Source organism: Rhincodon typus, chromosome 15, assembly GCF_021869965.1.
Source record: "Rhincodon typus isolate 14 chromosome 15, sRhiTyp1.1, whole genome shotgun sequence".
Taxonomy (NCBI): Eukaryota; Metazoa; Chordata; class Chondrichthyes; order Orectolobiformes; family Rhincodontidae; genus Rhincodon; species Rhincodon typus.
Window position 1 is genome coordinate 18,452,907 of NC_063346.1, and position 72,089 is coordinate 18,524,995.

The window sequence follows — 72,089 nt, forward strand, 5'->3', positions numbered from 1 at the left end:
ATGTTGTACGGCTATATATATATTCAGTCTAAGCATGCGTTGTGGAATGACAACAACTACATACATTAAAACAGTTGCATCATATCTGTTTTTCCAACCAAAACATAGTTCAAATATAATGACCCAGTTGGTCAATGGGTGGGAATAGGGCCTGATACAATGAGTTTGTGAGAAATTGAGACTTGATGAGGCTATAATGAGGCAGTTAAAGGGATTATTGACTGATCACACAAAGGATTTGATCTGTAAATAAGATAATTTATTTCTCCACTGGTAAGTCTATATATTTACCAAAAATATTACTTTCAGATATCAAAATTTTGGTTGGTTGGAATCTGTCCCATCAATTCATACTACAAAACACATTTGTCATTTCGTGATTTTGTCATTTGCAACATTCTCCAGAAATGCATTGCCTGTGACTGGTGAGGATGTTCGTGCATACAAGTTACAGAGTCGTTGTAGTGAAGTTACAGTTGATGTGTGAGATGGCACAAGACAGGCAAGTGTGACATGCCATGACAGCAGATCTTTTGGCAGGAGTAACTACTAGGTGCAGCAATAGGAGAATCTATAAACCAGATTCCCTCAATGGATTTGTTTCAAAGTCATTTCTTCATTTAGAAATTAACTAAGTAGATCAAGAAAGCTCAAGGTGCAATCTATGGTCTATGTTAAAAACATTTCTAACCATATTGGAATTCAAAGGGATAACTGGAAGAAATATGAGAGGTAAAATAATTATTTATGTTGCTTGTATGGAGAACCATGTAGTCATGGACTATCTCCACATCGTACCACTTCTGTAATAACATTTTAAAAAATAATCATTTTTCTAGCTGAAGGCTGATTCTTACTTTTCATTTCTTGTTGGACTACATTATGATAGTCATATAAAGACATTAGTAAATCAAATTATTCCACTTTTGTGTTCCAGAGAAATGCATGTTTTCTGTAATTAACTGTTGTGAAAAGGAAGTGACACATCAATATCTCCATTACATGTTGGCAGAATTTAAGCGTTGCTTTATTGTTTGATACCTTATTTCAGATTTTTTCCTTCGTCAATTTCAAATGCTACTTTATACACTTTCAATCATTCATGACAAGTCCTGAAATCTCTTCAGTGTATATTGCAAGATGTCCATGTTGATTTGCAGTCTGTGGATTATTGGCTGAGAAATGATTGATTGAGTACTCTTTCAAGACAGTCTTGTATTAACATATGACTCTATAATGTACAATTCCACAAAGGAACACATTTTCCAATATCTTATGAGTTTGACCTTAAAGACCCCTATATTTTGCTTTGTCTGTATTCCAGTAAAAACGGTAGAATCAATGCAATAGAGGATATGGCGTGATATGATAGATATTTCCAAAGTGAGCTTGATCATTTAATTGCCCTGAGTCTAAGCTACATATTTAAAATATAGTATTTTTAGCTAAGATTGAGACCATTTTATCAACTGACTGCAGCTTCCCTCCCTTCTCTGACATCAGGCCAAATTTCCTATATGTTCCCCTGTTCTATCCATGAAAATGCATCCTTTACTAGCTTCTCTCTCGTTTCTCCTCATGCCCTTACTAATCTTTGAATTTGAATTAAGTTTATTGTCACATGAGTACAGCAAAAAGTTTACAAGTCGCCACTTACGACACCATCTTAGGTACAAAGGTACCTAGGTACAGAATCTTTGTGCAAAGCAGAAAAATAAAGAAAACAAAGTTAAAACATTAAACACTACAGTCCTTCTTACTGAAAAGTAGAAAAACAAAGAAACACAGTTAACAATTCAACACCACAGTCTGTAAGTGCCTAGCCATGCTGGGCTCGCACTTCTCATTCTTGTCCAGAAGACTCCTCTCCTGCTACCTCCAAGTATGTGAAAACAGTGACCATATTCTAAGGTTAAAAGTTAATGTTGTTTTGATTGGGAGCATTAGTTTAAGTTGAAAAATTGTGTTTAACTCCACTATTCAAGGATGGTGACAGATAGAAACCAAAGATCATTAGTTTAACAATTGTTGTTGGGAAATGAATAGATTATACAATTTATAGTGACTGAGTCCACCAAAATCTCCAGCTAATGACAGAGATTTAACATGGATCCGTTAAATGCAAGTGATTAACCTGATTAAAATTTTGCAACAGTGATTGAAGTAATAGCAGAGGAATGTACATTTATAAGATCTTCTAGAAAGCATTTGACAAAGCTAAAAGTTGCATAATATTGCCCTTGTTGGGAAACTGTGTGGCAGAAGACAGACAATTGGGGAAATGGGCAAGTAGACAAATTGGCAGGAAATGACTAATGGTCTGCATTGGGGGCATTTTGTTAACAGCTAAAAGGGATTCTTGTGGCAGAGTGGTAGTGGCCCTACTTCAGAATCATTTGAGAATTAAGGCCAGGCCGTTGAAAAGAGATATTAGGAAGTACTTCTACACTCAAAGTGTGGCAGATGTTTGGAACTCTCTTGGATGCCAGTTCAGTTGTTAATTTCAAATCTGAAATAGACATATTTTTGTTAAGCAAGGGTATTAAGGGTCAGTACGGACTGCAGATTCTGGAAGCCAGAGTCAATAAACGTGGAGCTGGACAAACAGCAGGTCAGACAGCATCAGAGGGCCAGGAAAATCAACATTTCGGGCCAAAACCTGACAAAGGCTTTCAGCCCAAAATATTGACTTTCCTGATTCTCTGATACTGTCTGACCTGCTGTGTTTGCCCAATTCCATGTTTATTGACAAAGGTATTAAGAGATTTGGGCCAACGGCAAATACATGGAGTTAAACCACAACTCAGCCATGATCTCATTAAATGGTGGAACAGGCTGAAGGGCTGAATGGCCTACTCCTTTTCCTATGTCCCTATGAGAGTCAGGAGACCCATGTCAAGTTCCACCCACTCCAGAGCTGTGTAATTACATTTCTGAACTGATTGATTAGAAAGTATGTTAACAAGTTAGATGATGGAATAGAAAAACAGATATTCATGCTTGCCAATGACACAATAGGCACCATTCTAAGTAGTATAGACAGAAGAATAACATTATAAAGAAATTTTGATACACTAAATGAAGGCCAAAACTGCAAAAAAATTATTTTAATCAAGGCAAATATAAACAAATCCACTTTGACTCTGAAAAAGATAAAACAGAATACTACCTAAACAATGAAAAGCTAGAAACTTGGGAGGTCCAACTGCATAATCATATTTTTATGAATTGGTAGAGAAAATAATGAAAGAAGCTCATGGAATGCTGGCCTTTACATTTCCAAGATTAGTGTACAAGAGGGTGCACAGCTATATAAAGCCCTCGTCTGACCACACCTGACTACTATGAGCTATTCTGGGTGCCGTGTCTTAGGAAAGATATATTAGAGGGAGGTCCATGCAGATTTATCAGAATTATACTTGGACTCAGGGGAGCGATTACATAAATTAAAGTTATATTCGCTGCCCTCTCATAACTTTAAGAGGAACAGAGTTTCTCTCTATCAATTATATTTCTCATACGTGGGGAGCTTGGTACCAGGTGGCAGAACCTAAAAATATTGAGTCAGACCTCTCAGCAGTAAAATTAAGAAATAATTTGCACAGGAAGGGCTGTGGTTGTTTGAAATTCTGAGCCACGTGCCATAATTGATGCCAGATTAACTGTTAATTTTAAATCTGAGGTTAATATATTTTTGTTAACCAGAGGTCTTAAGAAATGCGGAATATCATCTTTTTTCTTAAGAAAGTGGTCACTGATCAGCCTTGGTCTCAATAAAAGATGTAACAGGTGCAAGGGGCTACACATGTTCCTTTGTTCAAGAGGGAACAGTTTTTGAAACCAGCAAACCACAGCAGCAGCTTGAGAAGGAAGGAGGAAGAAGAGAAAAAGGAAAAGAGGAGGTAATGTAGACAACCTCTTTGTGCACCAGACTGTGAGGGACTCAACTGAGTGTTGAACCAGGAAACAAAACCTTAATTCCCCATTCATCAACAGTCCCATTTCATACCTTTCTTCTGTCATTGACACCACCAACTTTGCAACAATACAAGAGTAAAAGTCACCACAAAATAAATTAACTTTATCAATTAAGGATGCGAGATTTCAAATAAAAATTGACTATCACTTTGATGCACTTGCTTATTGTCGGTCTTGCTGGTGTCTTTGCCCATTCTGTGCTCTGACAGTGCTACACTACTGCCTGCAGCAGAACTGGTGGAAGGCAGCTGCTGCATATCAGTTGAGATGTTAGATGGCCTTGGAGTACAATCTTGAGCAATCATAGGTCTAGAAGAGGAGCAGGAAAGTTGACATTTCAGGTTGGGACCCTTCTTCAGAAATAGGGGAGGGGGAAGGGAGCCGGGAAATAAATAGAGAGGGGAGGGGTGGGGCTGTGGAAGGTAGGTGGGATGGCGATAGGTGAGTGCAGGTAGGGAGTGGCAGGGATTAGTGAGGTGGGAGGGACGGTTAGGTGGGAGAGAAGATGGACAGGTTGCATCAGGTCAAGGAGGTGGGGAGGAGAGGGAGGGTTGGTCATGGGATGAGGCCAGGGCTGAGGAGATTTTAAACCTGGTGAATTCCATGTTTAGGCCATTGGGCTGTAGGCTCCCAAGGCGGAATATGAGGTGCTGTTCCTCCAGTTTGTGGATGGTGTCATTGTGACACCGGAGGAGGCCCACGATGGACATGTCACACAGGGAGTGGGAGGCGAAGTTAAAATGGTTCATGACCAGAAGGTGTTGTCGTTTGAAACAAACAGAGTGCAGGTACTTTACAAAGCGGTTTCTGAGCCTTTCTTGGTCTCACTGATATAGAGGAGGTCACATCAGGAGCAGTGGATGCAATAGACCGTGTTGACGGATGTGCACGTGAACCTCTGTCTAATGTGGAAGGTTTGTTTGGTGCCTTGAATGGAAGTGAGGAGGGAGGTGTAGCACTTCCTATGGTTGCAGGGAAAGGTGCCGGGGTGGTGGAACTAGTAGGGAGTGTGGAGCGGACGATGGCGTCGCAGAGAACGCAGTCCCTACAAAAGGCAGATGGGGTGGGGGGAGAAATATATCTTTGGTTGTGGGGTCGGATTGTAGGTGGTGGAAGTGGCGGAGAATGATACGTTGGATACGGAGGTTGGTGGGCTGATATGTGAAGACAAGGGGAATTCTGTCTTCGTTTTTGTTGGGAGGACGGGGCGTGAAGGCAGAGGTGCGGGAAATGGAACAGATGCGGTTGAGGGCATTTTTGACCACCGAAGGGGGTAAAGTTGCGGTCTTTGACATAAGAGGACATCTAAGATGTGCGGGAGAGGAACACCACTTCTTGGGAGCAGACGCGGCGGAGGTAGAGGAATTGGGAGTAGGGGATCGCATTCTTGAAGGAAGGTGGGTGAGAGGAAATGTAGTCTAAGTAGCTGTGGGAGTCAGTGGGCTTGAAATGGATGTTATTTTTCAGGCAGTCACCAGAGATGCTCCTCTGATGCTGCCTGGCCTGCTGTGTTCCTCCAGCTCCACGCTGTGTTATCCCTGACTCCAGCATCTGCAGTTCTTACTATCTCATAGGTTTAGAAGATCCAGCTAAATACAATCCAGCAATAAACAGCATTATCATGGCAGGAACAGCAAAAGATCAGGCTAGCTGGTGGAAAGGAAACAGCAGAGGTACTCATGGTGAGGTAGGGGTGTGAGGATGAATGCTGAGTCTTGAGACAGAACATCAGGTTTGTATTCCATGAAGCCAATGCTATTTCCTCAGGTTCACATTCTCAACTATTTTATTGGTATATCAGAGGACTGATTGCTAGACTGTTGTGAAACACTGCATGCTCATTTGTACACTCTATTACACAGCTGTGACATATACAGTCTAAGCTTAAATGAAAGCAAGCAGTGTTTTCATGACCTTGGTCTGAGCACTCATACTTATGCTGCAATTTAAGCTGCAGCTTCAGTCATTTGATGTTGCCTGACAATAGGGTTCACCAGTGGTCAAATAGAGTTAGAAAAGAGTGGTTCATCACTCTGCCCAGAGTCCTGTGCCAAGCTACTTCTGGAATCTTCTCCATTCCTTGACATGGAATGCCAGCTGCCTGGCAGGCTTCCCAATATATCACAACCCATCAATATTTTCTCATACCTCTTCCATCTAAGCCCTCATCTAAGCCATCTGCAGTGGATCCCATGTGCAATGTCTCCCTCTGGCAAGCTGACTCTAGTGCTACCTTTGCTCCTTCCCCTGGCTACAGTTACTAATGTCTTGTGTTCAGCTCTAACCTATCCCCTAAAATATATGCCATGACCAAAATGGAGGTGGAGATTGAATGTGAAATCAAATGACAATCTATTTCTTCATCAACGCTCCCTTCTTACTATTCCTCCACTATTGTCTCTTGGTTAACTGGAAGTAAAAGGCAGAAAGCTAAGGTTATGCCATGGGGAAGTCTGAAAGTAAGAGCTGCATGCTTTAATCGTCTGCAACTTGTAATTAGAGAAGATGGACAGGAGAGGATAGACGTCTCTCCCACCTATCCACCCCACCCATCCCATTGACCAATCCCCACCACTCCCTACCTGCACTCAACTATCACCATCCCACCTACCTTCCCCAGCCCCACCCCTCCTCTCTCTCTCTATTTCTCAGCTCCCTTCACCCTCCTCATTTCTGAAGAAGGGTCCCAAACCGAAATGTCAACATTCCTGCTCCTCTAATGCTGCCTGGCCTGCTGTGTTCCTCCAGCTCCACACTGTGTTGACCTTGATACAGAATCTTAGTGCAAAGCAGAAAAATAAAGAAAACAAAATTTAAGAAAGTTAATTATTACAGTTCTTCTTAATAAAAACTACAAAACCAAAGAAACACAGTTAACAGTTCAACACCACAGTTCATAAGTGCCTAGCTAGCTGGGCTTGCATTCCTCACATGGGGCTTGACCTTCCTTGTTCCCGACCTGGCCTCACCCCTACAGCTGTGCCCTGCTGCCTGCTCTCACTGCATCGCAGCCTGTTCCTGCTCCAGCCTCCACCTTGGGCTGCCAGCTCCCAATCTCACTGCCAGCCACTCCGGGCTGCCTTCAACTCAAGAGCAGCTGCCTGCTCTCCAGTTAACCGGGGAATAGGTACTGATTCCAGGAGAAATCCAGGCAGTCTGGGGGTACTAGCAAATCTGGCTGATATGTGTTGGATGATTGTTGGATGGCTGGCAGTGAGATTGGGAGCTGGCAGCCCAAGGTGGAGGCTGGAGCAGGAACAGGCTGCGATGCAGTGAGAGCAGACAGCTGGGCACAGCAGTAGGGATGAGGCCAGGTCGGGAACAATAGTGGAGGAATAGTAAGAAGGGAGTGTTGATGAAGAAATAGATTGTCATTTGATTTCACATTCAATCTCCAACTCCATTTTGGTTGTGGGAGGTTACAGATAAGAAAGGGCAAGGCCACGGTGGGGACAAGGGTGAGACTTTTGAAAATTGAGATGGTGTTTACATAGTCTTGGGAATTCCATCTTGTTGGATTGAAGGAGATACGGGGGTTGAGACTTTTAAAATTGAGATGTGTCTATAGTTACAATTTATGAGAGTATGGATAGAATGGGTAATTGGAGTCTTTTTCCCAGGGTAGAAATGTCAATTGCTAGTGGACATAAAGTGAAAGGAGGCTTTTCCAACACAGACAGTGGTAAGTGCTGCCAGAGGAGGTGGTAGAAGCAGTTACAATAGCAAGGTTTAAAAGACATCTTGATAGATACATAAATAGGCATGGAACTGAGGGATACAGAACACAGAGACAAGAAGCTTTTAGTTTAGAAAGGCCTCATGTGTTGATGCTGGATTTGAGGGTCAAAGGGCCTATTCTTGTGCTGTACTGATCTTTGTTCTTGTAAATTTTGGGAATTCTGTCTTGGGTTGAAGGAGATGGCAGATATAGGGAGGAGGCAGCCAGGGGTGGGACTTATGAATGGTTTAGAATTATAAAATTGAGGTCAGAGTTATTTTGCAGACACATTCATTATTTTTCTTGATATTAATTGGGGCTTGAATGCATTTTCCGAAGCCTGGAGTTTCCTTCCCGTGTCTCTGCTGGCATTTTGAGGGCCATGATTGAAAATGCAGGTCAGTCAGTCCATAAATGTGGATTGGGTGGGGGGTGGAGCTATAACAGCTGTCTGTGTCACCTGGGGCCCATTTGTGTGTCTTTGAGGAGAACCTGCCACCTTTGGTAAAGGGACAGGATTTGGAGGAGGGATTCTACCCCTAACCCCTCCCTCTATCCCACCCTCTCCCTCTCTATCCCTCCTCCCTCTATCCCTTCCCCATCCCCTGCCCAACCCCGCCCCACCCACGCCCCGCCCCCTGCCCCCTGCCCTGGCTCAGGGGGAAACCGGCCTGAACAGGCCGCTGTTGCCAGGGCAACCAGGCCGCGCGCAGGCGCAGCGGAGCCCGGTGCCTGGGGAAAATGGTGCGCTGGCCGTTGCTGTGGGCGCAGCGCCGGAAGGCGGCGGCTGCTGCTTGGCTGACCCTGTCCCCGACCCCCCGAGGAGGCTCGACGAGCGCCGCAAGCCCCGACATGGACGACGTCCTCCGCCGCACGGTGGCGGCCGTGCCCCCTTACGAGATCCGGCAGAAGCCGGCGCTGCACGAAGCGCCGAGCCGCGAGTTCGTGCGCTTCTACCGGTGCCTGGGAGACGCCGAGAGGCCGGTCTTCCTCGCCAAGCTGGCGGCCGACTACGGCACCGACCACGGCATGGTGTCCGAGGTGTGCGGCCGGCTGAAGGAGGCCCAGAGCCGGGATCTGGGCACTTTGCTGAAGGCCGAGGACAGGCTGCGGTACTCGCTAACCCCTCGCTATAAATTCCTCATCAGCCACATCTGCCGTCTGGAGGGAGGAGTGAAGTTTATTGTTGACTTGCGGGCGGATATCTTACAGTGCCTGCAGAGCAAAACAGCGGACACCCCTCAAATCAGGGTAAGAGGGGCTACCCAACCAAATAAAAACAAAGTCTTGCATTTATATTGTTGTGATTAATACAATATACAAACCACAGGGAAGATCATCAGGTTCAATTTGTGTTTATTCGAACCAAGTCAGTCTGATTTAGGCTGGCTAAACAGAACTTTATACATACAGAAAACCCAAAACCTCTTTCCCTTGCGATTGTGTGCATTGTTTACATTTCATTCTTTGTACCATAAACAGAAACAAGATTTGGGCTACATCCATGCTTTGGCTGACATGTAACATTCACACTGCACAAGTGCCAGGTGATGACCATCACCAATATGAAACAATCTAACCACTGTCCCTTGACTTTCAATGGTGTTACCATTCCTGAATTCCCCCACTATCAGCATCCTGGGGGTTATCATTGAACAAACTCAACTGGACTCACTGCATAAACATAGTGGCTACAAGAGCAGGTCAGTGGCTAGGAATACTGCAGCGAGTAACTCCCCGACTCCTCAAAGCCTGTCTACAATCTACAAGGCACAAGTCAGGCGTGTGATGGAATACTCCCCACTTGCCTGGATTTGTGCAGCTCCAGCCACGTTCAATAGGCTTGACAGCACCAAGGACAAAGCTGCCTGCTTGATTGGCACCACTTCTGCAATCATCCATTTCCTTCACCACCAACGCTCATTAGTAGCAGCAGTGTGTACTATCTACAAGATGCACTGTAGAAATTCACCTAAGATCCTCAGACAGCATCTTCCAAACTCTCAAGTACTTCCATCTGGAAAGAGAAGAGCAGCAGATACATGGGGACACCATAGCCTTCAAGTTCACCATTCTTTCACTGTCACTAGGGCAAAATTCTGGAATTCCCTCCAGAATGGCATTGTGGTTCAATCCAGAGCAAGTGCACAGTAGCAGTTCATGAAGGCAGCTCACCACCACCTTCACAAGGGCAACTAGGGACAGGCAATAACTGCTGGCCAGCCAGTGACATCCACATCCCACAAATGAATTTTTAAAAAGATTAAATCTTCCATCCTAGGTCTTTCTCTTCTCCTGCCTTCAGGAATCTTTTATACTCTCTAGTCTGCTGCCAAGGCGGATACCTCTGCTGATATGGCCCCATGAAGTGTTCAAGGTCATGCCTGCTAAAATGTGTCATATAGTACCAGCTTGTAAGGTTTCATCTTACTTTTATTGTTATCCCTTTTTATGAAATCTTACGTATTTATGTCTATAGTATAGCACCTTTCACCACAACTGTTTGTCTGGAGGCTATTTCTAACCAATATTGAACTTTTTGAAGTGTAGTCTGTTGTGATTTGGAATTGGAAATTTGGGCATAGCAAGCACTCACCAACATCAATGAGATGACTCAACGTTGTGTTTTTGTGATGCTGATTGAGGGATAAGCAATTGCTTGAAACACCTATGAAAGAAGGCAGAGGGGGTATCAATTTAAGATTTCATCTGAAAGAAGGCACCTTAAACAGCACAATACTCTAAGTACTGCACTGAGTGATACAGTCTTGATTTTTTTTGTTGTCAAGTTGTGGAGTTAGTTTTGAATCTTAGATTCAGCAGTAAGGAAGTGACAAACATAGTAGACAGAAAACACGAAGTGCATGCATGCTAATCATTTAAAAGAACAGATGCTGATATGCTAGGAGTAGGGGTATTGTTTGGACCAGTTACTAAAGATATTAACATGCTGTAATTAGCTGTTTAAAAAAATAATTATAACAAGCAGGAGAGGTAATGAGGTACAAATCTCATAAATTGCAAGAAAATTTGAATCACTCTGCCATTAGCTTCACAAAAGCCAGCATAAATTGGGGAAAAAAATGTTAGAATAAGTGTGAGGACAGAACTGTTGCACATACAGATTTCAACATAGGGACAAGCTGCATCTGCCTAATCCAGCACTTTGGCCCGGCAACCTCTGTGTGGCCCAGCACTTTTGCTATTTCCAGATTTCCTTACAGTGGTATCTAATGACTTTGAATCAATTCTACACTTGGTTCAGTTTGTTTGGATACCCTAAATCCTACACTTGATTTCGAATTGTAAAATCATTCATCCATTAGGCACTTGATTGATACAAGTCAAGGGATGTATTTACTTTTAAAGTGTGAAGTGAGTGTGTTTGACCTCCAGTGGTCCAACAAAGGCCTAGTCTCAAGGCTACTTGATTAAAGAAATACAGATCTGTAACTGTCATTATCATCCTGTTTTGGTCCAAAATTGATAACTAGTGAAAACCTTAACATTGGCAGTCTAAAGAGGTTTGGGATCTGTGCACATAAATTAATAAAATGTAGTCATCAGGTGGAAGAAATAATGAAATGGGCTAAAGGAATGCAAACCTTCAATCCGGATAGTTCAAACATTAGACCTTTGCACTTTTAACATGAGGGTTCAGTCCCTTTTGGGAGACTACTTCCAGCCCAGTCATTCTATTTGCTTACAATGACTAAGTAAAACCGAAGTTAATGTGTCAGAAAATTTTGCTGGAGCTATGAATACCAAATGGAAATACAAGTCTTTATAATTAGAGAGCTAGATGGTAAAAAGAATGAGATTCTGCCGCAGGTAAATGAAATATTGGTTAGAACATGTGTAGATTTCTGAGCACTGCATCTTAAAGGCGATATATAGGCCTTGGAAGGAATGCAGTGCACATTTATCAGAATATTGCCAGGACTTCAAGGGTTACAATAGGAGGCAAAGTCAAACAGGCTTCGAGGCTCTAGATTATTAAAAAAAAGTTTAAAAGACTATGATTGAGGCTTTAGGATTATGGAAATAATTGACGGTGGATAAAGAGAAATTTTTTTTCCACTGATCACCTGAGAATTCTAGGACAAATGTGATTTTCATCAGAACCTGGCTATTTAGTGGAAAATATCAGAATTACTTTAGTCAAGAAATATGGAACTGTCTTCTACAAAAACCAGTATATGTTAGTTGCACTTAATAATTTAAAATCTGAAATCAATAGATTTTTGCTAGTTAGGGTTATCATGGGATGTGGCAGGTGAATGCAATCAGGATACATTCACCCATAATCTGAATGATTGGAGGAACAAGCTCAAGGAGGTGAATGGCCTATTCTTGTTACTTTGTTCCTGTAATGCCAATTCGTGAGCAGTATTTAATGAAAGTAATGGGAATCTCGTCTGCCTTTTGGAAATGCACATAACTGGGGCAGCGGTTGGCCTTAACCATATGGTGGACCTGGGCCGAGTGAAAGTCCTGCCCTCTGGGAGTGACTATCTAGTCCATTGATAGGCGGTGCCACGGGGAGGCAGTAGTTGCTACCAGTAATGAATCCACTCAAGGCCTAAGACCATCATAGGCCCAGATAGATGTGAATAATGACAGGTGTCATGAGAGATCTTTGGAGATGGAGATGGAGATGGCGATAGAGATTGAAAGAGAGGATATGGTGGGGAGTCTTAGTTGCTGACCTCTGTGCTAGATATCTTTGAAAGCCCTCAACCTTGACTCCTGGAGTGGGAAGAAGGCAATCAGATTGACTTGTCGCCCTCCCCGGATCAAATGTCCCATTTCCACCGCCAACTTGTCACCGGTGTGAAGGAAGGTCATTAAATTTAGTCCCATCTCCCTGGTCCAGTAGAGCAAAATATGAGACTCAAGTCTTATTCCTACTGATAGTAAATTGTTCTTCAGTTTTAGTTTACTTAAAATTTTGTTTCCTGTTTCTATCTCCTGTCTCCATTCAAAGTTTCCTTTCCTTTCAATCTAATTTTAATTTGTCTTATTTCCCTCCCTGTCATTCTTCTGTTTCATTGTTTTAAGGAGACAAATTGTTGTCGTTCCATTACTTATTAAGCCCCCAGATGCCCCAGACTGCTCACTCCTGTTATCAGCTTGCATTTCCAGCAATTTGCAGTGCAGATTTTTTGACCTGAAGGCCTAGAAAATAAAAATCAAACACAACAGACATGCTACAAGATGCCCTGTTTGAGTAAATTCATGTCTGTTAACTAACTTAAAGTGCAAAATCACCACCTAAGTTCAGATAAATAGAAATTGTTAAGTATAATATATCAGTAATGTTTGTTAACACATTTTTGTGTAATTATTTTAACAACATTTGAATGAGCTGATGTTTCTGCTAAAGTAGGTGATGTAGAAATTTGGAGTAGTAGAATCAAAATTGATGGATGTTTGCCTGTGAAGGAAGATGTTAGAGGAGCAAAGTATCATGGAGTAGATACAACAGAGAAGGACCACTCAGGCCATGCAACCATGCTGGTTCTCTCTGCAAGAGGAATTCAGCTAATTCCACTCTCCTGCCTTTTGCCTGTAGCTCTGAAACATTTTTTTCTCTTCATTATAATTATCCAATGCATTTTTTGAAAGCCATGCCTAAGTCTTACCTCCACCACACGCTGAAACAATGAATTCCAGATCCTAACTATTTACTGCATAGGAAAGCATTTCCCAATGTTACCTCTGGTTCTTATGCCAAATACGTTAAATCAGTGTCTTCTAGTTCCTGACACTTCCACCAATGGGAGCAGTTCCTCTCTTTCTACATATTCTGTTCAGATCCCTCATGATTTTTGAGCAATTCTATCAAATATTCTATCAACGTTCTGTTCCACCTTTGCCGTTACTGAAGTCCCTCATTTCTGAAACCATTCTCATAAATCTTTTATTGGACTCCCTCCAGTGTCTTAACATTCTTTCAAAAACGTGTCCATAATTGGAAACAATATCCCAGTTCAGATTAAACTGGTGTTTTATAAAAGGTTCATCATAACTTCCTTACTTTCGTAGTGCTTCATGTTTCAAATTATAAAAGCTAGGATCTTTTATACGTTATTAGTCTTATTCTCAACCTGCTCTGCCACCTTCAATGATTTGTGCACATATACCCCAGCTACCACTGCTTCTGCATCCCCTTTAAAATTGCATATCCTATACTGTCTTTCCTTACTTCTCTTATCAAAATATTTTGCTTCAAACTTCACTTCAATCTTGTTATAATCCATGTGCAGGCTCTGAAGTCAGTCTCTGAGAACATGCAGCATTGCCTGAAAAAGTCAAACCTACACCACTCTGCTTTGTGGGAGCAGTGTGGGATATTGTCTTCTTTACAAGCAATTGAGAGCATCCCCTCCCCATACTCTTGTGCTTTACCCCTCTTACCAGGGTTGCCTTCATTGGTCATGGTGATCTCTAACCCAGCCTTTCTCTGGGCCTCCCGAGTGGTTGCTCAGACAGGGCATGCTGCAATCCTAGCCATGCCAGTGCCCTCAGTGGCTCTGCTGGTACTGAAGAGCTGGAATATCTTAAGACTGAACATTGGTAGCTGAAACTAATTGCCTGAACAACATGAGATTATGTTCTGTCTTTAATGGCCAGCAGCAAAAGAACCACTTCTGACTTTCCAGGCAATGTGAGGAGCCAGTGTCTCCATGGAAAACCTTGATCCTTATTGCTGTTTGTGAAACCAGTGCATAATTTGGCACGTTTATCTGCATAACAACAGTGACGGCATTTCAAACAAGTTGTTGACTATGAATCACTATGGATTGCATAAGTTTTTATGAATATATTTGCTTGAATATGTTAATACCATTTTGTAAAATAGTGAACAAAGGAATTTCATGTGAATGGATTTCTTGCTAGTTTTGCACATTGTATTTGAACGCAACATTGCTAATGAAGCCAAAGTTGCATACAATTACCTCCTCAAAATCATGAAGGGCATCTGACTGAACTCTGTTATTTTACTCCATTACCCAGTTTGAGTTATTGTGAAGGTGAAATGTCTTTGCATACACATAAATTGCTTTTAATTAGACTGTTATAAATAGGGGAAAACATAATGTGAGTGAGTGCTGTATGTCGGATAATAACAGCAATGGTGTGTTAAGAGGGTAAGCTGATTACAAGAGACTGATATTTCATACATTGTGATGTTACTATAAGTCTGCGGAATCAATTTTCAGAAGCCATTTCATCATTACAATGTATTTCTGAAATGGCACATAGCCAGAAACAGCTCTCTTTCTTTTAATTGTTGGAGATATCAGTAATGGATGTTATTTTGCACTGACCAATTCACATGACTTTGGTACAAATGGGTTTGCACTGCCACTTGGGCTGATACAAGAGTTTTTCTGTGCTTCATGCCTCTATACTGACTTATATCCAGTGCCAGAACTAGAGAGAAGATTCTGCCATCTTGCATAGTGTGGATGAAGTTACTCTCTAAAATTGTGGAACGATGGACAAACTTAACTCCTGTAATTTCCAACAACTCCTTGTGAAGAAGAGGTAAAAAGAATCAAGGGAACCTCAGAAGTGAGTCGTGAAACTTGTTGGACCATAGGTCCACATGATATAGGAACAGAATTAGGCCATTCAGCCCATTCGCTCCACCATTCTCTTGTGGCTGGTGTGTTTCTCAAGCCCATTCTCCTGCCTTCTCCCTGTAACACTTGATCCCCTTATCAATCAAGAACCATTCTATCTCTGTCCTCTGATTAACGACCCTATGGCTAAAGAAATTTCTCTTCGTCTCATTTTTAAAGGATTGTCTCTTCAGTCTGAGGTCCTGTCCTTGGGTCCTAGACTCCTACTAGTAGAAACATCTTCTCCGCATCTACTCTATCCAGGCCTCTCAGTATTCTGTACGATTCAATCAGATTCACCCCTCAATCTTCTGAACTCCATTGAGTACAGACCCAGAGTCCTCAACTGCTCTTCATATGACAAGCCCTTCATCCCCAGGATCATTCTTGTAATTCTCCTCTGGACCCCTTCGAGATCAGCACATCCTTCCTCAGATATGGGGGCCCAAAACTGCCCACAATATTCCAAAAGTGTGCATTTAATTGCAGCACCCTCACTACTGTATTGACTGCCCCCTCCCATAGTTCTTCTCTTATCTGCAATGCTTGAAGTTAGATTCATGACCCTTTCCATACTGTCTGACCTGTTACTTTTTCTGGAAATTTTAACCTCCGCTGAGCTCCCGCATTTACAGTTTCCTTAATTTTTCATACATTAGAGCATCCCCCAACATTTAGTTTAAAGCCCTATCTACAATCCTAATTATGCAATTTGCCAGAACTCTGGTCCCAGCACGATACAGGTAGAGTCCATCCCATCGAAACAGCTCCCTCCTTCCCCAGTACTGGTACCAATGTCCCATGAATTCAAACCTGTTTCTCCCGCACCAGTCTTGGAGCCGTGTATTTATCTATTTAATCTTGTTGACCCTGTTCCAATTTGCTTGTGGCTCAGGTAGCAATCCAGAGATTGCTTTTTGGTTCTGCTTTTTAATTTAGCCCCTAGCTGCTCATATTCCCTCAGCAGAACCTCTTTCCTCTTTCTACGTATAACGTTGGTACCTATGTGGACAATGACGATCAGATCTTTCACCTCCTACTCCAAGTTCCTCTGCAGCCCAGATGAGATATCCCGAACATGGACACCAAGCAGGCAACACAGGCAGGACTTTTGGTCCTGGCTACAGAGAACAGTGTCTATTCCACTGACTATACTATCCCCAATTACAACTACATTTTTCTTTTCTCTCCCTTTCTTGAATGGCTCTGTGTACCATGGTATTATGGTCAATTTGCTCATCCTCCGTACAGTCCCCACTCTCATGCATACAGGGAACAAGAATTGTAAACCTGTGAGACAAGCTCAAGTGCTGAGGCTGCATCAGGACTACCTCCTGGATCCCTTTACCTGCCTCACCTATAGTCACTGATCAAATTTGATGCAGTTAGTCCAAAAAATGTGACTGCCTTCTAAAACACAACGTCCAAGTAACTCTCCACCTGATGTGTTGCAGTGTTTAAAGCTCAGAGTCTAGCTCATTTTTTAATTTCAAAAATATACTTCGTTCATAAAATATCTTTATATACATACATTGTCACTGAAGCAGTTTGGTTCTGTATAGTAGCATATGAAGAAGCAAACAAACATTGGAGTTTGACTGTATCCAACAAACAAACCAAAGGCATTTCTTACTTGTACAAGAATATGTTTACATATAGTTGAGGCACTGGGGCGGGGGGACCTTGGAATGTGCAAGTCTGCAACACTCGGTTGGTGTCAGCTCCTTACTCTGGAAGACAACAGCTTTTGGGCAGACCAAAGAGTGTCTTTCAGTGAGTTGGTGGTCCTCCAGGTGCAGTCGTTGCTTGTCTCGGTGTGTGTCCCGGGGAACAGAGCACAGAGTCCTGTGTCATGGAGCTGTTCTGGACAAACCCCAACAAAAGCACTGTATATTTCTCCAGACTTCCTTTGCAAAGGCACATTCCAGAAGGAGATGTATGACAGTCTCAACCTCCTGCAGTCGCTTCAAGGGCAGCATGTGGTGGTGCAGAGAGCCTGGGCATACATGAAGGATCTCATAGGTAGTGCCCTTCTCACCACCAGCCGAGTGATGTCTTGTGCTCGTTGGAAAGTCCTGGTTCTACTAAATGACTTTGACAGTCTGCTCAGGGAACTACCCAGCAGAGTCAATTTTAGAATGGCAACCTGTAACTAGTGTCACAGGGATCAATACTGGGGCCACAATTATTTCCAATACATATTATTTACTTGGATGACAGAAGTGAATGGACTGTCACCAATTATGTGGAGCACATAAAAATAGGTCGGAGGCAAATACTGCGGATGACTCCAGGAGTCTACAGAAGAATATAGGCAGGTTAAGTGAGTGGACAAAAATTGGCGGATGGAATATAATGTGGAAATATTTAAGGTTATAAGGGTTGAATATTAAAAGGGTAAGACTACAGCATGGCAGGATTTGGGGATCCTCGTGAATGAATCATTAAAAGCTAGCATCCAAGTGCAGTGGGTTGTAGGGAAAGAAAATGGACGATTGGTCTTTATTTCAAAGGGAGTAGAGTACAAAAATAGGAAGGTCTTGCTAAAACTATACAATGCACTAGTCAGAATATACTCTAAATACTGAGAACAGTTTTAGTCCCCTTATGTAAGGAAAGATATGCTGACATTGGAGGCAATGCAGAGAAAGGTCCCTAGGTTGATTCTGGATATAGAAGGATTTTCTCAAGAGGAGAGTTTGGAAAGGTTGGGCTTGTGCTCATTGGAGTTTAAAAGGAGAGAAGACTTTATTGAAACAGGAAGCTTGACAGGATAGATGCTGGGAATTTCTTTCCCCTTGTGCAAGAATCTCAGACCAGAAAATAAAGCAGTCCTATGATCCCACCTGGTCATTTTAGGATCAAACTGGTTCTATCTCTGACAAAGGATTCAACCATTAAAATGGAGATGAGGAAGAATTATTATTCTCAGAGGATAAGAAATCCCTGGAATTCTTTACCGTAGAGAACTAGTTGTTAAGTATTGTCAAGGCTGCGATGATCAGTAAGAAATCTCGGGGTATAAGGCAGTAGAGTGGAATTGAGAATTCAGACCAGCCGTGACTTCATTGAATGCTGGAGAGGCTGAATGGGCTACTTCTGCTCCTATGGTATTATGATCCTTATATTTTGATGTTTATATTGACAACCATGAACATCAAAATATAAGGATCATAACACCTTAGGAGTAAAAGTAGCCCATAGTTGGAATGTTTGTAGACTTCAGAAAAAAATGTTTTTAAAAAATCAAAAATAATTTACTAGCTTGCACGCAACAGTAGCCGCACGCAACTGTAGCCCAGTGACTTTTATATTTCCAGATGTTATTTCATCTTAGTGCTATGTCTTAGTTTCTAGCTGCTGCTTTTGCTATGCCCATTGACAATAGTCTTTACTTGCATCTTTTAAAATTAAGTTTCTTTTTTTGAAACTTCAAGTAACATTTTTGATGTCAGAAAATGTCAGGATGAAATTTAAAGATTCTGACTCTAAACATTTACCTTTGAGGAAGCACTAAACACTGAAACAAATTCCCTTGTAATGCACTGATCTTTGAAGTCATTATGACCAAAAAGTCATTGGGTTGAAAAATTTAGCTGTTTTGCTCTCCACAGATGCTGCCTGACCTGAATATTTTTTCTAGCAATTTCCATTTTTACTTCAGACTTGTAGCATTTGCAATATTTTATCTTTATATTACATTGACTTTAACATGCCTGGCCCGGCATTAACTGGGCTCAAAATGGAAGCTTTACTGCCTTTTTAGTATCACAGAGGTGGTTAGCACCAATTTGAAAGTTGCTAGATGTCATGTAACCATTTGATTCAGCTGGCTGGCCCCTTATATGAGAAAATAGAGCAGTCCCAGGACACCACCGAATCATGTTATGATCAAACTGGTTGGAGAATGTGCTAGTAAAGTAATCTGGCCCACGAGTTTAATCCAGCAAGCTGAATGACTGTTTTATACACTGCAGCTTGCTAACTGATTGTAAATGAGGCCTCAGGTTAAAAAAGTGTCAGCTGCACTGATAACGGTGGGCAAGAATCCTATTAAATCAACTTGCTATACAGTAGTGTCAGTGAAGGCTATAGATTGCCTGGTGAATCGGGACAATGTATGGCATTAGTAGATTCTAAATCTACAGGAGAACCTTCTCACCCTTACAATGCGCAAACTGGCCTTGGAAAAAAATATCATGCAAGTTTAAAGGACTCAATTGTAAATACTTTTCGAAATATACCAAGTCAAAGCAATGGCTAAAATAAAACAAAGAACTACTGATGTTGAAGATTTGAAATAAAAACAGAAATTGCAGGGGAAACTCAGCACATCTGGCAGCATCTATGGTGACAAAACTTGAGTTAATGTTTTGAGTCCAGTGACTATTCTTCAGATCGACTTCTGCTATGCCCATTGACAGTAGTCTTTACTAAGAGTCGCATAGCATGGAAACAGACCCTTCGGTTCAAACAGTCCATGTCGACTATAATCCCAAACTAAACTACTCCCACCTGCCTGTGCTTGGTCAGTATTCCTCCAAACATTTCTTATTCATATAATTATATGTCTTTTAAATGTTGTAACTGCACCCTCGTTCACTACTTCCTCTGGAAGTTCATTTCACACAGGAATCACTCTCTGTGTCAAAAACAAAATGCCCCTCATGTCTTTTTAAAATCTTTCTCCTCTCACCTTAATAAAAATGCCCTCTAGCCTTGAAATTCCTCACTCTAGGGAAAAGACACTTGCCATTCACTTTATCTATACCCCTCATTATTTTATAAACCTTATTAAGGTCACCTTTCAACCGCCTAGGTTCCAGTGAAAAACATCACAGCCTATCCAGCCTTTCCTTATAATTCAAACCTTGCAGCTTAATTAAATGTTACTAAATTAAAGGTAGAAGTTCCTTTCTTGAAACTTGAAGTAACATTTTTGGTTTCAGAAAATTTTGTCTGGATGAAATTTAAGGATTCTGGCTCTAAAGGATGAAGAACGTGTATCTCTGAGGAAACACTAAACACTGAAAAATTTCTGATGTAATTACACTGACCATTGAAATCATTATAAGCAAAAAGGTCCAGATGAGCTACTGAGTTTCTTCAGCAATTTCTGTTTTTGTGCCAACAATAGCTTGTATTTATATAGTACCTTTTATGTACTAAAATATTCCAATGCACTTCATAAGACCAAAACTTTACACTGAGGCACACAAAGAAATATTATGATAAATTACTTAAGGCTCGATCTAAGAATAATATTTTAAGGAACGTCTTATCGGAGGAAAGAGAAGTAGATAGAGAGGCAGAGACACACAGGGGATTCTGGAGCTTCAGAGCTTTGGGAAAGGAAGGATTAGGATTAGTGATTAAAACTGGAAATGCTCAAGAGGTGAGAACCGAACGAACACAGGTATCTGACAGTTATGGAGTTGGAGGTTGTTTTGGCGTTGAGAAGGAAAACCAGGGCCATTTAAGACTTTTAAGAAAGACAAGATTTATAGAAATCGATACTTAACCATGGGCCTGTGTAGGCTAGGTGATGGGTCATCAGGAGTTCAAACATTATTGGCAGAATTGTGGATTATTTTATGTTTTTGGAGGGTAGAACATAGGAGTCAACTAAGAGTGTTTTGCAAGTTGGATGCATGAAAATAAAATTGAAAAATGCATCTTATTCATAATGGCTTGTGTCTTATCAAAAGCCACATTTTGTGTAGCTGCTGACTGCTACATATATTAGAATGTTGAAGAGATGGTTATTAAAACTGTATTTCAACTGGATGACATGTTGATTGAAGATGTAGGTTTTACAGGCAATGTAGCATCCACTCCTCAACATCTGTAGTAACAGCAGTGTTTGAAGAAATTCATCAGAAAGCACAGAAACCTGAATTTATCAACATGGAAACCAGTCATAGAATTAAAAATACACAAAGGTTCAGACTATGAAATTAGACAAAGACAAATTAGAACAGCGCTAGAATTCATCTATCTTGGTATGGTAAAAGACATGATTGCAACAGCCCAACATAGTAAGCAGTGAAAATAATGAGGCATATTCCACCAAGTTTCAAGCCTCTGTAATGCTGGGAAAAAGAGCACTTTCATGTTAACTCAGGTGATCTTGTTATAAGGCATATGTAACCCTTGTCTTGCTTTAAAGGATGAGGCCTACTTAAGATGAACCACTTTGAAATGCAATCCACATCAACTGCTTTAGGAAAATCCATGAAATCAGATGTCAGAGCAAGACCAAGAATGAAAAATCTCAAATAAGATTGCTATGTAACCCAATTAGACATCTATAGGAGCTCAGAGTGAATATAATTCTCTTTGTACAATCCTTCCCTGCCCGAACTGTAGGGTTTAACTTAAGTGCTTCTTCTGAGTTCCCATCCTCTGAGCTGTGAAGCTTTTATGCTTGAATACTCACGACCAAGTGCTTAGATCTTCTCCGCTTTGAACAGCCAATACAAATTTCTAACAAAATTCTCTTTCTAGAATTTTCACGAATTACGCTCTTTCACTGACATAGTCCATTTCCTTACCTGCTTTGAAAATCTCCTTTCTCTAGAAGATATTATGTTTGCATCTTACCCCAGTCAGATCCTCTGGACTGATTCTTCACGGTTTTGAACTAATTTAATAAAACATCGCTCATCTTAAGTTCTATTGCAGTTAATAGGCTAATTTTATTTCACTCCTGCCATACAGCCTGTAATATAAACCATCCTTTAACACTTCAGGGATCCTTGCTCCTCTTACTTATGGTTTTAGAGTCTTGGTTCTAGAATTAATAATCTAATTTTTGTTTAGAATTCACAAAAGTAGACCAACACTCATATGCCATTAGTTTAAAATCTAAATTCTAAAATCACATATCTTTCATCGCAACCTCACCTTGTGAGATAAATGGAGTTGGTCTGTAAATGGCCAGTAGAATAAAGTTTGCTAGACAAGGTTCCTTAAGTGTAACTTCTTTTTAAAAACCTGTTTTGGGTTATGAATTGGACACTAAGTTCGAAGTAGAAATCTAGATATACACCTCCACTCTCTATGCAAGGACAATACACCCCATGGCACACAATCTCTGGCTAAGCTCCAGGTGTTAGAATCGATACGCAAAGCATCAGTAAAATAGACTATAATTATATTAACTATTTATTATAATTTCAGGATTGCTGCACGTGCAATTTTGTTATTCACAAAGTAGAAATTAAGATAATGCCAAAGCTATCCCACCTGCTCAAAATCAGAGCAATATGTTGACTATGCTATTACCATGTGTTTAGTGCATCAAATTTAATTTTTTTAAAAATCCTATTTAGGACATTGAAGAAACAAAATTCAATTATTCCCAAATTATGGAGGTCTAGTTGTGAAAAATATTGGAACTAGCTGAAAACAAACAATAAAAATTTCTCACAAGCTAAAAGAGAAATTGCTGGAAAAACTCAGCTGGTCTGGCAGCATCTGTGGAGAGAAAGCAGAGTTAATGTTTCAGGTCCAGTGACCCTTCTTCAGTACTGAATACCTACAGAGTTTATCCAGCAATTTCTATTTTCTTTTCTGATTTCCAGCATCCACAGTTCCTTGCTTTCTTAATAGAAATTCCTCTGCTCTTAGAACATTATAAGTTACAATTGTTATAATTCTTTTCCAAAATTACTTTTTTAAAATAGATCTTCAGCAAATCACCCACTTGTCCAATTAAAATAGCAATTTACAAGCACGGTCACCCAGGGACGGAGAATGCCTGATCTCCTTTCCTGACCACACAAACTGCTGTTGTTTACAAAGGCAGCTCACCAGCCCTTGCCAGCAACAACCACATGCCATGAGTGAGGAGCTGAAAGGGTCAAATGTTAACTAAAACCAAAACAAAGTCATCTTAAATATTGGGAGTGTCTCATCCTCATGTATCCCCAGATGATCCACAAGTTACAGAAACAATAGTAGTTCTCATACTGCCACATTGCTTGTCATACATACAAATAAAATGCAGCCACATTCAGTGGAATTTACCACAATTGACCAGTTCAAGCCAGTTATCTAGCCCTCATCGGGCTTTCGCTAAGATTTAAGATCCCAATGGCAGGAATCCCATCCAAAGAAATCTGCCAGCCAATCAGGCACTGGCTGCTCTCTGTTACCATGCCAACTATAACATTGTTGGCTGTTGTAAAGGTTATGAGAAACAGGTGGCCTTCAAACATATATAAATGGGAAACAGCTATGGCAAAGGATGTTGAATCTGAGCCCGAATTTAGTGGTGACTTGGAGATTAAATGGGATTCAATGGTGCGGTGGTGGTGCCAGGAGGTAGGAGGTTGGCAGCTGGGGGACCCTCTTCCAACGGCATTCCTTGCATGATCAAAGGACCTGGCACCCAGGAAGAGGAGAGAATTCAAACCTCTGTCCTTGACTCCAACATCTCCTACTTGTGTCTTCCTTGACCACATCCCCCCAACCCCCTCAGCGAATCCCATCCATATGGCCATAAGATATTGGAACAGAATTAGGACATTCGGCCCATTGAGTCTGCTCTGCCATTCAGTCATGGCTGATATGTTTCTCAACCGCATTCTCCTGCCTTCTCTCTATAGCCTTCAATCCCACTGCTAATACCACCCTTATTGACCTGAATCCAGAATCTTATGGGGATCTCTGGTGAACATATCATGCATTACTAGGCAAAAAAAACCTTTCTCCTTATTTCCCTTCTTTCTTTGGCTAATTATCTTAAATCTATATCTTTTGTACTGACCTACTACATGTTTGGAATAATTTCTTCTTATTTACTCTTAGAAAGCCTGCTCTATTTTAAATGCCTTTATAAAACCTTCCTTATCTCTTCTGTGCTAAGAACAACTTAAGGTTCTCTAGTCTCCACATGAAGTCTCTTTCTTAGCATCTTTCTGCTAAATCTCTGCTGTTTCTCCAATCATTGTATTCAAAAATGTTTATCAAGTTAAGTAGAAAATTTCAACTTACAGTATTTTGTAGTCTTACCATAAACTAATAAAATTCTTGGTGTCCTTTAAACTCAGTGCTGCATTAAAATGTATTCATCTTTGTTCTACATCAACAATGCCAATTGATTGGCATCATTAGTGATGTGGTTGGGCATTCAATGTTCATGCTCCTTTTCTCAGCAAAGCTTTATTTACAAGTGAAAGAAATGAATGCATCGTTTAACACATTTGTAGTGGTATTTGTAGAACCTGCTGCAAGCTGAGAGGATCTAAAATGTTCATCTCCATGGATGAATGTTGTCTATCATATTTTTGATGAAGCTTTAATATTCTGTAGGATCTAGGCCAATTCTAGCTTTTAGGAAATAGGCTTTTCCTTTAGCTTTGCAACAAATTTTATGATGGTGTGCCTTATCAAAGTACACATTTTATATTTGTCGATGCTGTGTGAATTTACAAAGTTGAACCAATCTAGGAAAAGAAATTGAATTGGATTGATAGTTATGCAATGATGACTCTTCCAGTGCAACATTAGAATATTTGGTTTATTGGTTTAAATGTTTTATTGGTTTAAAAATAACGAAAGAAATTGTCTTAGTTTTTAATAGCTTTTGAAAGCTATATGTGGATTCAGTGAAGAATCTGATGAAAGGTTTGCACAAGTGTAGGGACATTAAAAACTTTCTAGTTTAGGTTTGTTTGTTCATGAGGTCAAGATAGATATATATATTAGCACTTGTGTACTCTTAATTATTTGAGAATTTATTTTAAATAGTTAAAGCAACATAAAATGTTTTTGACTGCATGTAAGTTGGCCAATCTGTTTTATTTGTCAATAATCATTATAATTGTGTTCTGTTAGCTTGTGTTCTGTGTGCCATGCAGAGATTGAAACTGTTGATTATATAGGATGTTACAAACCTTTTTATCACGCTGTTACATTGATTGCAGTTGCACTTCAAATTGGTAACTGCAGTATATTTGCCAGCTGGAATGTGCACTCACAGAGGCTTGTTATCCTACAAATTGACTTCAGTCTCATATGCACTGACGTCATAGAATCATACAGCATAGAAACAGAACTGTGAGCCCAATGTGTCTATGCCAACCAACAAACGTCAAACTACACTAATCCCATTTACCTGCACTTGGTCCATAACCTACTATGCCCTGGCAGTTCAAGTGCTCATCCACGTGCTTTTTAAATGTTGCAAGAGAACCTGCTACTACTACCCTCTCGGGCAGTGCATTCCATATTTCTACCAAAAATGGTTTTCTCAGATATTCTCTACTACTTACTCCTCACCATAAATTTATGCCCTAGGTCTTAGACAGTTCTGCCATGTGGAAAAGATTCACCTGAGGACGCTTGTGCATTGTTGTCATTCTGTTTGTATGGTGACCTTCCAGCATGTGCAAAACAATTCAATGTGCTGTGGTTCAGTGATAGAATTCTGCCCTCTGATCCCTAATTGCTCATTCAATCCCCAGTTTTGGGCTTCAGCATGTAACTTAATTTGTCAATTAAACGCAGCGCTGAGAGAGTACTGGTTGTTATTGCCTTGTCAGTCACAAGTTCAAGGTTTGTTAATGCTGTTGTAAAGGTTATGAGAAACAGGTGGCCTTCAAACATATATAAATGGGAAACAGCTATGGCAAAGGATGTTGAATCGGAGCTGTGAGACTGAATAAGTCAATAAACTCTGCAAAAAGAAACCAATGTACATAGCTTTTCCATCTCACCAGGTCATTATAGACATTTGCAGGAGAAACCAAATATTGTTGGACACAACTGTAGTTCAGATTATAACTGACCATTGTATTATCAGATGTTTTTTTTAAAATTGGTTTATGTCGAAACATTTCTCACATCCAATTTTACTGAAATTATAACAATTGTAACTTATAATGTTCTAAGAGCAGAGGAATTTCTATTAAGAAAGCAAGGAACTGTGGATGCTGGAAATCAGAAAAGAAAATAGAAATTGCTGGATAAACTCTGTAGGTATTCAGTACTGAAGAAGGGTCACTGGACCTGAAACATTAACTCTGCTTTCTCTCCACAGATGCTGCCAGACCAGCTGAGTTTTTCCAGCAATTTCTCTTTTAGCTTGTGAGAAATTTTTATTGTTTGTTTTCAGCTAGTTCCAATATTTTTCACAACTAGACCTCCATAAATTTGGGAATAATTGAATTTTGTTTCTTCAATGTCCTAAATAGGATTTTTAAAAAAATTAAATTTGATGCACTAAACACATGGTAATAGCATAGTCAACATATTGCTCTGATTTTGAGCAGGTGGGATAGCTTTGGCATTATCTTAATTTCTACTTTGTGAATAACAAAATTGCACGTGCAGCAATCCTGAAATTATAATAAATAGTTAATATAATTATAGTCTATTTTACTGATGCTTTGCGTATCGATTCTAACACCTGGAGCTTAGCCAGAGATTGTGTGCCATGGGGTGTATTGTCCTTGCATAGAGAGTGGAGGTGTATATCTAGATTTCTACTTCGAACTTAGTGTCCAATTCATAACCCAAAACAGACTATTTAGATTCATAAAAATTGGTCCAACTTTGTTTGGAGCACTCCTTTTGTTTATATTGATTTCTTGCAAATTATTATGTAATGTAACCCTTTAAAGGATCGTTCGTAGGTCAGAAGACGTTGCTAATATCAAGTTCACAGGGTTATCGTGACAAAGTTAAGAATGTGCTGCATCTGAATGTTTCAGAATTTATTCATTAATATTTATATGGCCACTATTTACTCATTAATCAACCTGACAAGAAACAGATTTATTTGATCATTATCAAATTGCTGTTTTGGGGTATTTGCTGAGTGCAAATTAGATGTGGCATTTCATGTATTGTGACAGTGTCTGTAGTTCAAAGAGTACTTCATTGACCATAAGGTGCATTGAGCTGTCTAGTAGTCATGAAAACCATGAGATAAATGAATGCATTTATTTTTATCAGTGCTTTCGAATTTTACATGCAAAGATGATCATTTTTGTGGAACTGCAAATCTTTGAATAGTTTCAATTAAATATGTTGATTGTCCTTTTTGGGTCATTTTAAAAATTCCTAGTTGTGTATGTAAAGATATATAAGGCAAAAATATATATATGCTGGTCTTTAGTTTGCTCATAACTCTCTATACAGATCCATCTTTGAGAGATATTTGCATTGAAATCCTAATTGGTAGAGCTTTCCAAGATTCTACCGTACAGGTGATTCTGACCAGCCTTATTGGATATTGCATCTTATTCCAGGTAATAGCACTATTGTATTTGCGCTTATGAATAAAATCTATTTTGAATACAAATCTCATGGAACCAGAGGCATTTGTCTAAATTTGCCTGAACTATTCATTATGACTAAAATATTGGTTTAGAAAGAAGCAATGCAGTCTGTTCATATTCAAATAAAAATGCAATTTTTCATGTGTGAGTGTTCCATTAGTTGCTGTTTTATATAGCATTGTAATGGCATCTGATAGGGGTCCATTAGTCAAACTGTACGGTCGATTAATAGAACATTTGAATGCTGTTCATTGTAGCAATAATGAGAATGGCGATGACAGGGCCACCTAAAGGCAGTCTATGTGGTTTTACTGAATTGTTTTATCAGAAATAAATATTGCTGTAAGCTTCTGAAGTTGGTCACTTTCACTCACAGACTTTGTGTTGAATCTCAGGAAATGAATGGAATATTGAAGACACTGCTGTCAGATTGGTTTTCGATAGGATTCTTAAACCTTGAGCGCATCACCTGGCAGTCCTCTTGTGATCTGCTGCAGAAGATTAGCGAGTAAGTGTTTCTTAATCACTTTTTTCAGTAGTTATTACAGCAATTCTACTTTGCCAGCAGACTTACAAGTTAATTTGTGATCAGTCTCACTAAAATCAAATCAATTAATGGTATTACTTCACTTAATGCTCACTTTTAGCTAATTTCTGGCCAAACTAATCATCAAATGATACATAGTGGAGGAGGCCATTCATCCCATTGTGCCTGTGCTGGCTGCTTAAAACAGCTAAGCAATTAGTCCCATTTTCTTGGTATTTCAGCTCTTCAAATGAAATATATTTAGTGGTGAGCCAGAATTAAGTACACTCATATGTCTGACTTTCTGTACAGAAAAATACTTGTGAAAAAATATTCTACTTGTAGGTAGACTACAGCTACCATGCACAGTGTACATGCTACACTGACCTGTCTGAAATTGTACTAAGCAGATAGGACTGCCATCAGCAAATAGAATAGGAAGGCCTTCTGTCTGATTTTAATTAGGTCCAAGAGTCTTTTTTTGAAAAGGTTTGATCTCTCGTGATTAGGGTGAATTTCTAACTTGTTCCACTGCTCAACTAACCAGAGTTCCAATCCCTGTAGTTATTTTTAATGAATTTTTAATAAATTATCAGTGCTCAGAAGCTGAGTATGCAGTATTTATTTTATTTCCTACTGGCCAAGCATTTTGTTTTTTGAGATCTAATTAATTGTTGTATTTTTGAGCTTTATGAGCAACTTTTTTATGTTATCAAATCAAAGAGTCATACAGCACAGAAATAGACCCTTTGACCCAACTCATCTGCGCCAATCAGACATCCCAATCTGACCTAGTCCCACTCGCTAGCATTTGGCCCATGTGCCTCTAAATCTTTCCTCTTCATATATCTATTCTTTTAAATGTTGTAATTGTACCAGCCTCCACCAGTTCCTCTGGCAGCTTATGCCCTACACACACCACCCCTTGCATGAAAGTTACCCCTCAGGTCCTTTGTAAACCTTTCCCCTCTCACCTCAAACATATGCCCTCTAGTTTGGACTTCCCACCCTAGGGAAAAGACATTGGTTATTCACCCTATCCATTGGCCTTCCTGATTTTATAAATCTCTATAAATTCATCCCTCAGCCTCTGATGCTCCAGGGAAAAACCCCCAGCTTATTCAGCCTCTCCCTATAACTCAAACGCTCCAGGCCCAGCAACATCTTGTAAATCTTTTCTGCACCCTTTCACGTTCAGCCCCCTTCCTATAAAGGGGTTTACTTCAGTTCCAGTCCCCCGGTGAAAATAGCTTAAACACATTTATTTCTCTCAGGTATGAGGCAGTGCATCCTGTCAGAAACTGGGCAGATATTAAACGCCGAGTTGGACCTTACCGAAGGTGCTATGTTTTTACTCACAATGCTATGCCAAGGGAGCCTCTGATAGTTTTACACGTGGCACTGACAGATGACATCTCTAACAATATACAGGTAAACTCGCTATATTACAGTTTTCCTACAATGTACATCAATTAAAACCTGATATTGACATTGATTTTATGTAAATATTCTATTTAAATGTTCAGAAAGCACATAAGAGTATTATACCATGGAAAAATGTTTCTTGGGTTTGATTGTGACTCAATGATAACACTCTTGCATCTGATCCAGAGGTTTGTGAAGTCATGTCCCACTTCAGGGCCTTAAGCAAAAATTGAAACTGACTAGCACTGAGAGATTGCTGCACTGTTGGAAGTGCCACCTTTTGAATGAAATTTTCAATGATCCCATGACACTTTAGCAAAAGAGCTGGGGAATTCTGTGAGGAAAATGTGCATTGAGTGTGAGAGGCAGGAAAATTGCATTAAGCTAAGAGAGAGAGAAAGAGAGTCATAGTAATTGCTTTGGTTTGGATAGAAGGTTAGCTTTGAACTAACCAACCTCTGATGAATGGACACTGCAACAATAGCCAGACAGGAATGCTCCCTCCCAGTTGGGGAACACTTCAGCGGTCAGGGGCGTTCAGTCTCTGGTCTTCGGGTAAGCGACCTCCAAGCCGGCCTTTGAGTTACACAACAACACAAAATCACTAAGCAGAAACTGATAGCTAAGTTCTGTACCCATGAAGACGGCTTCAACCGTGATCTTAGGTTTGTGTCAACCTATATGTGACCCCACCACACTTTTGTATCTGTAAAATCTTCCTTACTATCCTGTTTTGACACCATCACCCTGATAAATTGTTATGATCTCTCTACCTTAATTAGTTTGTACAGTTTTGGGTTACTTATTACTTTGGTTAGACCCTTGGCATGCAACTCTTATACCTATCATGGTAATCTAGTCAAAGTTGCTGGAAATGCTCAGCAGGTCTGGCAGCTTCTGAGGAAGGGTCACCGGACCCGAAACATTAACTCTGTTTATTCCCTTCACAGATGCTGCCAGACCTGCTGAGCTTTTCCAGCAACTTTGTTTTTGTTCCTCATTTACAGCATCCGCAGTTCTTTCAGCTTTAATGTTATTCTAGTCATTTAGTTTGTCTCCAGCACCACCTTATTTTTAATTTTTTGTAATTATTTTTCTGCCTCATTTAATCAGATTATGGGTCATCCCTTCACTCGTTATTCAGCTGTTGACACTTTACTCTCAGAGCCTGGTGCTCTTGATCACCTGCAGAGATCTATTATTTGGCCTGTCGACACTCTACTCACACCATTTGTATGGCCTTTTGATCTCTCTCCATATAAATTCTGTGCCTGTGTGCTTCTCTCTCACTTCACCTGACAAAAGGGCACCACTCCAATTGCATATGATTTCAAATAAACCTGTTGGATTATAACCTGGTGTTGTCTGATTTCTAACCTCTGATTATATAACGCTTAGAAAAAGTAAACATTCAGCTCACCAAGTGAGAGAGATAACACACATTCTTTGTTTCATTTAGCGAAACGAAAGCAACAATCTGAAAGCTGAAAGTGTTCAATTCACCTACGTTTTGAGAATAATTTGAACATTTATATTCCTTACAATGTCCATGATTGAGAGCAATCAAATATGTAGGAACACCATCTCAGAACGCACATTAATTTATTTTTAGAAAGTTACAAAAAAATTGCTGCTCTGCAACAGATTTCCATCAACTATGGCTCATGCACGCTCTCATCTCCTCATTGATGACAGACACTAAGGACCAGATTTTCATGCTTCTTTCCATGCCAGAAGGGAGGGTGGGCTGGCAATACAAAGGAGGAGGACCTTATTCTGGACTGCCATCCCTAATTTCCATTGCCAGTAATTGTTCATGGCACGGGTACGGGTACAAATTGTGAATCTGCACACAACAATCCTGCCTTGTCAGCTTTATTACAAAGATGGAAATTTCACACACCCTGAAATTCTGATGGAGTTGACCTGGCTTCTGATGGAGACATATTTTGTGATACCTCAGAGGAGTCATGAACCATCAGGGATCTCTAGACTGGAGTCCAGAATCTTGATCAGAAAGTTCAAAAGACATTGCCGAATTCATGTGTCTTGATATGTTAAAAATGGTTTTTAATACAGGGCTTTATGAAATATTGATAAGGCTTTGTTTTGAAAAGGGGCAGCACGGTGGCTCGGTGGTTAGCACTGTTGCCCCACAGCACCAGGGACCTGAGTTCGATTCCAGCCTCGGGCGACTGTCTGTGTGGAGTTTGCACATTCTCCCTGTGTCTGTGTGGGTTTCCTCCAGGTGCTCCGGTTTCCTCCCACAGTCTAAAGATGTGCTGGTTAGGTGGATTGGCCACGCTAAATTGCCCGTAGTGTTCTGGGATGTGTAGATTAGGTGGGTTATAGGGGTATGGGTATGGGTCTGGGTGGGATGCTCCTAGGGTCAGTGTGGACTTGTTGGGCCGAAGGGCCTGTTTCCACACTGTAGGGATTGTATAAAAAATGATAATTGACTAGTGTTGTGAGAGTGAAAAGCTGTTTAGATACGTAGACTACATTATCCAATGAATGGAATTTCTGTTCTGCCTTGAACAGTGCTGATATTCAGAAATGAATAAAGTGCTGTGATTTGGATTTGGCTATGGGAATAGTCCCTGTGATTTAATTTTTTTAAGCTCTGTTCGCAAATTTGTTTCCCTTCTTCCAGGCCTGCACAGATGACACATATCAAAGATTTAAATGTCTTTAGCTCTGGAGATTTTGTTATGCAACTGTTTGAGGCAATCCCATTATGAATGCTTTGCTGATTTCCAAGACCACTCTATGAAATCAGCTTAGTAGCGGTTGTTGACACAGCCACTCAATAGAATTTCATTATGCATCCTTGGTCAACCTCCAGACTCAACTGGATTCATTTCAGCAGGGGAGGCGATGGTGGTATTATTGCTGGAATGTTAATCTAGAAATCCAGATAACATTCTGGGGACCCGGGTTTGAATCCCGCCACAGCAGATGGTAGAATTTGAATTCAATAAATATCTGGAATTAAGAGTTTAATGATGACCGTGAGTCCATTGTCAATTGTTAGAAAAACCCATCTGGTTCACTAATGTCCTTTAGAGAAGGAAACTGCCATCCTTACCTGGTCTGGCCTACATATGACTCCAGACCCACAACAATGTGGCTGACTCTAAACTGCCCTCTGGGCAATAAATGCCATTCACACATTTGTCGTGTGAATGATTAAAAAAAAAGTAGTTAAAGCAAATGTAAATTTATTAGTACTGTTTTATGACCAGTTAAAATTATGATGATTTTTAGGAGGTATGTAGATGACTTTAAGTGACAGTTTTATGATCACGTGAAGGGATTGCAGTAAAGTCACGATTGACCTCGCAAAGTGTGGTGTGCTTTTACCTTCAGCAGAGCATTAGTACCTGATGGAAAAATTTTGCTCTCATAACATAAAAAGTTAGACATGAGTAATGTACTTCTGAAAGATATCTTCTGGACTATAAACTGGAATGGAAGTTGAACCCTGCTGTAGAACTGAAATACCAGGAGAGTTTTGCAACTTAAAAATATTGAATAGCCCTGGTGGAACTCAAACTGAGTGTTAACGAGCAGTTTATTGCTAAGCAAGTGCTGCTTGGTAGCATTTTTGCTGACACCTTCCATTACTTTACTAATGACCAAGCAAGACTGATGGGGCTGTAAGTGGCCGGGACAGATTTGACTTGCTTTTTCTGTGGAGGACATAGGTAGACAATTTGCTGAGTTGATGCCAGTGTTGTAGCTGTGTTGAAGTAGCTCAGCCAGGCGAATGGCAAATTCTGAAGCACAGATCTTCAGTACTATTGCTGGAATGTTGTCAGGACCCATAGCCCTTGCAGTGCCCAGTGCCTTCAGCTGTTGACATCATGCGGCATTTCTGAAGACTGACATTTGTGATGCTGCAGACCTCCAGTGGAATCCGAGATGGATTAACCTATCAGCACTTCTTGGCTGAAGATTGTTGCAAATGTTTCAGCCTTATCATTTGTGGAGTCGCCTCCTCCAATGTTTTGTTTAATTCCCCGCTGCTCACAACTGGATATGGTGGGACTGCAGAGCTTAGGTGTGATCTGCTGGTTGGAGAATCCAGTTAGCTCTATCTGTCACTTGCTACTTGTGATGTTCTGCCCCTGGTATGCTTTCCTGCATTCTTCATTTTCCATGGTTGCTTCTCTGGCTTGATTGTAATAGTAGAAGGGGGATAAAATGGGCCATGTGATTGCAGATTATGCTGGATTAGTCTGCTGCTGATGATTACTCACAGTCTCTTGTGGATCCCCAGGCTTGTATTGCTAAACCTGATCGATATCTGTCATATTTAACACAACGATCACGTTATGTAACATCGTGGAGGGTGTTGTCGTAGAGGGCTTGGTGACGTGATGCAATGAGAACAACGTCTCTCTCACCGTTGGCAAAGCTAATGAACTGATCACTAACTTAAGAAAGAAAGGAAAACATGTCCGCATCCCCATCAACGGATCTGAGATTGAGAGGGTGAAAAACGTCAAGTTCCTAACAGTGACGATAATTGACAACTTGTACTGAACTTCCCATGTACGTTCAATGGTCAAGAAGGCATAATGATGCCTCTTCTTCCTCAGGTGGCTCAGGAAAGTTGGCATGTCCATAAGGACCCTCACTAACTTTTGCAGATGCATCATTGAAAGCAGACTGTCTGGATGCATAATGGCCTGGTATGGCAACTGCTCTGCCCAGGACTGTAAACAAAAAACTACAGAAGGTTGTGTGCACAGCCCATACTATCACGGAAGCCAACCTTCCATCCATGGACTTCACTTACATAGCTTGTTGCCGTGGAAATGCAGCCAACATCATCAAAGACCCATCACACCCTCATAATGCTCTCGTATAACCTCTTCCGTCAGGCAGAAGATACAGAAGCTTGGGCACCCACCAGCAAGTTCAGAAACACTTCTTGCCAGCCTTAATTAGATTGATGAATGGACTCTCTAACTTCAAATAATGCTGATTTTGCCTAGAACAGGACCTGTGTGATGTAACCTGTATGCCTCTGACTAAGTTTTTTTTCACCCTGTGATCTGTATGTCCTTGCTTACTATAATCTGCCTGTACTGCTCGTAAACAAAACTTTTCACTGTACTAAGGTTATTGTGACAATAAATCAAATCAAATCAAATCAATGCACAGACTGGATTTTGTCTTCACTCAATAACTGTCAGGGACAGAATCCATATGAAGTAATTGCATTGGACGGGGAGAAATCAAGCATGTTTTGGCCTTTTGCAGGTGCCTTCATCACCTGCCACAGACCCAGTTGAGTAACTTTGTTCTTTAGGACTCCACCTGTGTGATCAGTCGTTGTGCTGCTCTTGGTGACAAACGTTAATGTCCCTCACCCACAATGTAATAAACATCTGTTCTGTTAACAAGAATCTATAGACTTATGAATATTTTGTCAAACTAACCACCTTGTTAGCTATCATGCCATGTTTCATTCTGGGATCTGACTTGTACAGTAGTGCAATTTTAATAATTTCTTCCAATCTCCAGCAATTTAGGAAGATTAAGCGAGAGAAGAGAGAAAAGTTGAAAATGTGTGTCTGTGCTATTTTATGGTGTGTTTACAAATCTATAGAAAAAATTCCAGTAATCCTTTATAAAGTGTTGCAATTATCTTTTCTTCCTGATTTGTTCTGGTAGAATTTTTTTTCATATTTATTCTTTAATGACAGAAGCATTATTGTGCAGTGGAAATGGGTGTGATAGAGAAAAAGTACCCACACATTTTAAGATGAGTGTTTGTCATGATTTCATTTTTTTGTAAAACAGTTGGGTTGGTTATGATTCTAATTAGTGTGCATTCTACTTACATTCTAATTAATGAAGAAATAAAATTCTGTATTAAATAAAGTGGATCAACACATTTGTTTTCAGTCATAGTCTTCATCAAGAGAGTATCAAAGCTGTTTTGTTTGCCAAGAAATTGTTGTTTAAGATGTAATATATCTTCCAAAACCTAATTATGAAATGAACTACAAAATAAATGCAGGTTTTTAAAAATAACATTAATGGGATGGTTTGCATAGGCTATCGTCCGAAAAGATCCTTCTCTGGAGATGACTGAGGATGTGAACAAGATCACCACAGCTATTTTCTACTCCATCAGCTCTTCGCAGAGAGGACTGCAGGGGGTAGAGCTTGGAACATACCTCATCAAGCGAGTTGTAAAAGAGCTTCAGGTAGGCCTTAGTCACAACAAGTATAAAGACCAAAATGACTCTTGTCAAATATGGCTGGAATTAGCAACATCCTACAGTCTGAGACCAGTGACAATGAATGAATTTAGTTTGTAGCAGGGGCCATTATACTGAAATATTTTGAAAAGTTAATTTCTAGAGCTGAAAAAATGTCAAGCCTTATTGTTGTTAAAAACTATTCATGCCGCAGGGACTGTGTAAACAAAATGTTCTTAAATGCAGGACAGATATTTTTTTTTAAAGTATCATCTTGTACTGGTATCCATCCATGCCACGTTTTTAAATGATCATTATTCTGTTTTGTTTTTTAAATTTAAAACTGAAAGCTTTTACCAAATTTCTCTCATTTACCATTTCTTCACGATGCTATTCAAGCGATTTGTATGTGGAGTTTGGCATGTAGTTGTGGGGAGAGTGATTGGGAAAAATTCAAATGTAGTCTTCAATAAAAATAAACTGCAGATGCTGCAATTCTGACACAGATAGAAATTGCTGGAGAAACTAAGCAGATCTGGCAACATGAGTGGATGGAAAACAGAGTTAACGTGCTACATAAGAACTAGGAGCAGGAGCAGGAGTAGGCCACCTTGCCCTTCAAGCCTGCTCTGCCATTCCGTAAGATCATGGCTGATCTTTTTGTGGCTTCAGCTCCACTTACCTACCCTCTCACCATAACTCTTAATTCATTTACTGTTCAAAAAGTTATCTATCCTAGCTTTAAAACATTCAGTGTTGAGTCCAGTGCAGTTTGTTTTGGTTCAAACATAGTCTTTCTCATTTATTTTCAATGAAAATCTTCAATATAGACTCTGCGGGTAAAGCTACCTAACCGCTTGTCACTGATTCCAGCCTCAGCTCTTATTATTTTGTGCTGACTCAGTTTTACTGAAGTAATTTACTACTTTTGTTCGTATTACAATGAGGAAAGTCTGAAAAGTATTTTTCGTATCAACTGGCAGCAGTAAGTTGTCATCAATTTGACACCACAAAGGTTTAAGTGCAGTATTAAGCTCCCAAATTTTACAAAAGCAGGTTATCTTTCACCATTGTGATATTTTAAATTTTTCGAACCAGCCCCTCTTTCCAACTCCCTGAACAATGCAGTCAGTTGGCACTTTCATGCCGTGATTTAATTCATGAACATATAAAATGACCTCCTGATATAGTGATAGTCAGTAGCATTTTTTTGTAAACTTCGGGGAAAAATGGATGTATTAGCTTATTTTGTTTGAAAAATCCAAATTGAATTAACATGAGTTATCTGGAATAAGAGACAAGTTGTTTGAAGTAATAGAAGTTTCCTGGAGCTTGGAATATTCCTTTAATTGCTTTTGACAGACCAGAGTTACAATATCCTTCTAAAGTAGATTTGATACAAAAAATAATTTGTGCTAATGAGACAATATGTGCCGACAGTAAAATGTTCCTATTTATTCAGGGTGAAGGTTCATTCAGTAACCTTGAATTTTAGATATGTGTTGAAAGAACAGTCTTTGTATTTGAGCTATGCAAGCTAATCAGCTTTGAATTTAAATTCTGACATTCAAAACCTGTTGATAGACATTCAAATTATAATGTTGACAGTTGACTTTTATACATCACCAATCTCAATGCTAATTTCCACCACCTTTAACAGGACGATTGATATCTCAGTTACATTAAATATTTAGCTTTTGTTACTGCGCTATTTCCTCAGTCTCAGTTTTTAGGTTGAATGCTTGTTTACCTGCCTAATAGATCTAAATGTCTAGTGTATGTTGTGAACATGCCTCATTTTTCTGAATTGAACATCTGTCGGTCTCTTCTGTATTTTTCAATTCTGTTTGCTGTGTTCTAGTTTCTAAGGCTGAAACTCTATCTGCAGTTTTCATTCAGTTTTATGTAATTCAGTTTTTTTTTCTTGATACGACTACTAATCCTTTCTTAAGCTGCCTAGGTCCCACTCTTGAATTTCGCTCCTAAATGTCTCCTTTTTTCCGGTCCTTCTATGAATCCTCCCTGTAAAACACACCTATTTGACAAATTATTTGACTTGTCTTAAAATTAACAGCCAAAAAAAATTCAGAGATCTTTGGGCATAACTTTTCTCTTTAAGGGTCTACGAAGTAGCAAGTTATTTTTGTAAACTATACCTGTTCTGACTGTATTGCTTGCAATACGGTTGGCATGTGCATTGAGTAGAATCTAAACTGGAAAACTCTAAATCTGTAATTTGTGAAGACTGTGTTACTGTAAATGATTGTCTTGTTGAAGATTAATTTGTTTCTTCTTTGTTCTGTGCAATGCCAAATTGTGTTTTTGCACAGAATTCCTACATCCAGGCCATTTCTCTGCCCATCATTATTTTGAAGTTGAGTGCAGAAATAATAAATCAGCAATCATTAAAAGGATTACTGCAGATTGTTCCCATCTTTATTTGTGCTTATTCAGTAGGCACAACTCAATAATATTCAAAAACAGAAATTGCAGGAAAATCTCAGCAGATCTGGCTGGTTCTGTGAAGAGAAAGCAGAATTAATATATCAGGTCCGGTGCCCCTTTATCGAAACTGATTATAATTGGGAAAAGCTTGGTATATATGCTAAAGAGGGGAAAGATGTAAATGATAAGTAGAGGTGGAGCCCAAAGGGAGAGAAAAACAGTTCGACAGACAAAGGAATGGGTAATGGTTAGCCTGGGAGAATGAATAGCTGCTCATGGGGGCCATTAGTGGCTGACAGTGGACCATTTGTGGGAGCAGCCCATGTAATGAAAAGGCATGTTTGGGTAAGGACATGGGAGAAGGTGCTCAAGGCCTAAAATCTTTGAACCTGACGTTGAGTCCAAAAGGCTGCAGGGTTCCCAAGTGGAAAATGAGGTGTTATTCTTCCAGCTTGTACTGAACTTTGCTGGAGCACTGTAGCAAGCCTGAGACAGAGATATTGGTCAGGGAACCTGGTGGTGTGTTGAAATGGCAGGCAACTGGAAACTCAGGGTCATTTTTGCAGACAGAACATAGGTGTCATAGAAAGCGGTCACCCAGTCAGCACTTCATAGAGCAGACCACATTGTGAGCCGTGAATAGAGGAGACTAAATTGAGTGAAGTGCAGGTAAATCACTGCTTCACCTGAAAGGTGTATCTGGGGCCTTTGATATTGAGGAGGGAGAACGTAAACAGTCAGGTTTTACACCTTCTGTGATTGCATGGAAGGTGCTATGGGGGTGTGGGAAAATGTTGGGCAAGGAGGTGGAGTGGACCAATGTGTGCTGGAGGATGCAGTTCCTGTGGAAGGCTGAAAAGTGAGGGGTGGGGTTTATGTGTCTTTTGAACTGTGTTCCCAGGCCAACGTCTCTGTTTTGGGCTTGCTACAGTGAAGCTCAGTGCAAGCTGGAAGAACAACACTTCATTTTCCACTTGGGAACCCTACGGCCTTCTGGTTTGCAGCATTCTTGAGTACAGGTGCATGTTCCTTTACTTGCAACACAGCCACAGGAGTGACTGAGGGATTGCCTTCCTGGTGTGATCATCACAGCAGTCTAACAATCGAATCCAGACTGCAACATACAAGAATATTCAGTCCCACCAGCTCACTCCTGTAGGGTTGAAATGTTTTGTTTTAAAACCTAGTCCTAGTGTATTCTTCATAGGGAAAAGACAAAATATATTGGCAGGTTTGGATGTATGTAATCCGCAGGGCTTGGCTTGCTATTGAACAGGGGAGTTATCTGCTGTTCAATTTCTTTGTAGTCATAAGAAATCATAATCCAGTTTGTTTAAAGTTTCAATCACATCCCATCAGTCACTCACCATTTTTTTTTGCCAACAAGCCACAAAATCTACACCTGCAGTCATTTTGTCTTTTTTTTTTAAAATAAAAAAATCACATTTTGAGATTAAGGGCATTTTTAAAAATTCAATTGCAATATGCATGAGGTTGGCTAGATAAGCATTTATTGACCAACCGTAGACATTGTCATCACTGAATCTACTCTCTTCAACATCCTTGGAATTACCTTTGACCAGAAACTAAACTGAACTAGTTATATAGATACAGTGGCTGCAAGGGCCAGAAATCTTGCAGCGAGTAACTCACCTTCCCAAAGCCTGAGATAACAAGGTGTAGAGCTGGATGAACACAGCAGGCCAAGCAGCATCAGAGGAGCAGGAAAGCTGATGTTTCGGGCCTAGACCCTTCTTCAGAAATGGGGGAGGGGAAGGGGGTTCTGAAATAAATAGGGAGAGAGGGGGAGGTGGATAGAAGATGGATAGAGGAGAAGATAGGTGGAGAGGAGACAGACAGGTCAAAGAGGTGGGGATGGAGCCAGTAAAGGTGAGGACGAGGGGGATTCTGTTTTGGTTGTTATTGCAGGGATGGGCTGTGAGGGATGAGTTGCGGGAAACGCGGGAGACACGGTCGAGGGCGTTCTCGACCACTGAGGGGGAGGAAGTTGCGGTCCTTGAAAAACAAGGACATCTGAGATGTACGGGAGTAGAATGCCTCATCCTGGGAGCAGATGCGGCGGAGGCGAAGGAATTGGGAATAGGGGATGGCATTTTTGCAGGAAGGTGGGTGGGAGGAGGTGTATTCTAGGTAGCTGTGGGAGTCGGTGGGCTTGAAATGGATATCCGTTTCTAGGTGGCTGCCAGAGATGGAAACAGAGAGGTCCTCCCACCCACAGCCTCCAATCTCATCATTCCCCAACCTCGTACCGCCCGCTTCTATCTCCTTTCCAAAATCCACAAACCTGACTGCCCTGGTCGACCCACTGTCTCCGCCTGCTCCTGTCCCACTGAACTTATCTCCACCTATCTCGTCTCCATTTTCTCCTCCTTGGTCCAGGAACTCCCTACCTCCGTCCGTGACACCACCCACGCCCTCCACCTCCTCCAAAGCTTCCAAATCGCCGGTCCCCAACATTTCATCTTTACCATGGACATCCAGTCCCTATATACCTGCATTCCCCGTACCGATGGCCTAGAGACCCTCCGCTTCTTCCTGTCCCGCAGGCCCGACCAGTCCCCCTCCACTGACACCCTCATCCGCTTAGCCGCACTTGTCCTCACCCTCAACAACTTCTCTTTCAACTCCTCCCACGTCCTACAGACAAAGTGGGTGGCCACGGGTACCCGCATGAGCCCAAGAATGCCACTTTTCTAAGAACGTAGATAAACTACATACATACAGCCGTTCTAAAGGATTGCCAGATCATGATGGTAAAATTAGTGGTTGTATGCCAACATGCATCCATTATTATCCATGGGGAGTCGGTTAGCTTAGTTGGTTGGATGGTAGTTTGCAGTGCAGAATGATACAAACAACACAAGTCAATTCCTGTACTGGCTGAGGTTATCATTAAGGTCCTACCTTCTCAAACCCACCCCTCGTTTGAGGCATGGTGGCCGTTGGGTTAAACCACCACCAGTCGTCTTTCTCTAATGAGAGAGCAACCTTACGGTAATTTTTCATTCCTCACCTCAGATGCCCATTATGTGGAGAATGTTGGGAATGCAGCAATGTTGAAATGAAGGAAGAAGCTCCACGCAAGCAGAACCAAAAGAAAAATTACTGTAGGGATATCCATGATTTTTAACATTAGCAGGAACCTGTTGGAATGTCATTCGCCCAACACTTTGATCGAGGAATACAATAAAATTTGCATTATCTGGCACACAGTTGGAAGAGGGAATGCCAGTAAAGTAAAAATTCTGGTTAAGTGAAGCAATACGGACTCGTGTAGTAACCGTGCACCATTCAGTCATTTGAATCCTGTCATAGTTAATTGACCAGAGGAGCCACACATAGTGTTTCAGATCAAAAACAAAGCTGAGTGAGTACTGTAACAGCAAGTGATCACATATAAGGAGTGTTTGTTGATTTGGCTGTGCTGTTATTAAGCTAACAATGGTCAGATGAAGCTCGTATTGCCATCAAGAAACCCATGGTTGCTGGTTATTATCTGTATAGCTTCTAGTTAACAAAATTAATATGTTCGTTCATCAGCGAGGTGGTCGGTAGTTGGAGTTGCCTGTCGGTGATGCATCCTGGTTCGTGAAGTGTCAGCTAATGTAAATGTTAATTTATTATTCTGGAAGATTAAAGGAATAGACAGTATAACTCATCAGGTCATACAGCTTGCTTGCTTCTGTTTTATAAGGTTTCAGTATTGTTTCTGCTGTTGTTACATATATCCACAGTTCTTTATTATTTTATTAACAGTACATTCAGAATGATTCTATAATACTGTCCAGCCTGGGCACTAATTTGTTTATTTATGATGTGAAAGCATTTATAGGCTCCCAAGTAGGTGAGAAATGACAAACTGGCACTTGCTGCAGGAATGATATTAAGAGTAAGATAGAGTTCTCTGCTAAATGATCTTTGATAAATCCAAAGCCTATTTTAAATGTGTGAAAAATATCGATAACTTAGAGTTACAGCTAAGGAAGTACTCAAAAGAAAATTTTTTTTTTGAATCCCATTTTTTTCTAACACCTAACTGATTTTATCCTCACTTGTAGTTCACACAGATGAGAAACAAGTAGACAATAAATGCGTATGCATTGCTCATACTCAATTAATGTGTTACAGTTTAATTTTATCCTGCTGCACAATTTAAAAAAAAACTTTAGTACCTTAATGTGGTACTCTGGAGTATAGACAAAAGACTTGTTCTTGTGTTCCTTTTGCAGTCATTATTCTGTATTTGTTATTAATATTACAAAGCGTGGTTTCAAAACATGTATCACTGACAGCTTGACTCAGTTAATTGGCATATCTTTTTAGTAGGTTGCCAACACTGTGGGAAAAAATCCACAAAATTCACTTCTCAGTTTACAAATGTTGGAACTTAGAGTCATACAGCACGGAAACAGACCCTTCAGTCCAACTAGTCTATGTTGAATATAATTCCAAACTAAACTAGACTACCTGCCTACACCTGGCCCATACCCCTCCAAACTTTCCTATTCATGTATTTATCCAAATGTCTTTTAAACGTTGTAATTGTATCTGCATCCACCACTTCCTCTGGAAGTTCCATTCCAAATGCGAACCACCCTCCTTAAAAAAAAAAATATTGCCTCTCATGTCTTTTTTAAATCTCTGTCCTTTCACCTTAAGACTGTGTCTTGAAATTTCCCATCCTAGGGAGAAGACAACTATCATTAACTCTATATTTACTTCATTATTTTATAAACTTGTATCAGCTCGGCTGACAAGCTCCTACGCTCCAGTGAAAAAAAGTCCCAGACTATCCAGCCTTTCTTTATAACTGAACAGTGAGTTTTGACCAAATTGAGAAGAAACACATCCATTCAGAATATTGTCTGTTTCAGAATAATAACTCACATCAGTTTTACTACGTGAATGTTCTGCAGTTCAATATAAGAAATTAGACAGTGAGAACATCTTTCCCTTAAGAAACTTTTTGTTTCAAAGCTTACATGTAGCCCCATGGCTTAATTTCTTTTCACAATATTGAATAGAATAGCAGAAACAGACTTGGTGAAGCAAAGCAATAATTATAGGATTGTAGCAATGCTACTTTGACATTCATCTGTTTTGTTTTGTCTGTGCTTTACAGGCTGAATTTCCTCAAATGAACCAATTCTCCAGTCTGTCTCCAATTCCCGACTTCAAAAAGTGGCTGCTTGGAACCTTCAATAACAAAGTCAAGGAAGAGAAATCAAACCAGATTTTTACAGAACTTGAATTCAAGGAAATCCAGGACATCATTGAAGGACCTGTGTCAGAAAGACTTCACCACCTACTTTCTAATAATGAGTGGGTGAAGTCTGACAAATTAGTTAGAGTTCTTGAGACACCACTTATGCGACTTTGTGCCTGGTACCTGTATGGAGAAAAACATCGTGGGGGTGCCCTTGATCCAGTAGCTAACTTTCATCTTCAAAATGGTGCTGTGATATGGCGAATAAACTGGCTGGCTGACACAAGTTCTCGTGGTCTTTCGTCATCCTTTGGAATTATGGCAAACTATCGATATCTCCTCGAAGATACCAATCGTAATAGTGTCCAGTACTTGAGAACAAGGCACATTGAGGCATCTGAGCAGATTCTGAGTCTTGTAGCTCAATGTCAGACAATCAGCAAACTTTAACTGGAGCTTCACAGGAAAATGAACTGTTTTGAAAATAATGAATTAACTTTAACCATCATTATTACTTGTTATTGTTTAGATAGCAAGGAACTTCAACAAAAAAAAATTAAACATGAGATTTGTTGTGAAACAGCAATGTTATTTGGCCAGTTTGATTGATAATATATCATGTAAACCTATTTAATGATGAGCTACATGAATGCTGAAGTCTCCAAATGAGAGCAAATTTATTAATGTCTAACTGATAAATTGTAAGCCATTAGAAAGAAAGAATGAACTTTTTATTATGACTTCCATACCACAGAATGTCTTGCTGCCAATGAAGTAATATTGATCTGTAGTTCCTCCTGAATGCCATCCAGTGTTATTGTAACATTTGTCAGTCTGAGAGAAAGAGGTACTTATTTTCAATAGGGCATCAGTGTGTTTCTTCAATTTTAAAAAGCCATCAGAGCCAACTTACTATTAATTATATTGCTTCTCTTTATCTCATTTTTTTAGTTTCACACTGACTTTCCCATGATGGTGACAGCAATCAGTATACCACTGCTGAACAGTCTGCCTCATTTGTGGTTTGTCATTACTAATATTTGCTTTAGCTAGACAATTCCTTGCCAACTCATGGGTGTCATTCTGCCATTTTTTAGTCTAACACAAAATACTACTTGCACACATTTGGACTTGCACCTTGCCCTATAGCTGACTGACCAAAAACAGTTTAATAAGTTACTTGCAAAAGCATTTCAATCTGTCTGTCTTTTCTTCTATCCTTGTTCCTAAGGATTGGGTTGTGGCCTCCCTTTGGAATAGTCTCTGCTTATGGGCGAAGTACTGGAGTGATCTTCCAGTTCCTTCTGCAGAAAGGTTGACCAGGAAACTCTTCCACTTTTATTGCCTACCATCAGCTTTACTGGAGCCATTTACTGGCTGATGATCAATCGGATTATCATAAGTTCAATATGAACTTATCTTCCACAGCTGGCAAGTGCTGAAATGGAATTCAGATCTGGAATCTCAGGCTCAGAGATAAGGACACTACAACAGTGCTACATGACTTCCATATATTACTCTGTAGCTATTGTCATATATTTTAAATCAAAAGTTCCTCTGTGATAAAAGTTCTTTGTTACTGTATATACCTGCAATCTACCTATGGAGATCATTTAAATTGACTTTATGGTTTTGGGGAAAAAAAAACTATTTAACATTGCCATAACATACTGTTACCTCTCTTGTAAGAGAATTTCATGCCATGGCGAGTTTTCAAATTGAATAAATTTAAATATTTACCCTGGCAGTTGTTTGCTTAACTTGCAATGAATACTACAGTTATTTTGCTTTTATTATTGATTATATATTGGACTTTCACTTATGTCAGTGTGTTTCCCTTTTAGACAGTTGGGGAAAGTTGAATATTCATGAAAGCTGTTCTGTTTGTCCCCGACAACCTGTGGAGATGAGCTACAAAAGTTGCAGGAAAATGAAATAAACAACAACTGAACAGACTCCATCAAAAGAGAAATTAAGCCAGGGAAAATTTGCTATCTCGTCTTATAACCTTGTGGTTCCTGACATAGTCATCCATCAGCCAGTGAAAGATATTGTACACAATCATGCTTTGCACTAAACATTAAACATATCTATTAATTGCTATTATATCCCCATCTACACCATGGTCAGAAGCTGCTCAGAGGTTAGGAATCCCATGGAAAGTAACTCACCATCTAACGCACACCCTGCCAAGAATTGCAGTGGTTCAAGCTGACAGCTTGGGGATGGGCATTAAATAAAGTGGCCCAACCAGAATCACCCACATTCCAGGATGAATTAAAAAAAAATAGAATAACCATCTAAGTAATTAAGATAAAGTTATCCAATCATTCAATTAGGAATGTTTTAATTAAGGGAAAATTGTGCATTATGACTTTTATCCATTACTGCCTTGAAACAGTAACTCAACTTGTCATGATAGTGGTAGAATATGAACTATTCATTTTCAATTTTCATCATCTGATTTTAACACCTCTGATCTTCATAGACTCTTTTTAATAAAGGGAAAGCACTGACAATTAAAGTGGCTGCAGTAAACAGCTGACCACAAGTTAGCTCAGCTTCATGATATCAGAGTTAAAAGTCTGAGCTGAAATGAATATCTTCAAAAGGCATTGAAACTCCAATTTGTATGTCCTATTTAAATTATATCTTAATGCATAAGTTTCATATTATTAGTCATGAAAGAGTTGCCTGCAAATTATCCAGTTTCAAAAACAATTTCAGCCCAGACAATGTTTGAATTGGCTGTATTTCTAGCAGTTGCTTTGATAGAGCAGCACAGAGAAAGATGGATTTGGAAACTGGAACTGGAGAAAGCTTGCTCTTACTGCCTTTTTTTGAAAATTTCGGAGATGCATCTGTTCTCCAGTTTAGTAATTCCTTTTGCTCAAGAAAACTTTGTAATGGCCTCGTTATTTGATTCTGGTGAACTGGCAAACTGTTTTTACTGGAGTGAAGTATGGCTGCTAAAATGTATTTAAAATCTTGGCAGCCAATTAAGGATGTAAAAAGAATGAACCACTGGAAATGTGGATTAGTTTTCATACTGTGAACTATGATTGCTGATATCAAGCTGGAATTTAACTCCTCCATTCAGAAATGTCTTACTTTGTTGAACAGTTTTCCCTTGACAAATTCCTGTTCTTTATTGCTTTAAGAGCTGAGTACACTAATGAGCAAAGGACCAGGATGTAACCACATGACTAACTGCCATGTGCAATCCAGCATGTGAGAAGCAGGATGCATTCATAAGTATTAGTAACTTCAAGTTGCAGACTGGGCTGTTAGGTGAACCTTTTTTTTGAGATTTTCAATTAGATTAGTTAATATGTTTACTGTTTTAATGAAAATCTGTAGCTTGGGTTGGGGTTGGAGTGGTTGGTTGATTTGCCGAGCTGACTAATTTTCGTGCAAACGTTTCATCTCCTTTCTAGGTGCCATTGTCAGTGTCTTGTAGCCTCTGTTGAAGCGCTGTTGATCTGTCCCACTCTGAATTTATATGGTCTGGTCTGTCATGATGGGCAGTCCTGTTTCCGGGTACATTGTTTGTATCGTAGTGGTATGTAGATGGGGCCTATTTCAACATGTTTGTTAATTGCATCGGTGGTTGAAAACCAGGCTTCCAGGAATTCTCGTGCTTGTCTTTGTCTTGCTTGTCCTAGTACTGTAAGTTTGTCCCAGTCAAATTGATGTCCTTCCATGTTGGAGTGTATCAAAACGAGGGAGAGTTGGTCTGCTGTTTTGCTAAGAGTTGGTGTTCATGTATCCTGGTGGCGAGTTTCCTGCCCGTCTGTCCTATGTAGTGCTTCTTGCAGTTGCTGCATGGTATTTTATATTTGTCCTGCTCATTGTGGGCAAGGTGTTTTTCGGCTTTGAGAGTAATTGCCGATGTGTGGCTTTTTGTTTGTGTGCTATCCTTATTCCAAGAGGTCGTAGGATTCTTGTAGTCAGTTCTGATGTGTTGCTGACACAGGGTGGGGTGGCCAGTGTTTTGGGGTGTACAGTGTCTTCTTGGTGTTGTTTGTTTGCTGGGTATTGGCGGACGAAGCTGTTAGGATAACCCATTGTTTGCAAAGACTCTGTATAGGTGTTCCTCTTTGTTTTGCACAGCTCTGGGATGTTGCAGTGAATTACCACTCATTTAAAATGAGTCTTGACACAGTTCTGTTTGTGGATGCTCGTGTGGTTACTGTTGTAATTCAGGATTTGGTCTGAGTGTGTAGCCTTTCTGTATATGCTGGTAAGGAATTTCCCATTGTTTGTTCATTCCACCATTACATCTAGAAACGGGAGTTGATTGTTGTTCTCTTCTTTCCTGGTGAACCTGATCCCGGTGAATATGCTGTTAATAAGGTGGTGTGTTTCTTCACAATTTGCTCATTTAATGATCATGAAGGTATTGTCCAAGTATCTAACTCATGGTTTAGGCTGGATCTGGGAGAGGACTGTGAATTCTAGTCTTTGCAGAACAGCTTCCACTATGAGCCCCGAGATGGGTGAACCCATGGGTGTTCCATTAATTTGTTCATATACCTGGCTGTTGAAGACGAAACTCGGGGCTCATAGGAGAAGCTGTTACACAAAGACTGGAATACACAGCCCTCCTCCAGATCCAGCCTAAACTATGGGTTAGCTATTTGGACAATACCTTCATGATCAGGTTCCTCCAGGTTCACCAGGAAAGAAGAGAATAACAATCAACTCCCGTTTCTAGATGTAATGGTGGAACGAACGAACAATCAGGAATTCCTTACCAGCGTATACAGAAAGACTACACACACCGACCAAATCCTGAATTACAACAGTAACCACACTAGCGTCCACAAACAGAACTGTGTCAAGACTCATTTTAAATGAGTGGTAATTCACTGCAACATCCCAGAGCTGTGCAAAACGAAGAGGAACGCCTATACAGAGTCTTTGCAAACAATGGTTATCCTAACAGCTTCGTCCACCAATGCTTTGGCAAACAAACAACACCAAGGAGACACTGTACTGCCCAACACACTGGCCACCCTCCCCTATGTCAGCAACACATCAGAACTGACTACAAGACTCCAACAACCTCTTGGAATAAGGATAGCACACAAACCAAGAGACACACTTTGCCAGTTATTCTCAAAGTCGAAAGACCCTATTCCTACAATGAGCAGGACAAATGTGTTATATAAAATACCATGCAACAATTGTGAGAAACACTACATAGGACAGACGGGCAGGAAACACGCCACCAGGATACATGAACACCAATTCTTAGCAAAACAGCACGACCAACTCTCCCTCTTTTCATATACTCCGTCATGGAAGGACATCAATTTGACTGGGACAAAGTTACAGTGCTAAGACAAGCAAGACAAAGACGAGCACGAGAATTCCTGGAAGCCTGGTTTTCAACCACCGATGCAATTAACAAACATGTTGAAATAGACCCATCTACATACCACATTCATTACAAAACCGGAAACAGGACTGCCCACCATGACAGACCAGACCACATAAATTTAGAGCAGGGCAGAACGACAGCGCTTCAATGGAGCACTGACATGTCTCTTAGAAAGGAGGTGAAATGTTTGCACAAAAACCAGGTAATCTGTGTTACTTGCCAATGATTATGACATGATAATCAATTGTGTTAATCTATGTTAATTACAAATGACAATGACACGATGATCAGTGGCGCTTTCTTATGGGAAACAAAGACAGTGATGCAAGGTTCAAAACTGAAGGAGGTCTCGGGCAAGACTTGAATCAGTGTCATACATATACACTGGCTCCCCAGAAAAAAAAATCCATCTAGAAATTGAGAGTAGTTGATGTGTGAGCCTGTTCAGTGATTTGGTTCCAATTGGATTTTAAAAGCATGCAAGACATAAATAAAAAAAAGTCAAACAGCAATTGAAGATAATACAATGCCATTTTCTTTTAGAAAAAGCAAAAGAACCAGTATCTGCATTGCTGAATTTCTACACAGAGAGTAACCTTTTGGCAGCAAGATTTCTATCACAAGAACTAGCACAAGTTCAATGAGTAATAGGAAAGGCAAATGGATGCTTGATCTTTATTTCAAAGGGAACAGAGAATAAATAGGGAGGTCATGTTCAAACTGTACAAGCCAGTACTAAAGCCACACCTGAAATACTGTGAACAGTTTTGGTCCTCTTGTCTCAGGAAAGATATACTGCCATTGGAGGCAGTCCAAAGAAGGTTTATTAGGTTGATTCCAAGTATGGAAGGAGTTTCTCATGAGGAGAGGTTGAATAGGTTGGGTTTATTGTCGTGGAATATCTACAGTCCAGATAGAGGCCATTTAACCCATCGAGTCCGCACTGACCCTCTGATGAGTATCCCACTCAGACTCAACCCCCAACCCTTTTCCAACAACCCTGCATATACTACGGCTAATCCAACTAGTTTGCACATCTCTGGACACTATGGGCAATTTAGCATGGCCAATCCACCGAACCTGCACATCTTTGGACCTTGGGTGGAAACAGGAGCACCTAGAGGAAACCCATGCAGACATAGAGAAAACGTGCAAGTTCCACAGAAATGGTTGCCCATGGCTACAATCAAACCCTGGTCCCTGGTGCACTGAGGCAGTAGTGCTAACCACGGTGCCACCGCTCTGTCCATTGGCAATACTCACTGGCACTTAGAAGAATGAAGCAACCTTCTTGAAACATAAAAGATTATTAGGAGGCTTAAGAAAGTAAATGTAGAGTGGTTGTTGCCCTATGGAAAAGTCTAGGACTAGTGAAAAGAATTTCAGAGTAAGGGATTGCCCATTTAAGACATAGATTCTTTATTCGTTCACGGGATGACAGTATCACTGGCTAGGCAGCCTTTGTTGCCCATCCCTAATTGCCCAGAGGGCATTCAGAGTCAACCACATTGCTATGGGTCTGGATTCACATACAAGCCAGACCAGGTAAGGATGGTAGTTTCCTTCACTAAAGGGCATTAGGGTACCAGATGGGTTTTTCCAACAATTGACAACAGATTTGTGGTCATCATTAGACTCTTAATTCCAGATATTTATTGAGTTCAAATTCCACCATTTACCATGGGTGGCTTTGAATCCAGGTCCCCAGAATGTTATCTGGATCTCCAGATTAACAGTCCAACAATAATACCACTAGGCCATCACCTCGGTTTGCTTTCTCAAGGGTAGATAATCCATGAATTTTTAACAATCCAGTCTTGACGACACTCTTTGGTAAAGTAGATTTGAAGCTGAGTTTGTCATTTTTTAATCAGTGAGAGAATACAGAGTTATGAGGATAAGGCAGGAAAGTGCAATTGAGAATTAGCAGATCTGTCATAATCTCACTGAATGGTAGAGCAAACCTGATGGGCCTAATTCTTCATCCCTCATCTTATGGTCTCATAGCCTTATAAATTCCCTACATATTTATAGCATTTGCAAAAATCAGGGAGCATCAGAAAGTTGATTATCAAATGCCCTACTGTGAATTGGAAAACCACAGATGACCTTTCTGAGTTTAAGCTTTTTAAGCAAAGAATGAATTTTTGCTTTTTAGATTTAGCTATGCAGAACCTGATAAACAATCAGTGAAAATAAAGGAAGCTATTACAAATGAGTGATTGCACAGACTAAACTATAGAGGCCTGTTTCAGCAGAACATGAGACCCTGCTGTGCTATTAGAGAACAGTATAGCACAGGAACAGGCCTTTCAACCCATCATGTCTGTGCTGGCCATGATGCCATTTTAAACTAATCCCATGCCTGCACATAGTCCCTATCCATCTATTCCATGCCTGTTCATGTGTCTGTCTAAATGCCTCATAAAAATAAAAAGAGCAGCCCTATTATAATTCTTGAAGGAATGGGAAGTACATTTGGGATAAGTATTTTTAATAGGCCAGGTCTTCCAGTAACTGGAGCAGCAACACACTTAATTTGCCTCATCACACAGTGCCAGATGCTGACTACTAAATGCCTTGATAAAGGCTATGCTTTAACAGAAATACATGTCTGAGAACAGCTATGGATATTTAGAATCATACAATTCCTGCAGCATCGAAGCAGGTCATTCAGCCCATCATGTCCACACAGACTGTCCAAACAGCATCCCACCCAGAACCACCCCCTACCTTATCCCTGCAACCCACATTTCCCATGGCTAACCAACCTAATCTAGACAAGCCTGGACACAATGGACTATTTAGCATAGCAATCTACCTAACCCTGCACATCTTTGGACTGTGGGAGGAATTGCCCTTAAAGTATAAAGATCTTGGTTTTCACCTTAACTTTGATTATCTTAAACATGACACAATTTGTGGCTGCTCTGTTCCAATCTATTCTAAGTATGGCATTCAATTGATAGCTGCCCTGTTTTAACTTGATAATTTAATGTTAGTCCAGACACTGATGCACGAGGAAATCCACACAGACACAGGGAGAATATGCAAACTTCACACAGTTGCCCGAAGGTGAATTCGAACCCAGACCCCTGGCAGCAGTGCTAACAACTGAGGCACTGTACTACCCTGCGGCATATGGTTAGCATTTATTGGAAAATAAAGGGATTCTACAAAGATCAACAGACTGAACTGACAGAACTGTTGGGCATCTAAGGACAAAAAAAAAGGAGCAGGATTAGAGCATTTTATAAGATCTTATATTCATTACCCCTGTATTCCCTTAATTTCAAAAATCAACCAATCCCTCCTGAATTATACTGAAAAACCGAGCATTCACACCTATCTGATGAGAGAATTACAAATTCACAAACTTTTGAGGGGAGAAAATATCCCTCATTTCAGTCCAATTATCCTAAACTGCTGAGTCCTTAAGAATCCTGTCTGTAGTGAACTGTCTGCAGATGACTCAGTGAGGCTATCACTGTGGCAACCTCCTGTTACATTAACTTTGTGTCCCTCCTTGCTTTAATGAGCCTTAAATCTGTAATTTGGAGATAGTAAGGACTGCAGATACTGGAAGCCAGAGTCAATAGATGTGAAGCTGGAAAAGCACAGTAGGTGAGACAGCATCCGAGGAGCAAGAAAGTCAACGTTTCAGGCCAAAACCCTTCATTAAGACTGTAATTTTTGATTTGCTGTGTTTTGCTTCCAGGAATGATGTAGCAATATCTATCTCATCCCTTATAACAGAAGAAACTATCACATGAGCAATGTGATATGAAAAAACCCAACAGACATTTATTATAAGCATCTATTACATACAAACATTGTGTTCAAAGGCGCATCAGTGCCTAGGCTAACATTAGACTATCAGGTTACAACAGAGCTGCTATTAATTGGATGCCATGTTTAAAATAATCAGAGTTAAGGTGAAAACTAAGATCTTTATACCTTCAGGTCACTTGCTTTCTACAGTGATGATATCATGAGTGTGTCTCTTAACGGTAGACTGACATAGGGCAGCTCTCAAAAGTATATTGACTTCTGACTGAGAGACATGACATCAGTTCCTTAGTGTTATCACTACATCTGATCTTCTGCCTATCTCCACCATGTTTTCCTCTACTAATCCTTCCGGCATCATCTTTTCTACATTGTTATTTTGTAGCACCTTCTGCAGATGTTTCAACATTTGGTCCATCAGTAATAACAATACGCGTGGCCAACTCCCACTGGTAATTATACCCACAGACTTGTGTAAATGGATCAGAGAGTCATGGAGCATAGTAACAGGTCCTTTGGCCCACCATATCTATGCTAACCAACAAATGCCAAACTACATTGATCCCATTTCCTGCACTTGGTCCAGAGTCTAACATGCCCTGGCCTATCAGTCCATTTCACCCTGAGAATCCTTCAGAAACAACAAAGTTCGAAATAATTGTTTTTCATGTCTAATTCTTTACAGTTCAGCATTCTATGCCATAAATGACAAGAGGAAACAACAATGCCTGAAAAATATAATTTTAGCCATTTTCCTAATAGCTTTAGTTTTCCAGATTAAAAACAACCGAAGCACCACGAATGCTGGAAATCAGAAACAAAAACAGAAATTGCCGTAAAATCTCAGCAGGTCTGACAGCATCTGTGGAGAGAAGTCCTGTGACCCTTCTTCAGAACTGATGGTAGTTTGGAAAATGTTTTTTTTTTTATGCAAAAGATCGGGTAGGGGAAGGGGGTAAGGAGCAAATGTTAGGTGGGGATAGACTCCAAACAGAGAGGAGAACAATTGGACAGACAAAGAAGTGGATAATGGTCAGCCTAGGAGAATGAATGGCTGCTAATGGGGATTATTAGTGGCTAACAATAGGTAGTTTGCAATAGCAGACCATGTGATAACAAGGCCTGGTATGTGGAGGTTGGGGTAAGGACATGAGAGAAGGTGCCTCAAGCACTAAAATTGTTGAACTTGATGTTGAGTCTAGAAGGCTGTAGAGTTCCCAAGCGAGAAATGAGATACTGTTCTTCCAGCTTGCACTGAGCTTCAATGGAGCATGTGAGCAAGCCAAAGACAGAGATGTTGCCCAGGGAACAAGGTGGTCTGTTGAAGTGGCAGGCATCTGGAAGCTCAGACAGAGCATAGCTGTTCTGGGAAGTAGTCACCCAGTCTACATTTCGTTTCTCCAATATAGAGAAGACCACATTGTGAGCAGTGAATGCAGTAGACTAGGTTGTGTGAAGAGCAGGTAAAATGCGGCTTCACCTGGGGACCTTGAATACTGAGGAGGGAGCAAGTAAATGGGCAGATGTTACAGCTTCTGCTATTTTTACATGATCTCGTGTATGATGTATAAAGAGAGATTGAATTGGTTAGGACTACATACATTGCACTGTAGAAGAATGAGGGAGGATCTCATAGAAACTTATAAAATTCTATTAAGAATAGACAAGATAAATGCAGAAAAGATTTTCTCAAAGACTGGGGAATCTAGAATCAGGGGTCACAGTTTAAGGATATGGTGTCAGCCATTTAGGACTGAGTTGAGGAGAAAGTTCTTCACTCAGAGAGTGGTAAGCTTGTGGAATTCCATGCCACAGAAAACATTGTGGGAAACTTGTCGTCCTTAGGGTTAAAGGGTTTGAAGTGTATAGCGAGAAAGCAGGAGCGGGGTACTGAGTTGGATGATCAGCCATAAACATATTGAATGAGGGAGCTGGCTTGAAAGACTGAATGGCCTACTCCTGCTCCTATTATCCATGTCTAAGTTTATATCCTCATTGTTGACTTAATAATTGTATATGACTCTATAGATATGTTTGAACAGCATCAACTCTTATTTTTCTAAATTCTAGGGAATAGAGACTTAGTCGTGCTCCATTACTTAATAGAACAATCCCCTCATCCAAGGAATCAGTCTACTGAATTTTCATTGTACTCTGCACAAGGCAAATTTATCTATCATTACATAAAGACACTCAGCATTCTTCAAGATCAGGTTTCACGCTGGATTCACAACAAGTGTACTTCAGAAACAGAAGAGATGAGCTGAGCAATCTATATTCTAGTAATCTTCCCTCAACTGAAACATCTTAACAAATTCCAACTAACAGGAAAACACTACTCAAATAAAATGTAGTCAAGTGATCTCTGGCAACAAATCCAGCGTTCAGATGACTCCGCCTTCACGCTTACTTCTTCAACCGCGAGCCTAACCCTCCCTCTACTGACCCCTTCTCCTGCCTCCAACACACCCACTCCTCCTGGACACCACCCCAAGGCCTCCTACCCTCCCTTGACCTCTTCATCTCCAACTGCCGTCGAGATATCGATCGCCTCAACCTCTCCACCCCTCTCACCCACTCCAACCTCTCCCCCGCAGAACGTGCAGCCCTCCGCTCCAATCCCAACATCACCATAAAACCCGCGGACAAGGGAGGCGCAGTTGTACTTTGGCGCACTGACCTCTACATCGCCGAGGCCAGACGCCAACTCTCCGACACCACCTCCTACCGCTCCCTTGATCATGACCCCACCCCCGAGCACCAAACCATCATCTCCCAAACCATCCACAACCTCATCACCTCAGGTGACCTCCCACCCACGGCCTCCAACCTCATCGTTCCCCAACCCCGCACCGCCCACTTCTATCTCCTTCCCAAAATCCACAAACCTGAATGCCCTGGTCGACCCATTGTCTCCGCCTGCTCCTGCCCCACTGAACTGATCTCCAACTATCTGGACTCGATTTTCTCCCCCTTGGTCCAGGAACTCCCTACCTATGTCCGTGACACCGCCCATGCCCTCCACCTCCTCCAGAACTTCCAATTCCCCGGTCCCCAACACCTCATCTTTACCATGGACGTCCAGTCCCTCTACACCTGCATTCCCCATACAGATGGCCTAAAGGCCCTCCGCTTCTTCCTGTCCCGCAGGCCTGACCAGTCCCCCTCCACTGACACCCTCATCCGCTTAGCCAAACTCGTCCTCACCCTCAACAACTTCTCTTTCAATTCCTCCCCCTTCCTACAGACAAAGGGGGTGGCCATGGGTACACGCATGGGTCCAAGCTACGCCTGCCTCTGTAGGTTAGGTGGAACAATCCCTCTTCTGTACCTACACTGGCCCTAAACCCCACCTCTTCCTCCGTTACATTGATGACTGTATCGGCGCCGCCTCGTGCTCCCACGAGGAGCTCGAACAGTTCATCCACTTCACCAACACCTTCCACCCCAACCTTAAGTTTACCTGGACCATCTCTAATACCTCTCTCTCCTTCCTGGACCTCTCTGTCTCCATCTCGGGCAACCACCTAGAAACCGATATTCATTTCAAACCCACCGACTCCCACAGCTACCTAGAATACTCCTCCTCCCACCCACCTTCCTGCAAAAATGCCATCCCCTCTTCCCAATTCCTTCGCCTCCACCGCATCTGCTCCCAGGATGAGGCATTCCACTCCCGTACATCTCAGTTGTCCTCGTTTTTCAAGGACCGTAACTTCCCCCCCTCAGTGGTCGAGAACGCCCTCAACCGTGTCTCCCACATCTCCCGCAACTCATCCCTCACACCCCGTCCACACAATAAGAACCAAAAAAGAATCCCCCTCATCCTCACGTACCACCCAACCAACCTCCGGATCCAACGCATCATCTTCCGACACTTCCGCCATCTGCAATCGGACCCCAACACCAAAGACATCTTTCCCTCCCCACCCTTATCTGCTTTCCGGAGGGACCACTCTCTCCGTGACTCCCTTGTCTGCTCCACACTCCCCTCCAGCCCCACCACACCCGGCACTTTTCCCTGCAACCACAGGAAGTGTTACACCTGCCCCCATACCTCCTCCCTCACCCCCATCCCAGGCCCCAAGAAGACTTTCCACATCAAGCAGATGTTCACCTGCACATCTGCCAATGTGGTATACTGCATCCGCTGTACCCGTTGTGGCCTCCTCTACATTGGGGAAAACAAGCGGAGGCTCGGGGACCGCTTTGCAGAACACCTACACTCGGTTCGCAATAAACAACTGCACCTCCCAGTCGCGAACCATTTCAACTCCCCCTCCCATTCCTCAGACGACACGTCCATCCTGGGCCTCCTGCAGTGCCACAACGATGCCACCCGAAGGTTGCAGGAACAGCAACTCATATTCCGCTTGGGAACCCTGCAGCCCAATGGTATCAATGTGGATTTCACAAGCTTCAAAATCTTCCCTCCCCCTACCGCATCCCAAAACCAGTCCAGCTCGTCCCCGCCTCCCTAACCTGTTCTTCCTCCCACCTATCCCCTCCTCCCACCTCAAGCCGTACCCCCATCTCCTACCTACTAACCTCATCCTGCCCCCTTGACCTGTCCATCCTCCCTGGACTGACTTATCCCCTCCCTAACTCCCCACCTACACTCACCTTTACTGGCTCCATCCCCGCCTCTTCGACCTGTTTGTTTCCTCTCCATCTATCTTCTCCTCTATCCATCTTCTATCCACCTCCCCCTCTCTATTTCAGAACCCCTTTCCCCTCCCCCTTTTCTGATGAAGGGTCTAGGCCCGAAACGTCAGCCTTTTTGCTCCTATGATGCTGCTTGGCCTGCTGTGTTCATCCAGCCCTGCACCTTGTTGTCTCGGATTCTCCAGCATCTGCAGTTCCTACTATCTCTGATTAGATGACATCATTTGGTTTCAGAAAATGTCTTATTAAAACACGATTCCAATGTGTATTTTCAAAAAATCAATCCAGGTACCTCTACAGAATTTGAAATACAGGTAGTTCTGCTATAACATGTGTTTTGTTAAAGCAAATTGGCTGTAATGCAATTGCTGAATAGTGGACACTGTTAGGATAAAGCAAAGTTTCTGCTGTACGGGTATAGTAATTTTCTATAGCAATTCCCTATGGTGATTCCATAGCGTGATTTTCTATAGCGCAAGGTCACACAAGAACGCAACTATAACATTATCGGAAAATTGTCTGTAAATCCATTTTTCTACAATCCTCCAAAATTCAAGTTATCAAAAAAATAAAAATGAAGCTTTTATAACACCTCCTTGTAGTTCATTACAAAATGTAGACAAAAATTATATATGAACGAAGTCACAGTTACCAACTCATTCACATTCACTCTTTATCTATAACCTTTTCAGGTGTCTCTCATACCTTTTTTGGTACTTAAATAATTCAAAATTATATTATTGATAGAGTATTGACAACTACATTGCTTTTATTTCCCATAAAGTGAACAATCTTTAAATGTTAAGACAATAACATCACAGGAAATAGGAACAAGAGTAGGCTGTTTGGCCTTCAAAGCTGCTCTGTGATTCAGTAGGATTGTGGCTAATCCAAAATTCCTCATACCCACTTACCTGCCATTTCCACGTATCCCTTGTTTACCCGACTGATCAAGAGTCTATCTATCTCAGTTTTAAATATGCACATCAACGTTGCCTCAGAGCTCTCTGTGACAAGGGATTATAAAAAATAATGTGACTATAATAGCAAACTCCACTGAAACAGTCTGGCATTTTGGATTTCTCTTTGTTACTGAATTACTTCCCTGCACTCATTGCAGTGTTTTTACTTGGTGTCATAGCTGCAGTTAAAGTTACAATTGAGTGCATTGTACTCTCAGGGCTCCTTTCTCTGCAAAGACATTTCTGTAATCTCTGCAAAATCTGATTGAACCATCAGGCTAAGGCTCTAACATGACTGCAACTGCTTTGACGAGGTTGGTTTAAGTGATTTTGTTTATATTTTCTGATCAATCAGTTCAGGGATGATATTACACACCTCTGGACCAGGTGGAACTTGAACCCAAGCCTCCTGTTCCAGAACTAGGACACAACCATTGAGTCACAAGAGTCATCTTGGGTGATTTTCTAAACTATATTGAATTTCTGCTTTCATCTGGCCTGTATTCTGGACCTAAATGATAAGGATGCTGTTTTAAAAGAGAGGATTCTTCAACATCATCTTTGTATATGGCTAAAGTTGTACACCCTGTTTTGTCCTTACAGACTCCTTTCAATTTTGAGAATCACCTTGTTCTGTCCTATCATTCTTCTGCATCTAAAAATGAAGGCATGGTGTCCAACATCCCTAATATTTCAGTGTTAGTTAACTTGATGGAGGCTCAATTTGGAAATTGTGAATTGTTCAGTCTTCCTCCCTTGTTCTCACTATCTCTCTCATTTCCAAAGTCCTTACTATCTAGTATACCTGTTTATCCTCCTCCCAGTGATGGAATTGTTTCAATGTATTGTTGTGACTTCCACGTTTCAGGATATCACCAATTGGCAAAACATTAATTTATTGTTTTAACCAGTTCCGATATGGTCAATTATGTGCTTTCTCTGTATTAGACTGAGAATAAAATAACTCAATGATTAGGTTTCTTTAATAAGTACTAATTCTTGATTTATTATAAAGCAAAATCTATTCCATGAAAATGCAGAATTGGTTATCTCACACAGTTTATATGGTAACAATATATATGTTTAATCCTGTAGATAACACAAAGCAAACAGACACACACATACACAAACACATACACACTGGGTAAAAGGAAGAATTGATATTCTTTCTACAGAGATTCAATTTGGGGGAAAAATGCTTTTGTCCAATAATGATTAGTAGTTGAAGGAAACAAAAAGGATGAGGTGTATAGTGTTCAGATGACCATTGATCTAACACAGTAAACAGATCACTAAACAAGGCAACAAGGTGTAGAGCTGGATGAACACAGCAGGCCAAGCAGCATCAGAGGAGCAGGAAGGCTGACGTTTCGGGCCTAGACCCTTCTTCAGAAATGGGGGAGGGGAAGAGGGTTCTGAAATAAATAGGGAGAGAAGGGGAGGCGGATAGAAGATGGATAGAGGAGAAGATAGATGGAGAGGAGACAGACCGGTCAAAGAGGCGGGGATGGAGCCAGTAAAGGTGAGTGTAGGTGGGGAGGTAGGGAGGAGATAGGTCAGTCCAGGGAGGACAGACAGGTCAAGGGGGTGGGATGAGGTTAGTAGGTAGGAGATGGGGATGGGACTTGAGGTGGGAGGAGGGGATAGGTGGGAAGAAGGACAGGTTAGGGAGGCGGGAACGAGCTGGGCTGGTTTTGGGATGCGGTAGGGGGAGGGGAGATTTTGAAGCTTGTGAAGTCCACATTGATACAATTGGTCTGCAGGGTTCCCAAGCGGAATATGAGTTGCCGTTCCTGCAACCTTCGGTTAGCATCGTTGTGGCACTGCAGGAGGCCCAGGATGGACATGTCGTCTGCGGAATGGGAGGGGGAGTTGAAATGGTTCACGACTGGGAGGTGCAGTTGTTTAGTGCGAACTGAGCGTAGGTGTTGTGCCAAGCAGTCCCCAAGCCTCCGCTTGGTTTCCCCGATGTAGAGAAGACCACAACGGGAACAGCAGATACAGGATACCACATTAGCAGAGACAACAAGGTGCAGGGCTGGATGAACACAGCAGGCCAAGCAGCATCATAGGAGCAGAGAGGCTGACGTTTCGGGCCTAGACCCTTCATCAGAAAAGCACATGTGCAGGTGAACATCTGCTTGATGTGGAAAGTCTTCTTGGGGCCTGGGATGGGGGTGAGGGGGGAGGTGTGGGGGCAGGTGTAGCACTTCCTGCGCTTGCAGGGAAAAGTGCCGGGTGTGGTGGGGCTGGAGGGGAGTGTGGAGCGGACAAGGGAGTCACGGAGAGAGTGGTCCCTCCGGAAAGCAGATAAGGGTGGGGAGGGAAAAATGTCTTTGGTGTTGGGGTCAGATTGCAGATGGTGGAAGTGTCGGAAGATGATGCGTTGGATCCGGAGGTCGATGGGGTGGTACGTGAGGACGAGGGGGATTCTGTTTTGGTTGTTATTGCGGGGAGGGGGTGTGAGGGATGAGTTGCGGGAAATGCGGGAGACATGGTCGAGGGTGTTCTCGACCACTGAGGGGGGGAAGTTGCGGTCCTTGAAAAACAAGGACATCTGAGATGTACGGAGTGGAATGCCTCATCCTGGGTGCAGATGCGGCAGAGGCAAAGGAATTGGGAATAGGGGATGGCATTTTTGCAGGAAGGTGGGTGGGAGGAGGTGTATTCTAGGTAGCTGTGGGAGTCGGTGGGCTTGAAATGGATATCAGTTTCTACTATCACTAAACAAGGCAGTTGTCTCTGGTGTCTTAGCAGATGCAACTTGCTCAGAAAACATAATCTTTTGGTCTCTTATCAAGAGGATTTCATACTTGATTTGCAACAAGGATTTTTCAGAAAAAGGAAAGATGAGGTGAGCAGGCTATTTTTCAGGTCTTCTCTCACTGAAAAATAAAACAAATTCCAACTGCCTGCAAAACACTATTCAAATAAGACAGCCATTAAACCCAGTTCGGTGACCGACAACAAACAAGTCCAGAAATTAGCTGAAACCTTGTCCAAAAAAGTGCTTTGTTTGGAAAATAAAACATTCCAATTTCTTTTCATTGACCTTTAAAAAAAAATCCAGGTATCTCTACAGAACTTGAAATTATCAATTTTTCTACTATCTTCAAACCTCGGATTCTTAAAAAAGAATGTATTCAAACCACTGTTAAGGACCTATTTGTGATAAAAGAATTGAAATGTATGTTACTATCATTTATGATACGGAATTTTAAAATAAAGCATCATGTGTGGTTTCAGTTCTGTTTTTTATAAAGTTCAGGAGTTCATTTGGATGGTATTAAATATAAGTAGCTGAATTTTACAAAAACCTGTGTATGTGTCACCTTGTAAAGTTTCATGGATGATTTCTTTCTGAGAGTTCTGCTGAGTTTCTCATGCATCTGTACAATTCTCACCTCATTATGCATATACCACACTTCCATGGCACCATGCTTATGCTATTAAAGCACTCACTAGTAGTGGAAGTATTCAGCACTGATGGGACCTTTCAGTATTACCACTGGCAACACCATACTTAGAGCCCAGCTACGTGCTCGGTCAAGCACATTCATGCGGGAAAAACAGATCACAGTACAGATAGTGGGAGGGAAACAAAAAGAAAGATTCTGAGGGCACATATGTGCCATAGGTGACACTTCATTGGGAACAGAATCGCACATTCATAAATGTATTGCCTCTTTACATCATTACCTTGTTGATTAACTGTCATAACAAATCCTGTAGGAGATTGTAAATCCAGCTGGATTGCTGAAACTCTGACCAACACCATCTCCCCATTTTACTTAAGAAGTGCAGTATTTCATATAAGAACACGTAATCATATACTTCTGGTTCAAAATGAAAGGAAATCAGGTCAGCGCCTTTGTGCGTTATATGAGGCCTTGGTCTGTCTTTTTGAAGTACTGCCCACATACTACACTTATACAGTCACCTGTGACCATGTATGCTTCACAGAAATGGCTGTGATCAATTTGTAATGTCAGGATTTTTTTCAACATAGTTGGTCACTAAATGTGTTTCACATGCAGATTTCTATCATTACAGGTATCTTAAACCTGTGCTGTGCAAATGCCTAATTAAACAACTAAAATTGAACAATTTATTGTCACTTGCATTTAAGGGAAAATACAGTGAAGAGCTGCAACTGTCGCCATGCTCCGGTGCTATTTTGAATAACTTAAAAATAGAAAAAAAAGATATAACTGAAAGAAAGTCCAACTTTGTTCCTTATCTGTTGCTCTGCCGACAGGAATCTCATTCTGGACCCATTAAGACACCACTGCTGCTACTGTTGCCTCTTTGCCCTGCCAACAGGATTCTCATTCTACTGCTACAGCTGCAACCTTCCTGCCAGATCAGCACCTGCCATTGCTGCAGTCACCAAATTGCCACTGCTGCCAGAGTCCCGATAAGGACTCAAAACATCACCACCAATGAAGCTGCTATTTTTGTTAAAAATAACATTGCAGCTTGACATAGAGTCATAGAGTCATACAGCATGGAAACAGACCCTTTCGTCCAATCAGTCCACGCCAAACATAATCCAAAACTAAACTAGTCCCACCAGCCTGCTCCTGACCCATATCCCTCCACACCTTTCCTGTTCATGGACTTATTCAAATGTCTTCTAAACATTGTAATTGTGCCCACATCCGCCATTTCCTCAAGATGGTCATTCCACACGTGAACCATCCGCTGTATAAAAAAATTGCCCTTAGTGTCTTTTTTAAACTTCTCCCCTCTCACCTTAAAAATGTGCCCCCTAGTTTTGAACTCCCCCATCCTAGAAGCAAAAAGCTATCTACGATTAACCCTATCTATACCCTTTGTTGCTTTATAAACTTCTATAAAGGTCACCTCTCAACCTCCTAAATGAAAAAGTCCCAGCCTATCTAGCCTTTCTTTATAACTCAAACCTTCCATACCTGACAACATCTTAGAAAATCTCTTCTGCACCCTCTGCAGCTCAATAATATCCTTCCTATAACTGAGCAAACAGAACTGGATACAGTATTCCAGAAGATGCTTCAACATTGTTCTGTAACAACCTCCACATGTATACTTTCAGTACCTAACCACCACAGTAGACAGCTATAAAAATAACACTTAAAATTTGTCAAACCTGTTTTCATTCTGGTATCTGACTTGTGCAGTATTAATTTCAATTGGGATAAAAGCAATGCATTTATGCTTGCTGAGCACCAGACATAATTTTCTATTATAGGAAATTTACTATTGTAGGAATAGAATATAAGGAAGGCACAACAGTTTACAGAGATATCAGATTTTTATTCAAAACTGTGTGAGTTTTCCTTTGTCAGTTCTCTGCATTAGATTGATGGTGGGGCTCATGCCTCAAATAAAAGTATTCAACTATTACCATATAGCTCCTGTTGCTCTTTCTTCAAAGAGACACAAGAACCTTCTTTGGCCATTTAAATAAAGTGGCCTGAGATTTCCCCAGACCCTTGGTGCTGAACTTTAGGTCATGCTGTTCTTATGGCCTCTACAACAGAACTCCACATACTAAATTTCTGTTTGTTTTACCTGCTTAAAACTCTATTTCAACTGACTAACTGAAATTTGTATTAAGAAATTGAGCAGTGAAACTTTGTTAAAGGGGAAAAAATAAAACTCTGCACCTGAAGAAAATTCAAATTGAGGATTGGTAATTAATTTACATAATGTTATTTCATTTTAATATTCATAAAGAGTGAGGAACTAATTGTGTGTGTAAAAAAGTAAAGTCCCAGTTCCACTCTCTCAGAGAGAGAAGACTGGTGGCAAGTTTAACCTGAGGGTCAAGCAAGGAGTAAGGCTAAGAAGGTGGAACCTTCATGGTAACATCAACTAGTGTCAGATTTGAACGCACATTGTCGGCATCAGTCTGCATCTCAAATCAGTCGTCCAGTGAACAAGCTAACTGAATCCATTATCCATATTTAGATCTTGGGTTACAACACTTTGCTGCATTGCAGTTATATGCCAAGTAACAATGCATCAGATTAACAGTCACGTGGAAAACCAAAAGAAATGCATTCAATGAAGCTCCAGCATTTTGAGTCTAAAGTGTGATTAATTCTAACATATGAGAACCAAAAGACTTAAGACATGACCCCTAGCAAAATTCGAAGTAGTTGAACAATTCAGTTGCCAGCTTTTATGAACTGGCTGAACTGTAATTAATATTCTCTATTTAGTTTTATTACCATCATTTGCTTTTAATTAAATTTTCATCTGGAGGTTCTCTTACCAATGATATTGTTAAACAATACTAAGTTCTTTTTAGTTTGCTATAATTATCAATGTTGCAGATTGACTGTGGTTCAAAGAGGTCATAATCTAAATTAAGAAAATAATTAAACTATAATCTATTGGATATGGTGTAATCAATTGATGTAAAAAAATGTGGTTTTATGTGAAGGAAATCAAAGTATGAATGCATCACATTAGAGAAAGCATGATGCAATTTTCTGAACGTTCATTTTTTAAAAATGAATCAGAATTAGTGTCGGAGAGTATTACAGCATGGAAAATGATATTACAGCCCATTGAATCCACTCCTATCTGCCCTAGTACCATTTTATAGCACTTGGTGCTTAGCCTTGTATACAGTGACATTTCAAGTGTTCACATCAATGCTTCTCATGTGTTGTGAAGGTTCTGCCTCCACCAGCTTTTTAGTCAGTGAGTTCCAGATACCCCTTCCCTATTGGTGAACTTTTGTTCTCTCAAATCCCCTATAAACTTTCTGCCCCTCCCTTTAAATCCTTGCCCTTGGTTGTTTATCTCTATATGAAAGGAAAAATGTTTCTTCCTATCTTCCCTATCTATATACCTCATGTTTTTGTACAGTGCAATTGCGTCTCCTGCCAGCTTTCTCTGCTCTAAGCATAACAACCCCTGCTTGGCTAAACTTACTTCTTATCTGAGTCACCTCAGTTCAGGCAATGTCCTGATTTTGTTGAAGTAATTTATTTGAATTTCAATATTAAACATATAAAATGGAATGTTCTTTTGCTCATTGTAATTTCCAATACTTGGTCTGTTTGAAGTTACAGTAATGTGAGTTAAGAAAAATGAACTCCTTTCAAAAAGGATTTTCTTGCATCATTGATTCTGTGCGTATATGCAGTCCCGATGCAGTACCAATTAGACAGGAAGATCCGGGATCAATTGTTTATCCATGCTAACTTAGTCTAAGTCTTTGGTGGGGGTTATATAGTTGGCCAGTGTTTCAGAAAAGGTATCAGGGTCAACTAAAGTTTGCTGAGAAGTGTTGATGTGGTATAATATGTGAAGTTAGGATTGACCTTAGTTGGAGTAGCCTGCAGATAGAAGAATATGTGAAGGAGTAACAGTTGTTTTAACCAGTCAGCAATTGATTCATCACCCAACAGGGAACCAGGAAAGCATAACAACACTAATTTTATGAAAATAGGTATGGAATCTTTAGCTTAAGGCTGCACAAATTCAGGATGGGGAAAAATTGAACACTATGTTCATTATTACACTTAAATTTGTAATTGAGAGCTGAGATGCTGTAAAATGAGTAGTATCTGCCTCTTGAAAAATCTTCCAAGAAAAACATTTTGTCTTACATAATGGAAATACCATAGTGGTGACTTACCAGGCTGTGAAGGTTCTATTTAAGATGGTAGATTTTAAAGTGTAGAAGCATGTGCCAATTATTTTGAAAAAATAGCTTTTGTTTCTAACACATGGCTATTGTCTTGTGCTAACTTAAGTTCTGCAGTGACCGGGAACTTAGTGCTTTCTTTGAGTATTGTGGCTTTAAGCTCAATAGCGACTTGATAGTTATTGAGTATACTGATGACTCTTTCTAATTCTGCTTCTGTGTGATTCCAGATGCCTCATATATCTACACAAATACAGAAGGTATTGTCACTGTATGACTGCATCATTTAAAACAATCAGTGAGAATAAAAATCAAGTTCCTGAAAATCAAAATGTAGCCTTAAAAATTCCTGAAGTATACCTTGAGAAAATCTCAAGAAGAACCCTTGAAATATAAAATTACTTTGATTCCTCCTGGGACGCATAGTCTAAAAGTTAGAACAAGACCTTTCAGGAGTGAAGATAGGGAACACTTCCCATGCAATAATGTAAGAATATTAGAATTTTCTTCTGCAAATGGCAATTAATGTTAGAACAAATATCAATTTTATATCCAAGATAAATGGGCTAAATGGCCTACTCCCGTTCCGATGTTTTAAGATTGTTTGATGGTTTCACAGGATGTGTTCATCATTGGCAAAACCAGCATGTGTTCTCTATCTCTAAGTGTCCTTGAAAAAGTGGGATGGAATCATCTTCTTCATGAACCGCTGCAATTCCTGTGATAAACAACCAAGTCCTATTAGGAAGGGAGCTGCAGGACTTCAACCAGTGCGTAAACTCCCGCAGATTTGCATTGTATTCAGTTTTGCTACAGTTTCTTGATGCCATACACAGTTAAATACTGCCTTTACATCAAGGGCACGCACTGTCACCTTACGTCTTGAACGCCGCCGTTTTGCCCATGTTTGGATCAAGGCTGTATTAAGATCAATATCTCTGGAGCTAGTAGGATCTAACCTGAGCTTCAGTGAGCACCTTATTGCTGTGTAAGTACTGCTTGATAGTAATGTTGCCAACACCTTCCAGTGCTGCACATAAGCAAATGGGATCTGATGGGCAGTAATTGGCAAGGTTGGATTTGTCCTTTTATATGCGCACAGGAAATAACTGGGCAATTTTCCACTTTGTTGAGTAGATAATGATAGTCTTGTATTTATACTAGAACAATTTGATTAGGAATATGGATAGTTCAAATGCACCACTAGAATCTTGCCAATTCCCATAGTCTCTGCAGGATCTTATGCCTTTGGTTGTTTTGATCCTTTACATACAATGAATTAAGTCAGCAGAAAATTGCCATATCTGATGCTAGGGACCTCAGGGGGATGTTGAAATGGATCATCTACTTGGGTATTTCTGGTTGAAGATGGTTGTAAATGCTTCAGTCTTGTCTTTTGTAATAACATGCTGAGCATCACTGTCATTGAGAATGGAAAAATGTGTAGAGACTCCTTCTCCTGTTAGTTATTTAATTGTCCACCTCCATTCACAAATGGGTGTAGCAGGAGCAAGGAACTTTAATCTAATTTCTTGGTTATGGGATCTCTAAGCTTTATTTACTGCTTGCTGCTTCTGCTGTTTATCATGCACCCTGTCTTGTAGCTTCACCAGGTTGATATTACATTTTTAGGTTAAGTTCCATTCCTCTCTTTCCTGAAAGTGCTGCAGCAAGGAATATTACGAACAAAGAACAAAGAAAATTACAGCACAGGAACAGGCCCTTCGGCCCTCCAAGCCTGCCCTGATCCAGATCCTCTATCTAAACCTGTCTCCTATTTTCCAAGGATCTGTATCCCTCTGCTCCCTGCCCATTCATGTATCTGTCCAGATACATCTTAGATGATGCTATCATGCCCGCCTCTACCACCTCCGCTGGCAACGCATTCCAGGCACCCACCAGCCTCTGCGTAAAGAACTTTCCATGCATATCTCCCTTAAACTTTTCCCCTCTCACCTTGAAATTGTGACCCCTAGTAACCGAGTCCCCGACTCTGGGAAAAAGCTTCTTGCTATCCACCCTGTCTATACCTCTCATGATTTTGTAGACCTCAATCAGGTCCCCCCTCAACCTCCGTCTTTCTAATGTAAATAATCCTAATCTACTCAACCTCTCTTCATAGATAGCACCCTCCATACCAGGCAACATCCTGGTGAACCTCCTCTGCACCCTCTCCAAAGCATCCACATCCTTTTGGTAATGTGGCGACCAGAACAGTACGCAGTATTCCAAATGTGGTCGAACCAAAGTCCTATACAACTGTAACATGACCTGCCAACTCTTGTACTCAATACCCCGTCCGATGAATGAAAGCATGCCGTATGCCTTCTTGACTTATCAACCTGCGTTGTCACCTTCAGGGTACAATGGACCTGAACACCCAGATCTCTCTGTGCATCAATTTTCCCCAGGGCTTTTCCATGTACCGTATAGTTCACAAATTAAGCTCAAAACGATGCCCAGACTCAAGTCAAGTATCAGTTATAGCTGTCATATCAATCCTTCCTTAATAATAGTTGTTAACTCTTGTTCTGACCCAGTGAGAAGGGTTGCGCTGGATCCCTTCAGTTCAACCCTATCAGTTAATCATAACAAAGATATCAAATCTTTTACCACAAGACTATATCTGTCTATAATTAAGATGTAGTTAACTATTTTTTACTGTCAGCAATAATGAGCCAATCATGATGTTTTTGTGAGTTAAAGAAAGAGCAAATTTATTACCTGCTAAACCTGAGAAAAATAATTAAGACACGATATCAAGCGCACAACCTTTGTGCAGTCACCTGGAAATTCACATGCACGTGTAACATTAAAGGACATTTTGGCCAGTATAAGCAAAGATTAAATAACATACAGTTTGGAGTATTTTGACTGTCTTTGATTTGCAAGATTTGAAACTGAGACAAACATTGGTTAGTTGGTTTCTTAGATGCAGTCAGCAGTAGTGAATGGTACAGTTCTTAGAGTTTTTGGTTAGGAACTGGGTCAGTTTCTTTGAGAGAGAAAGAGAATTGGAGAAAGCAGCTCACCTTTAGATATCTGTCGAAAGCTCTCAGAACCTCCCTTGAAATAATGGTTCTGATGTATATTTCTAAGAGTTGATTTCGGGTGGGTTTGTATATTACAGCTATGCATCACCATCAGATGTTTTGATTTTTAAAAATATCTTTATGAGATCATAATAGATATTGATGGGTCTACCTTATAGGGGAGTATTTTTTCACCATCCTTCTATCAAAAGATGATTAATTGGTTCTCTCACCTCCACAATGAAGTGGCTTTACACTTTTAAGCATTTGCTTTGTTTTGGTCAAAATTACTACACTTCCAAACAGTTGAAACACTTAAAAATTATATCTTCAAAAATAAAGGAGTATAGATTTGTGGCATGCTCTAACATTGGTTTGCACATACCTTCAGATGTAGTTCATAGTGTTGACCCAAATTATACCCAATGATGCATCAACTTTTGAAAGTTTTACCCATAGGTTTCCATTCAAGATCCTTTAGATATGGCCAAGTGAAAAACCTAGGAGCTAAAAGTCTATCATTTTAAAACTATCTTTTGATGTACTTAGAGTGATAATTTGATAAAGTCTGACTGGTACATTTTAAAATAGATTTCTTACAGGAAATATGCATTTTAAAATCAGCATCAATTCATCATTTATCAGTAAACAGATACGAAATTACTGATGTCTTTTAAAAATATATACACAATTAACAGCAGAACTTCCACCTGTGTGGTGTGACATGAGCAATGGTGAAAAAGATGGTTAAATATGGAGCAAATGAAAAATAATCAGAGAGTAATAGCTTCCACTGCCTATAGCAGCACAGGCAGCAGTGGGCTAATTGAAAGAATATGGTGAATGAAAACTCAGACTCCCTGTGTTGAGAAAAAAATTCCTATTTTCACCCTAGAGTTTAAGTGGCAAATTCTGAATTCTCACTGCTGAAACATGACTGCCTTATTTTCATGCATTAGCTGGTCTCATCTCATTTCTATACAGCTCCAAATTCTCCCTTCCTTCTTTGAGAAACTAGACAGTGCTAATTCCCAGTATGAATGTTAGAATGGTTACCTAGTTACAGCAAGGAGAATTAATCATTATAGAAAAGTTATATGGCATTGGAGGCAGTCCAGAGAAGGTTCACTAGGCTGACACCAGATATAGAGGGACTGTCTTTGGAGAGTTTGAGTTGGTTAAGCCCTGTACTCCTTGGAATTGAGAAGTATAATAGATAACCTTATTGAAATAATGCAAAATTCTTGGGGACTTGACAGGGTAAAGGTAGAGAAGCATCTCTCCTTGTGGGAGAATCTAGGACCAGAGGGTGTAATCTCAGAATAAGGGTTGCAAATTTCAGACAAAGATGAGGAGGAATTTCTTCTGAGAGGGGACTGAATCTGTGAAATTCTTTACTGCAGTGGGCTGTTGAGGCTAGCTTGTTAAGAATCATAGAGCCCCTACAGTGTGGAAACAGGCCCTTCAGCCCAACAAGTCCACACCAACCCTCAGAGCATCCCACCCAGACCCATCTCCCTATAACCCACCTAATCCACATATCCCTGAACAGTATGGGTAATTTAGCATGGCCAGTCCAACTACCCTGCTCATCTTTGGTCTGTGGGTGGAAACCAGAGCACCCGGAGTAAACCCACACAGACACGGGGAGAATGTGCAAACTCCACACACTTAAATATGTTCAAGGCTGAGATAGACAGATTTTTAAACAGTAAGGGCATCAAGAGCTACAGGAATAAAGCAGGAAAGTAGAGTTGTGGATAATCAGATCAGTCATGATCCCATTGAATGGCAGAGCAGGCTCATTGGGCGGAATAGTCTACTGTGCCTTTATGTCTTATGGTCTCATAACAATTTTCCTTTTGCTGCTCTGGGCTTTCCTTCAACTTCACCATCACCACCATTTTCTTATTTGCTCCATGGACACCATCCTCTTCTACCTTCATTATTGATACCACTAATTGGGAAGGGATGCTACTATTGGGGATAAGTGTCTGAATTTCATTCTCAAAATGGAGCATCACGATATTGGACCTGTAATATACATCTCACTGATACATAAAGCCATACATACATACATACTTAGAGCCCCATATTAAGGCATGACATTAGCCTACTTGCAAAGAGATGCATCTGTGTCACACTGTGAGAGAGCACAATATGTCACTTCATTATGATGGAGATGAAGACCTGTGACTGAAATATTGTTTTATTCCCAATACTCCCCACAAATATCTGATTACTCATATGAGACTGTACCAGTCTTGGAGGTTTCTTTCTGGCCTGAGTGATTAACAGTGATATCCAGTGGTTGCCACATAACCTTCAGAAGGAGAAGCAGGAGGTGAAGATCTCCTCAGGATGTGGAAGAGAATGACCAGGTTTCAAATCTACCAACTTCGCTGTTATTATCTACAGCTGTCAGAAACACGATACAAGTGCAGACTAAGGATGTCCAGGCCATTAGATTTGAATGGAGGCATCTATTGGAGCAGGAATTGAGCCTGAAGGAATGAATGGTCATCCTATTCCCAGTGTCTATCAAGGTTAAAACTGTCCTGAGCTATTTTGCTGGCAGCTCATTTCAAGGAGGTCAAGCAGTTCAGCACTTCAGCATAAGGGACAGCTCCTGGCATACAGTATCTGAAGTGTTGTTGGAGCTGGGGTTTCTGTATGGTGCAAGCACTTTCGGCTACTCATGCCATACAATTGCATGAACTGGGCACTGTAGAAACCAGTTGCACAATTAATAGACCTGAAGAGCAGGTGATCGTATGAACAAAGTCATCAAGGGCCACAGCAGTTTGCCCACCAAAGTCTCCCTGAGAAGACACATTTGCCAAAGAAATGTGAAAAATTCAGTCCAGAATTTCAACGTCGAGAAAATTTTCTCTGTATTTCTCCTCAGGCCTTAAATGGTGATTTCATAATCTCACCACTGAGCGATGACTATCTTATTTCCATATAGTAAGCTGCAACTTGTCTCATTTGTATGTCACTTTCAATTCTCTTCTCCCTCTCTAAGAAACTAGATGACACAAATTCCTGACGTAAAACGGAGCAGTTAGGTTATGGTTACAGTTCACTGAATGCTTTGCTGGCCATCATCCATGCGTTTCTTTATAACAACATCTTTGCATGCTCCATAG

The 72,089-nt window shown here is 40.7% G+C and overlaps 1 protein-coding gene across 1 annotated transcript; it reads left to right on the forward strand.

The window, feature by feature from the left end:
- Window positions 1-8,404: 8,404 nt before the first annotated feature.
- Window positions 8,405-45,229, forward strand: mlycd (malonyl-CoA decarboxylase). Its single transcript, XM_048606107.1, has 5 exons — window positions 8,405-8,947; window positions 28,013-28,125; window positions 29,418-29,574; window positions 35,640-35,792; window positions 43,375-45,229. The coding sequence occupies exons 1-5, from the start codon at window positions 8,438-8,440 to the stop codon at window positions 43,906-43,908; spliced, it is 1,467 nt and encodes a 488-aa protein (XP_048462064.1). The 5' UTR covers window positions 8,405-8,437; the 3' UTR covers window positions 43,909-45,229.
- Window positions 45,230-72,089: the final 26,860 nt, after the last annotated feature.

Excerpts from the sequence above, each read along its gene's own strand:
- mlycd (XM_048606107.1), top strand. The coding sequence starts at position 8,438 with ATGGTGCGCTGGCCGTTGCTGTGGGCGCAGCGCCGGAAGGCGGCGGCT. Across the intron at positions 29,575-35,639 it reads ACATCTCTAACAATATACAG|GCTATCGTCCGAAAAGATCC; the intron begins GTAAACTCGCTA and ends TGGTTTGCATAG. Across the intron at positions 35,793-43,374 it reads GAGTTGTAAAAGAGCTTCAG|GCTGAATTTCCTCAAATGAA; the intron begins GTAGGCCTTAGT and ends TGTGCTTTACAG.